Genomic DNA, 72,089 nt, shown 5'->3' with positions numbered 1-72,089 from the left:
GGTGGAATTTGACCTAAAATGAATACTTTAAAGTCTACCTAAGACATGTTGAAAATATAGCTCCATTGTTCTTGCTCTTACATTTGGATCAGCATGTACAACAATCAGTTTTGAAAGCATAGACAACAATTTAAGTTAAAAAGATTATTTAAAAGAAGTTTTGGAAGCTAAATGCAAAGTATGGATACCTGTATACTGGTAAATTTTTGTTTCATTTCAGAAAACCACATTCACTATATAAAAATAAATAATATTGGGGTTATCAAGTACTAAACCTCCTTCTCTATAAAACAATTCAGTAAAAATTCTTCTACTATTAGACAAAGTTTAAACCCTGTTAAGGTCTGTAAACAAGTCAGATGGGCACCTGTTATTTTGCCAGAGAAATGTTAGAGTCTGTAAACAAGTCTGCATGGCGCCTGGCCAAATGCCAGAGGGAGTGGTTTGTGAAGAAACAAAAGCCAGCCATTAAGTGTGAAGATTCCTTATTGGTTGACTGCTGTATCTATTTTATGCTAATTAGATAAGCTGTGTAAAATGTATAAATATCACTCAGATCCTACAATAAGCGGCTCCTATTCCTGCTGCATCAACGTACACAAGTCATTCGTCACCCCCCGGATATTCTGCTGCAGCCGGACTGCGGCAAAACCCCTAAATTTAATTCCCAGGGAATGAAAGATTTGATCGCTGTGTTCAGTGGGGGATATCCAAAAAATTAGTATGTGTCTTGCAATTCCTGAAAAAAATTCTTCCTTGTGAGAAATCAGAATTTAATCAAAAGGCTCTTGCAACACAAGAAAACACAAAACCTGAGTCATCAAAACTGACAAGAAGCCAGGAAATGTGGTACATGCCTATAATCCCAGTGACTTGGAGGCTGAGGCATGGGAATCACAAGTTTGAAGCCAACATCAATAACTTAGTAAGATCCTAAGAAACTTAGTGAGACCCTGACTCAAAATAAAATATAAAAAGGGCTAGGGATGTGAATCTGTAGTTAAGAACTCCTAAATTTAATCCCAGATACCAAAAATAAATATAAAAAACTGATAGATTCAAGATACCTTCTTGCAGAGACATTGTACACAGTGTAGCACCTTAAAGTAGCACCTTTTACTAAAAACCAGTAGCTAAAGGATGTTCTTGGTCTTACATTTGAATCAGCATTTACAATAATCAGTTTTGAAGCACAGACAACAATTTAAGTTAAAAAGATTATTTAAAAGAATTTTTGAAATATCTGTCAGCTTCCTGGTTTACTCAGGGGACCTGAGAAATTAGTTTACATACCTAGCACCACAACTTTTCTGGGAGGGATCTCTGGAAGATTAACCTCTGTTAATGCTCAAGTCTTGGAGCATAGTCTCTCTGCGCAGAAGAAAATAGAAACTGTGGCTTAGGTTCATAGATATAATTGATCTTTATCCTTGCTCAGTTCGGAGTGAGAACTTTGATCATTCTTGAAGGACAAAGTTATATCTTGGAGGCAATGCTTCATTTACAGATTTGCCTCTTGATGAAATCCCAAAACATTTCCCTTGAAAGAGGATGTCATTGTTGTCATTCTTAATGAAATTTGGTAATTGTGCTTATGCTACCTAAACCAGTTGGTATACAGACCATAGTGCTTTGACATTCTCTTGGCAATAATTGTACACATTTTAGGAAAAATGCATATTTCATTCATACTATAATCTGTGCATGTCTGCTCCACCTCCCTCTCAAAAATTATATGCTGTTCTTCCACAATTCATTCTATGTAATGTAACACTGGCTGATGAATAATGTAACTTCTCATATCAAGTGATATGTGACACTGGTAACCTTCTTAAGGCACAATCAACACAGTAGTGGGACTTTTACAAGTGTCTATGGCTCTACGTCAATCTTCCATGTGTCATTCTTACATATCCATGTCCCTTTGCCTCCACTGGAGCTGATCATTTGTTTTATTTGACTCAGAAAATTGCTTGACTTAGAAATTGGAAAAATACATCTGTAGTATTGACAAAAGCCTATTCATAAACATGGAGATTTTGCCATACATTGCAGAGGAAAGTCAATGTGGTAAAGTGAAGTGCAAAATTATTTCTGTCTTGGTGTTATTTTTGAGTCATATATCTCTGCCTTTTTATGAACAGCAGGCATATTTGGAAGAATTATGTCTGAGTCATAAATCCCAATTTGCCAGGAACATGACTAATAGGTGTTTTTAACGTAGTAAGATGATATCACTGTCTTATCTTGCAAAAAAAATTTAAACCCTCCTTCATAAATAGGGCAGGTTAGATTTAAATGACAAACATTAATGCTTGCCTCATCAGGAAATAAACTGTAACTTCTTTTCCTAAATAGGTTTGCACAAATACACACACACACACACACACACACACACACACACAGAGAGCTTAATTTTATTATTTATTATGTATTAAGCCAAGTTGCCCTGCTTTATCTTTAAATAGAAGTGTTGTCAGGAACAGATGCAAGGAATACACTTAACAGTTGAGTCAAAAAAACAAGACAATGACTAATCTTTATTACAAACATGAAGAAATATAAATCTTATATTTTTATACCTTTATTTTATTCATTAATTTTTATGTGGTGCTGAAGACTGAACACAGGGCCTTGAACATGCTTGGAAAGCAATCTACCACTGACCCATAACCCCATACCATGAATCTTGTTTTTTATTTGAAATTGACACTCAGTCATTATGCGTATTTATGGATACAATGCAATAATCTAAGATGTATGAAATTTTTAATGGCCAGACCAATACAGTTGATTTCATCTCACCATACATTACTTTATGTTTAGATTTATATATTTATTTATTCATTGATTTATTTTATTTCATTTTATTTTTTGTGCTGGGGAACAAATCCAGGACCTGGCACATGCTACACAAGTGTTTTACTGCTGAGGTCTATCTTCAGATCCACCATATACATAGTTGCAGAGAGATATACACAATGCCTTTACTTTATTTATTTATTTTTAGGTGATGCTGAGTATGGAACCTAGTGCCTCATGTGCACTAGGCAAGTGCTCTATCATTGAGCTACACCCCCAAACCCCACTGTATATCTTTAATAAAATTAAAAAAAATGAAACCTTCCTTTCTATAATTGATTTTACTCAATAGATTATAAGTGATAATTCAGAATTTTTACATGACATAGAGGAAAATCAGAAAATATTGAAATGCTGTGAGATTTTAAGAGAGGGCCTATGGCATGGGTGAAACTGGCAACTGTATTTTAGCTTTGGTTTGCTGTGTTTATGACCAACTCACTTAGTCTTGGACTTGGGATTGCAATCTAGGAATAAGTGAGACTTAACATTTCAACCACTGTTCAGAGAAATGCTTGGTTTCAGGACATGAAGTGACAAATTATTGTGATTGGAATATATGTGACTAGATAACAGTAAGGAAGAAGAATCTGGGAAAGATATAAAAAAGCAATGCAAAGATTTGCTGGCAGAGTGAAATGAACTGAAACAGGACATAGAGAGAAATTCTTTGAGATTCATTTTAGGATCTCATACATGAGGAATAAGCAAATTGTTTTACTATGAAATAAAGACATTTAGTAAGGATCAGTTTTAACATAATTCAACCAACATTTTCTTTATGGTCTTCTCCATCAGTCATATTTCTCTGTCAATCATCCCTCTTATTTCTCTTTGAATTATCTTTAGGGTCATTTTAATTTTTTTTTCTTTTTCCAGTTCAAACACAGAATCTTGTAAAACCTAACCACACCTTCTTTCATTGGAAAGTAATTTTCAAATAGCACTTGTTCTGCATTTCCTGTAGAATTTATCCTCATGCCTCATGCAATTGCTGTAACTCTTACTGACTTGTCACATATTTAGCTTGCATTACCAATATGGACCGTATGGCCATTTTTTTTTTCCTGCACATTTGCCCTGAAAATAGCTATAAATGTATTGTCTTTGTTTCCAACTGGACATATGCAAATGAGGAATAAGCAAGATGTGGGTCTAAATTACATTGAATTGATTTTTAATCTATATATCAGGAAGAGTTCTGCTAAGAATTTTTTATCTTAAAAAAACCAATCAAAGGAGAATCTATTTGGAATAAAAATATAATTAGTTTTGAACTGTCATAATCTAAAGGGAAGAAAGACAAAATGATAATCAAAGAAAAAGCACACCTCCAACTTTATTAATAAAAAGCAAGATGGGCCATATTAATATACTAAGCTTTTGATTTAAGTAGCAAAGATTAAAAATGAATTTAAAAGCAGTAGAAGTGAAGAATGAATTAATGTTAAAAAGAGAAATTGGTGCAGTAAAAATAAGCAAGCAATGTACAATCAATTGGAATTCTTTGAAAATATTAATGAACAACAAAAAATTTGGCAAGCATGATCAAGAAGAAATAAAACTGATAAAGGGCAAAATTAGCACATCAAAAATATCAGCAATGATAATAATAGCACAGAGTGATACATAATAAAGATGCTTAAGGTATTTTCAAAAAAACAAAATTTAGTGTGATTTACACTTGATTTTAGAAAGCATTTATTCTAGACTGAACAAGAAGAATATCTGAAAATTGCAAAATTGAATTGGGGTGAATATTTTAGCTGTCCTAAATGTAGCAATCATCAGTAGTCTGGGAAATTTTTTTATACATAATTTGATGAACAAGTATCTTTTGTATTAGTTTGGTTGGGTTGACATTACCCACTACCTATTACTCAGTTTCAAAGCATTTTCTGCATTTTGGGGTATTTTTTAAGAGCAGCATTCCATTTTTCAGCAGTACAATCTGTATTAGTGAACATGTACTACTTTCCTACAATATCAGAGATGGTGGTTTATATAAAACATATTCTTTTCTTCAAAGTTCTTATAAATGGAAGTCTGAGCTCCGAGTGTCAGTATAGGCAGTTTCTGATGAGAGATATTTTTCCAGCTTCTATATGGTTGCCTAATACAGGCTAATACACGGTTTCTACATGATCTTCCTGGTTGCCTGAAGAGAGAGAATGAGGGTGGGAAAGAGAGAAACACACTCTTTTCCAATACAAACCTCAAAACTCCTACAGTCTCTATCCATTTCTAAATTTCTGAAGATTATTCCACATTCTTCAGCTCTCTGTTACGTAACTTCTGTACCCCATTTCTGAGTACTAAAATCTATTGTTATGCAGAGATCTCAATAAAAGCCAAATCTTTAAAAGAAATATCAGGGGGTTGGGTTTGTGGCTCAGTGATAGAGTGCTTGCCTAGCATGTGTGGCATACTGGGTTTGATTCTCAGCACCACATACAAATAAATAAAAAAATTATCATCAACTAATAAGAATATTTAAAAAAGAAAAATAAAGCAATATCAGTACTGCACTTTGACTATGAAATACTAAAATTCCAGGTATGATATAAACCTTCAGTGAATATAAAGAAAACTGACATCCAAGCACCCAAAAGCCATGCTCAATTCATCCTCCTAAAAAATGCAAAGAATGCAACCTTATTAAATAAGTCACTATGATTTATTCCTTTCTTCTATCATATGTGAATTTTTCTTTCTCAGGACACAAAAAGACATACTCTGTTTCCACACAATTTAACTCTATTATTCACTAATATATATAGGACATTTGTTTTCCTCTAAAGCCACTTTAATCCTGTAGGGTCAGATGACATGTCTTGCACACACTCAGTGTATACAACTTCCTTCGATTCCAAATACCTAATATTGTGGTGTCTCAAAAGAGCCTCATTTCATATGTACTGAAACACAAAACTTTCTCAAAGATGTAAGACAAATATTTTTCCTTTATAGGGTATGTTAAAAGCTTTTCAAAATATATTACTCAAAAAGGTTATGCATCTATATCTTAATGTAACAGGTAATAGCTATTTCTTATAATATCATCTTATAATGAAATCCCCAATTTAATTTTCCTTTAATTCCATTTTGCCAGTGGAATATTCTTATCCTTACTGTCCTCATCATTATATAAATGTTTGTATTAGGAAGAGACTACTGTAGAATAAACTCCCTAAAACTCTACAGCACATAAAACATTTTGTTTTCAATTTCAGACTGGATTTCTCTGACTTGGCTGGGATGGTTCTGTTATGGGTTACCTCTGATTAGTGGGCTACTATATGTTGAGGGCCACAGCCGAGTCGGGGTGATGCATGGCATTTTTGCCAGAAGTAGTGGTTGAGGGGTGACGCCAGCAAGTTCTCGTGGAGTTCCAGTTGAGTTCCAGTTGAGCTCTCCTGGGGATTCCCAGAGAGTTCCCATTGGTTGGGGAAGTGCTGGAGTAGGGATATTTCCGGCTGCTGGTTCATGGATGAGCAGCATGGCATTCGGAGGAGTTCCCGGGAGCGTGTGTGGAGCATGCTGGTGGAGTTCAGAAATAAAGTTTGTTCCTGCTTCAGTGGCTCGTGATTTGTGCCCAGCCAGACTGCGGCAACTATAAAAGAAAAATTGCATCAGACCAATTTGAGAGGCAAGGAACATGTTCTTCAAGACTACTGCAATAGTGAAATTCAACTTCTAATACAGAGGGGACACTGGAAATCAGGAGCCAAAAGTTAGGTAAGTCAGTATTTGAGGGAAATGACTAGTGAAATTTTGTTAGGCGCCAAAGTAAGGGAGCAGACAAACTTGAATATCATGGATTGAAAATGAGTTTGAGTGGATATCAAAGGTGAGGGCATCCTTAATCACCTGACTATACATGATTCTTTGTTAAACTGGGTTATCAGTTCAAGGTTGGACTACAGAGGAGGGCTAAGCAAAAACAGGGCTTCATGGAGCCCAATCAAAGTCTCATTAAGGAAGGAATCCTTGCCCGGGATTAATAGGAGCACTGATCACTCCTCAGAGCGTATGTACCACAGCCTGGCAGTAGAAACACAAAAGAGCAAACTCCACTGTGCAAGCACATTACATTAATCCACTAATTCAGTTGTAGTTCTTAGATTATAAGAACTACAACTGAATTAGTGGATTAATCCATTTTATAAGTTAATAATTTGAATTGATTAGTAAGTGGTAATTGTAGGCAGGTAGGATGTATCTGAAGGAGCTGGTAAATTTGGGTATGCCTTGAACATTATTATACGTTATGTCCATGGCCCCTTCTGCTCTCTCTTTCTTCTCTTTGGCTATCATGAGAACAGTTTTCCTCTACCATACCCTTTGGTCATAAAGCTTCACCTCACTTTGAACTCAGAGCAATGAAGTTGACTGAGCATGGAATAGAACTCTGAAATTGTGAACCCAACCCCCCCACCCCACCATAAAAGTTTTTATCCTCCAATTCATTCTTGCATTGTGTTTTAGTTACAGGAATGGAAATCTGTATTAACACAGAAATAGCTACCTTGAAGGGTGGTCATTTTCACTAATATGACTTTGTGGTTCAGAAGCCTTTGGAACTGGTTTGTAGAAAGCGTTTGGAAAGTTTTGGAAATGCAGGCTAGGCAATCCCTAGAATGTTATGAGCTGAGCATAATGGGCAATTCTGTGGAACTTAGAAGACCAAGATGCTCATAGGAATACAAACTGTAAAGATTGTGCTAATAATGTTTCAAGAGACCTTGACTCTGTTGGAATTTAAATAGAAATCATTTATATTTCATCTGAAAAAAAAGTCTGTATTTTACCCATTTCCTGAGTTTTTCTATGAGGATAAATTTAAAGGTGATGAGCTAATTCATCTGGCTGAGGAAAATTCATGGTAGTATAGCATTAAATGATAGCGTGGGCATTTATGACAGGTTTTGGCCAGGTTTACTATGAAAATTTGGAGCAAAGGCAGAGAAGAAAAACTTGAAAAACTTGTAGTTTGTCCGGAGAAGAAGCAATGTAAAGTAAGGGCCCAGAAAATTATTGCTGTTGAAGAGATTACTGTCAATAAACAGAAATTAAATACTTAGCACAGAGATAGTTTAAAGATGTTTTCTCAGGAATCAACAAAACCACAACTATCACAGACTCAAGGGGGCAAAATGAAGACTCATTCCAGGATTAAGTGAGAAACTTGCTTGAACAAGGATGCCTAGAAAGCTATTTTCCAGGATACCTTTCACCATGTTCAGCCCTCCAGGCACTAAGAAGCTACTGCAGTTCTGGCCCAAAGTTGTCCACTGACTGCTCAAGTTGATGGTAGACCTCGGCACCATCCATATTGGTATTGCAGCAGTGCAGGGTGGTAGAGTTAGGAAATCCCAAACATTTCCTGTAAGATTTCAAAGGAAAGTAGTGGGGGAGGAGGGGAAGCAAAACAAACCTGCAGATAGACTAGAAAAGGGATATGTGTGAAGCTGTGAAGGTGAAGCTGAAGCTGTATTGAAGACCCTGGGATTTCATAAATGTCAATATCATGGAGGATCTTCCCAGAAAACCAACTGAATGTGAGGAGGGCCAGTCTAAGTGAAAGGACACATAGGCTACAGCCAGGAAGACCATAGGGCCAGGGCCGGGGCTGCACAAGTCCTTTAGATATTTTCCCACAGTATGCCCCTGATGTCAGAAGTGGAACTACAGAGCTTCTTTGCCCAGCTGGATTTTGATCTTTGGTTCTATTTTTTTCTTTCTCTTCCCACACTTCTGTCTTTATAAATGGAAGCACTTATTATTTGCATATATTTTATACACACACACAATAAGTGTGTGTGTGTGTGTACAATTGTTGTGTGTGTATATATGTGATATATATATATATATATATATATATATATATATATATATATATATATATATATATATATATATATAAAGTTGATTTTGATTTTAACAGCGGCTCACAGCCAACATTTGCTTTGAGTCTCACACATGACTTTGGACTGGAACATTTGGGCAGTAGTGATGGGATTGTTGAGATTATAGTCCTCTTCAAGATAGATTAAATACCGTTTGCATTATGAGATAAACATGAGCTTTTACGGGCCAAGGACAGAATGTTATGGTTTGGATATGAAGATTTCCCCAAAATCTCCTGTTAGTGCATAAATATTCATATGTAAAATGATCAGATTATGAGAGCTAACCATTTAATCTAATCATAAATAATAAATTGAGTGGATTACTAAGTGATAATTATATAGGTACGGTAAGCATGACAGGAGGAGGTAGGTCACTCCAGGAAAGCTTTGGGAATTTTATACTTTGTTCCTGGCTCCTCATGTTGTCTGTTTCTTTGCTAACAAGAGGTGAGCAGCTTTCCTTCATCATTCCCTTCTGCCATGATGCTTCACCTCACCTAAAGCTCAGATTAATGGAGTCAGCAAACCATGGACTGAGTTTTTGAAACTCTGAGCTCAAGGTTATTATTTTGCTCACAGTGATAAAAAGCTAACACAGTAGCATGCCATTAATAGTTGATCACAAGGACAAGGCACAAATTGAGTGTGGAAGTAAGCACTATATCTGTAGGAGATGAAAGAAAAAAATATATTTATTTTTAATTATAGACCACATCAACACTGGATACACTTCTGGACTCTGTATCCAAAGGATATCCAACTATAGAAAAGGTGAACACTCACATTCAAAACCAACTAATAATAATCTTTTCTCCTTTATTCCTCTTCTGTCTCATAGAAGCAATTTCCTTGATAATTTGCTTTCCAGTTTGGGAGTTTTTTCCTTGCACTTTAGGTTTGACTGAGTTTGAAGAACTAAATTTCAATGTTGCTTCTTAACCAAATCACAAAGTTTTTTCCTTGTTTATGTTTAAATGTCTTCCATAGAAAAATCATCTCAGAGACTTATTTTTAAAAATAAAAGTAGAAAACAACATACCCAGATATAATACCGATGCAAATATTATAATTTGGGTGACCTACATAAGAAAAATATTGCAAAACTCTTAATATAAACAGAACAAGTAAATGTTCATATAGAATAAGAAGAAAAACAATGAATATGGAACCCAGGGGTGCTTACACACTGAACCATATCTGCAGCCTATTTTTGTATTCTAGTTAGAGACAGTGTTTCACTGAGTTGCTTCAAGCCTCACTATGTTGCTGAGGCTGGCTTTAAATTCATGATCCTCCTTCCTCAATCTCCTGAGCCAATGGGATTATAGGCATATGCTGCTGACCACTAAAAATAAATAACTATTTTAAAGTTGGAAAACTAAAGAAAAATTATGAAATAGTGTATTATCTGCCTATCGCATTCCTCTATAATATTTTCTCTTAAAAAGTTTGCATAATTTTCAATCACTTCTTCACACAATCTTGTCATATAATTATGTATAAAATAATATAAATATTATAATTCCCTCCTGTTGTATATCTATGGCTTAGAAAATTACCTTGACCTTCACAATTTATTAGTATTGCCTTTATGTAAGATTTGGTAATTTTTGTCAAAATTAGAAAAATTCAAGACATATGTTTTATATATGAGTCATGAAATGTGGGCTTTATTGAATTATATTTGACAGGAAAGAGTATTGGCCCTAATTACAACTCTCCCCCTATTCTCATTTATATACCTAAAGACTGGACAGATGTTCTGTAGTCTAGTTTTGGTTTCATGGATTTGACTTCTAGCTCTGCTATTTCTGTCATGATCTTGGATGAATCAACATAGCATTGTTTTTAGAATATTTATTTGGTTTGTTTTTATTATGGGTGCTTAGCAATAACTTTAATATTCAAGCACCAATGAAGGAAACAGGCTTCTGATAAAAAAAAAAAAAACTCTCCCCATAAAACCTAGAAATGGACTATTTTACCCAAATTGATAAATCATGCATTGGTAAGCTGATATACTTTCAAAGTTTTGCTCCAAGCTGAATAGCCAGTGTGATAATATTGGAAGGTGGAAAGTTTAAGAGGTGATTAGACTTTTAAAGCTCCACATTCATAGGGGGTTCAAAAACTTAATACAATGGGTTTAGGGATGGGGTTCACTTTGCATTCTGTCATGTGATGACACATAAAGAAGTTTTTCTCCAGGTGCCAGTTCCATGGTCTTGTGCTTCCCAGCTTCCATAACTATGAGCCAATTAATTATTTTCTTTATCAATTACTAACTCTCATGTATTTCATTATAGCAGCACCAACAGACTAAGACAAATTCATAACAGTGACTCTGAGGAAGAAGATATTATGGATAAGATCATAATTGAGAAGCAGCTCACTAAATTAACAGAAATGTAATTGCCCTTGATCCCAATTGGTTATGCATGTAATCTTTTTAAACAAATGAACCAGCTGAAAAGGGAGATGTGGGAGTCACTGACCTTTCAGAAACACATGGGCATTATCACACAAAGAAATAGCTACAGCCTTAAGTGTGAGAGTTACCAATGTAAGACTGGGAAACACAAAGATTCTCTCTGGTGGGCATTGGAAACACACTTACCCCAGGAAGGCAAAAGGGAAGTTGTTGTTTAATAGGTTCAGAGTGTTTAAGTTTGGCACAATGACAAATTCTGGAGATGGGTTGTACAACAATATGAATGTACTACTTAACACTGCAGGACTGTAAACTTAAGAATGTTTAAGATCATTAATTGTATGCTTTTCCAGAAAGAATATATATATATATATATATATATATATATATATATATATATATATATATATATATATATATTTAACCTATATATGTGTGTGTGTGTGTGTGTGTGTATATATATATATATATATATATATATATATACACATATATATATATTTGTTTGAAATACTGAATGTGTTTTTAGTCTTACTATAAAGAGAAGTGTGTTTCCCCACTTCATAGGAAATCTACTGTAGCCCTCAGTGGCAGGTCAAAGAATGTGCCTGTTTAGTAGAGAAATTTAATAAATTAAAAAGAAAAGAGTTCCAAGCTATCATGAACACTTTTGTGCTCTCTACTCAATAGGAGCAATAGTTCTTGTAAATTATATAAAATTGTGTACTTGATTTAGTGGTAAATTTAAAGAGAAGGAATAAATAATGCCTCAAGATCCTAGTCTATTCATAAAGAACAACCTGGAAGTTAAGTGCTCATTTTGCCAGAAAACAAAGTTTTAAATATGCAATCACATAGTATTTGCACATTTGAAAACAAAACTAAATATGCATTCATTATTATCATTTGACTCTGCTCTAATTTGACATTTTCTTTGGTTTTATGCTTCAAAATGTTTCTAGATTAGTGAACGACTTGGTGTTATCAGGTTAGTCTCTTTAGAAAGTCTTTGTCAGTGGAGACCTGTTCACTCCATCCTCCTGGACACAGCCCAGGGTTTAATTGCAACTAGAGATGCCCAGATAACCACATTTTATCCAAAGGCATTAGTATACATATGTAGTCCATCTACATGCCTGCATGAATGACAAACTCTAGGCATTTTCTAACATACTCTTATCCATCTTCTTGATAGATTCCGTGATGCCTATTGGGAGCCACATGCTGAAAATAGCAAAGAAATATATAATCTGTTAGTGTGCTTGAAACTTTATATCTTTGAGATCCTGTTCAAAGCATCTTAACTTATTTAAATAATTCCAGGTTGAAATAAACAAGAAAAATGAAGAAATGTCATAAAGAACCAAGGATTCAAGTATAATACCCCAATTTCAAAATGTTATTTCTCTTCAATGGGAACAGGTCTATAAAATATGTTATAGGTGTTTGGTAGATTATCAGGTCTAAAGGCTACAGAGTCATAATGACATATTGGGATCAGGAATGATATCCTATATAAATCAGGAAGGAGACAGTAGTTCAAAAATCTGCATACTAGTTGGACATGGTGGTGTACACTCGTGATCACAGGGAATCAGGAATCTGAGGTAGGAGGATCATAAATTCAAACTGAGATGAGCCTCAGCAGCTTAGCAAGATTGTAAGCAATTTATCAAGATTCTGCCTCAAAATAAAAAAAATAAAAAGGGCTGGGGTTGACCACAAAATGGCAATAGCACAGCCACCTGGCCTAAAAAATAAACATCCTTGCCTGAATATTGGTGTGTGTGTGTGTGTGTGTGTGTGTGTGTGTGTGTGTATGTGAGAGAGAGAGAGAGAGAGAGAGAGAGAGAGAGAGAGAGAGAGAGAGAGAGGAGGGTGGGGGAAGGGGGGTGCAGGGAGAATGAGAGAGAGTCTCAGGTCCTCAAAAAGAAGGCAGTGAGACAGGGATTTGCCTGCTATGCTCAAACTTAACACCTATTGGAAAGCAAATAAGTTATAATTGTGCAGAGACAACAGTTTAATTGCAATGCAGTTTCACCAGTGTCTCAGCTCAGCACATGAAAAGTTTGGGAGCTGATTTTTTTTAAGGAATAAACCAATGGAGGCAAGTAAGTCAGACATTTGTATTTCTGTCTCAGCCAGTTACTCAATGTAAACTTCCTATTGTGCATGCAGATCAACTCTGCTGAGAGTATTTCTCAGAGGAAGGACCTAACTGAAAACTATCACCTGACAACATTCCTATCAATCAAGGAATAAGTGCTTTAATCTGAGGAAGGAGTGAGAGTATCCGGTTGAGGCTGTACTGTGTTCACTGCATAGACAATCACTGACATTTTTGACAAATAAATGTCTGAGATGTCCTAAATGACAATAAACCACTTATTTATATTCATCCCTGCCAACTAGATGCCATCATCATTATGCAAAACTGTACTACTTAATTGTAACTTCAGCATTTATTTCAGGAAAGGCTTCAGCCAGAGAAAATAGAAACTCATCCACAAGCAGCATGAATGGGTTTTTTAAACAATTTCCTAAGAGGAAAAGCAAATGGTGAACAAACCAAAATGAGAATGGCTATAAGATTGGATCTATTCCTTAAGACAATCCCCCTGATCAGTCAAATAATATTTCAGAGCATATATTCAAGATATGCAATGAATATTTTTAATAATGTTATTATAATTTTATAACTTTAATTAATATTTTGTATGTGGTGCTGAGAATAGAACCCTGTGCCTCATACATGCTAGGCAAACACTCTACCACCAAGCTACAACCTCAGTCTCTCAAGGAGAAATTATTGACTAAAAACAGTTTAATCTATGTGAAGAAACTATATTCACCTCAGCATCCTTAGGATTTATCACTATTTCCTACATAGAGTGGACCTTTAAAATATTTATTGCATACAAGATTGACATGATAAGAATCAGATATTCATAACTGTGTTTTTATTTTGTGCAGTGAATTTGACTGATATGAGAACACACTTGTCTTTACTGAAGTAAGTAGATTTTCTGGTAGAGACAAAATAGGGCAATGGATATGATTTAATCTTGCACATATTATGCATGTCTATTTCAACAGAGAATTTACATTCAGCCAATAATAATTTCCCTTCTTCCGAAGTTTCCATGTCCTCTCCTCTCTAGACTTGGTCTATCCATTGTCAACCAATTCTCACTCACTTCCATATGTTGTCACAAAAGTTCTTTTGTTGGTGTTATCTGCATTATTAGTGTGCTGGAAGTACATGTTCTGCATTCTTCCCTCTGGGTTCAGATCCAGCTTGGGATACTTGTTTGCTCTTTGCTCTTGGACAGATGAGTTAAGGTGTCTTTATGCTCTTCATCTTCTTCAATAGGGAGTGGGCTATATTAACTTTTCCACAGAATGACTGTGAGAAATAATAATAAAAAAACATAATTAGTCTAACATAATTTCTCAAAAGTTCAGGAAATAATAGTTACTTTTATTAACAGGAAACCTTGTTATTTATCCCTTATTTATCATATATACAAAACTAAGGACATATTCTCTCTTAAGTAATAATGAACAATTGGATCTTGCTAGAGGTCCTAGATCAGCTTCTTAATATTGTGCTTATCTCTGTAACTTCAAATTTTAGAAACATGCCTTTTTTCTTCCAACAGAGGGTTTACACTAGTGAGTGCATGTAAGTTAAGGATAAGTTTACAGAAACCTTCCCATTTTTGACAGAGGACTAATGGAGCACTTTGATTCTGTCTTAAGAATGTTGGCAGGAAGAGAAAAAAATTAAAAGGCAAGTCCTTTTTGACTACCTACTGTTAGTCCTCACCTAACTAGATTATAATTGCATAAAAAGAAGGGCCCGTGACTTATTATTGTAAATGGAGCTTCACTAGGACACAGACATGGCTATTCACATCTGTATTGTCGATTGCCTCACACATGCTGCAAGGCCAGAGTTGAACAGTTGAGCACAAATAGATTATGCAGTCTGCAAAGCTAAAAACATTTCCTATTTTGCCTTTTAAAAAAAAGAAGTTTACTGACTCTTTGTTTATGAGAAAATATTAATCTTTCGTGGTGTTTTATTATATGTGCAATGAATATTTGACAAAAGATAATTAAATATATTGAAAATGTCCATGTACTTATAGATTCATAGTTATTATTTCCTCTTATCCACAAACTCATCATATTTTAATATGGGATTTAAATCTTTTTAATTTTAAATTTTGACAAAGTTATCATTTATCATATCCTTTCTGTCTATGCAAAGATTTTCCAGTCCATACTTTGTATATTGATTCATGTAATTACCATAATAGGTCCTATAATAGAACCTATTGTTTTGTAGAGTCCCAGCTAAGTGTTCTTATAGTTTAGTACATACAGGAATTAATTGCTACGCACTTTATACTACCAGAGTCTCATTACTGAAGTACTGATTTAGTAGGTTTAGAAAAAGCCTGAGGAAAAACAGTTTTGAGACCTTTGTAGGTAATTCCAATTAAATCAGAATGTGTAAAAATGTGACTCAATCATCAGGGGTTTAAAAATGTCTCAGGTAACTCTACTATGAAGCCAAAGTTGAGGATGCTAAAGTACATTAGTGACTTCAAAATCTGAGTAAATCATCTTGGAATATTGCTTAGTAATTCTGAAGTGTGGCCTGAGTTCTGCATTTCTATAAAAACCTCCCAGAAATGTTCATGCTGAGGTCGCTGGGCCATGTTGCTATTATCTTACCCCACATTCTTTCTCTGCTCCATGGTCACTGCGAGTGTGCAAACATTTATTTGAAGACCTAGTAGGGCTGTGACTTACTACCAGAATGTATCAGTCTTCTCAAGAAGTTCTTCTCATCTCTGGAAGGCGATGGGAAAATCTGAGTCAGGACAAAACTGACAAGCGCGTGCATGCGCGCGCACACACACACACACACACACACACACACCCCAAATATATATACATATGTGTGACTATATAGTAAAATATTTATTAAACTGTTTTATACATACACAAGTATCTTTTATTTCCAGTTACTCATTTTGGACACAGAATAATTAGAAGCTTCACAAAGTCAAATGTTTAAATAAGCATCACTAACATGTCTAACTCTTTGTGGTGAAGAGGAAAACAGGGTTTTTATTATTACCCCAAACTTTTCAAGCAAGCAAAAAGCTTTTTCTTTAATTCCATCCATAGAAACTCCATACCAGGGCTCAAAAATTTTCAGAAAGTGTTAACTTCTTGGATCTCTTTATTCTGGGAATGGAGTTCTAAGGCTGTGTTATTTGTCAGTTCCTCTTTCTTCTTTTTTCCCCCCAAGTGAATTGTAAGGACATTAGCAATCTATTTAATCTTTTCTCACTTTCAATTCCCAACTGTAATATTTATTTGTTATTTTCTCTTTCAACTCCCAACTGTAATATTTCACAAAGTTGAAATAATTTATATTATTCTATTTTTTTTAATTGCAAACCTACTCACAACATTTCCTACTATGCTTCTCCAATACTTTTTCTCGAATGTTTGACATCTTGGTAAACATAAAATTTTAAGTTGATTTTATTACTCTTTGTTGTTCCACTTGCTGTCAGACTTTGGAATTTGAGCTTCATGAAGGCAGAGATTTTTGTTATACTTTTCAAAGCTGCAAACAAATATATATATATATATATATATATATATATATATATATAGAGAGAGAGAGAGAGAGAGAGAGAGAGAGAGAGAGAGGGAGAGAGAGAGAGAGAGAGAGAGAGAGAGAGCACGCTGGTGCTCAGAAAATATCTGGTGAACAAAGAATGAATGGATGGATGTTCCAATGTAATCAAATAGATGTATGGTCTGTATTTTAGCACAGAGGCAAGTACTAAATAATATTTGTATTCCCTTAGGACTGTATAAGACTTTAACAGATTTTTATTGAATTTATCCATTTGGTTACTTCAGTAATCATTGTAAACCTCCCAAGTTTCAGCTACTTTGTGCTAGATGCTAGGGATACATGTGGACAAAACCTAGTTCCTAAGCATAATATGCTAAGCCGGATGATGGCAGCAGGGATAAGAGAAAGAGTAGTTATAATACACTGAGGTGTACACTGATGGAAAATATGTATCAGGTATTATTAATACACAGAGAATAGTTCCTAATTTAACTCAGAGTGGCTAAAGAACTTCTTGCTTCCAAGAAGTTACCTAAGCTAAAAATTGAAGGGTAACTTGCAATTAAACAGAAGGATCATTGACTGTTAAAAGAAGTCATAGTATGCATGAAAGAGCAGAGACAGAATTTGAGAATTCCTGACACCCTTCAGCACCACATTAACATTATAATATTTGAAAAACTTGTATATATGAAAAAAATGTCAACTTTATATATGCCTATACAAGAAGGCTTAACTTTAACCTAGGAACAATGAAAACCCTGGAAGAATTTTGAAAATGGAAAACAAAAATTTTTCAGTGATTTGTTCTGAATCTTGCATTTTATTTTTTATTACTTCAAAGTAAAAAAATGCATAGTATCATGTGCATATAATGATATTTCCATCAACGATGAGCTCCATATATGATAGTGGTACCATAAGATTTTATCATATGATAAAATGTGAGATTCTTGTAAGATATAGCCTTCTCAGCTAGTGTATGTGAACTCTATGATGTTCACACAATGAAAAAATATTTGCCTATCTACTAATTTCTCCCATATCCCCATCATTAAATGACACCAGACTGTAGAATACATAACAATGATGACATCAGCAGTTTTAAAAAGACACATGAAAATTCAAAACAACCCAAAAATATCAAAAGATAAAGTAATTTTATAACTGGGATTGAAGAAATAAAGAGAAACACACTTAAAATTCTATGCAAAGGATGTGTGGAAGTTCACATGTATAACTTTGAACCACATGTAAGCTTCAATGATCATTGAACTTGGCCAAGTATAATCCATAAGGAACTTTTAAGGTTTCTATATTGAAAGCTTAGTTGATTAATTTATTTCAATTTCAAAATTTAGCAAAAGTAACAGAGTATGAATGGATATACACATATTGAATGGAGAAGTGTTCACATTCTCCTGTTTTCTGTCTGTGATCATAGAGCCAGGCCTCTACTTTTCTTGGATAGCCAAACTCTACATGAACTATCCAGAATTATCAGCATTACCATTCTTTGGAGAAAAACATTTTGAGCCTTTCATTTCAGAGGTAGAATATTAGATATTAACTCTACTTGGCAAAACTCTGCTTCTTTTATGTGGTACTTTTTTTGTTGGTATGGTTAATTTTAGCTGAAATTAAATAGGTTATTTCATCTCTTCAACAAAGATTTCTCTTGCTATTCCACCTAAGGTAGGATCCCTCTTACTGTTCATCTCACATTTACTATTTACTGTCTGATGATAGTTCTTCCTATGGGAACATAAGCTCTGTGAACCTTGCTTTGTTTTTGCTACTGCCTTAACACATAGATCAGTGTTTATCATGTAGCTAGCACCTCTGCCTTAAATGGAGGAAAGAAAGAAAGGAGCAAGGAAAAGAGAAAAAATGGAGAAGGCAAGCTGGAGGGATGAATGCATCTTTCAGTCTTGGTGCATAAATCTTCTACATCTGCTGTCCACACTACTGTCCATACTACCTTGGTAAATGACAGTGGGCATTTGTTTAACCAGTGTGTCCAGTTAGAAATACATCTACATAGGAACCCCATTACTTATTTTTTTTTAAAAAAATGCCTGTATTTGTTTATTTTTATGTGGTTCTGAGGATAGAACCCAGTGCCTCACACATGCTAGGCAAACACTTCCACTGAGCTACAGCCCAGCACCCCATGACTTCTTATATGCAGACATCCAATAGACACCTGGTCCTGTCAATCTTGTCTTCTAAATATCTCTCACATGGGTTTTCCTTTTCTCTTCCCATGTTTCATGTCACCTTAGTGTGTTACTTGCCCTCTGGTTACTTTTATGTACTTCTCTTTTTCAAGATAAATGCTCCATAGTGCCAGAAAACTGATCACTCTAAACACAAACTTGTCAAATTTCTCCTACTTTAAAGGCTCCACCTAGAGTTTCCCATCTCTTTAAGGAATGAAGACATTCTTTTAACATGCATTTCTTCACATGGCCTGGATGCTGTATCCTCTTCTCTTGCCTGACTTCCATCAGTGTTTGACTTGGCCTCAGTCAATATCATTTTTTTTTAATTTCTGAGGCTTTATTTTTGCTGTCATATTAAGTTGAATTTTGCATTTTTGGATCTCTTGATTCTCAGAACCAGTTGAGGGCCCCTCCCAGAAGTTTCTGAAACATACTCTATGACAATTCAACTCTAATCACAGAATCCACTGGGCTGTTTATTTAATGCTAAACTCCAAATTCTTTGCTGGCAAGCTCTAAACCTTTATTATTCACTACTACATTCTCTGTGGCAGAGGCTTACATACAAAACTCTCGGTAAAAATATCAGTTAATTTTCCTCTCTGAATTAAAAATAGTCATTTATTCATAGGCAAGTGTTTGTTCTTTTCACCTGAGAATTTAAATTCCTACCATTCAGAAAAGAGTTATCATCTTCCAAATCATCTTCAAGAAATTTAAAAAAAAAACATAAAAATATAGGAACATTTAGATTAATGATTCTAGCTACTAAAACCTGTTTAATGCTTTCAAACACCATATTCACCTTATGAACTATGTAGATATCTTGTCTTTAATGAACAGTAGAAATTATTCCCACACATTGACTAAAGGTCACCTGTTTTAACCAGCTCCTTTCTGTGTAATAACAGGATGACATTTCTTATCCCATTGTGAACAATGAACATGCAGATTTAAATTCACAAGTTCATTCTCTACCAAAGTTAGACTCTTATGCCTCCTTATTTTGTAAGTAGGTGATATTTAGTGCAGGGAATATACACTAATTCTTATTTTTTAAGCTTTTGATCTTAAAAAAAATATAATTGGTAGAGTAAACAACAGAATTTTTTTTAACTTATAAATCAGTTATCAAAAAGCACATCCTGAATAGGTATGTTATAACCTCTCATGTTTAAAGAATGGCTGCATTGTTTTATTTAATATTACCATAATTAAACTGTATTTTATTACTTGTCCTTTATATGGGGTGAGGTGAACTGCTCTAAAAATCAATACAGAGTGAACGGCAGCATTAATTTTGGAAGGTATTTTTCTCACAGATATTTAGCAGCAATCTTCCCTGGAACCATATTCCTCAAATGGAAATTGCAGTCCTTGCAGAAACACAGTTTGGGTCATCTGGGTCTAGGTCTCTGGATTTTTCTAAAAGCCTTCACAAGGCACAAATAACATTTTAAATAGCTTGTCAGGAGGAGAAGTGATTTTTAATGCAGATCCACCAATTATAATGTTTTCTTTCAGTGCCCCTGAAGGCAAACATCTGAAAGGCAGAGAGAAACATAATGCAAAGATAAATGTTGTGACTGGTGTCTAAGGAGGAACATAATATAAGAATAATAGAGAAATATCTCTTGTCAGAATAAAATAGTAAATTGATTTAATATTTTACAATTCTATATGTACTCAGAGGTATAATTAGACATCAGGATATTTTTCTCTCTGCTGAGTGATAAGCCATTTTTATTTTTGAAACATTTGAGGGAGAGACAGAAAAAAAAAGAGGTTCAATTATGCTCTTTAAGAATGCAGGCATGGGAAAAAGTACCAGCCCAGACTTAAACAGTAGTGAGTGAGAATGACTAACACAGAAACCTTTACATGAAGTAATAGAAGTGTCACCCTGATTCCATTTAGCAAGCAAATCTTGTGTGATGGTGGCTCATGTTGCCCTGGGTTTTGAACAGCATAGTAACTTGGGAAGCAGCCAGCACTATCCTCACTACCTTCTATATTCTCACTCCAGTTTCTATAGCCTTGAGTCATCTAACTCTCATGACCAAATAAACAGAGACCTAGAGACTCTGTATTTTGCATTTTTGTCTGTCTATGGTGGTAGCATCCTACTCAAAAATTTGTTGGTTTTTGCTTGACTAGAAGCAGTAAGTTAAAATGTTTTTTTTTTCTCAAAATGGCTCATTCCAATGTGAAATCAGACTGAAAATGCTTTCCCTCATTTGAGCAGAATTGAGTGCTTACAGATACCATCCTCTTTAGAACCATAGAAATGAAATTATATTTTTTCAACTACCTTTGGCTGGTTCTGAATAGTGTGGTTGTAAAATAATTAACAAGTCAATAAGCAAAATGAAATTATTCTTCCATATGAAAACCATTTTTCTAATATAATTAATATTATCCAGGCTTAAAATTCTCAGTACTCTAATGCTTTCTCTGTGACTGACTCCAGGTACATGCATAAATCCATGATCCACTCTTGAGTGTAGGATAGCTTGAGGTTCTTGAAAGACCACATAATGTCTTACCTTTGACCTATTCCAAAAAAATAAGCCTTGCCAGGTGTGTTGGTTTATTTTTTGTTGCTAGTACAACAGGATAGATGAAAGAAAAAGAACCTTTTTTTTGGCTCACAGTTCTGGAGGTCTAACGTTGAGAAGCCACATATAGTGATGACCTTCTTTCTGGCAGTGTCCTGAGGTGCTACAGGACATCACATGGCCAGAGAAAGGGAACATATGTGTATTTGTATCTCATCTGATTCTTTCCCTCTTCTTACAAAGCCACCACGATTCAATCATGGCAGCTACACCATAATGATCTTGTCTAATCCTAGTCTCCCCCAAGAGACCCCATCTCTAAACCAAATAGTCAGGTGGGTTAAGTTTCCATTCTTCTAATACTTTAAAAAGCAGATTAAATTTCCACACATGAATTCCTGATGGACACATTCTAACCATATCCAAACCATATCATCTGGGTTGTTAAACATTTCAGAATCTTTGAGATTGGTAAGAAAGGTGACTGCTAGTCTTACACTCATTGAAATGTGTCATTGGTTTTCATTTCAAGGAGGAAATTCTAGAGTTATTGTAATGTTTCTGTGCATGAAACCATTATTAACAACATAAGTAACAGATATTTTCAAATATCAACCTTGAGTTTAGTGTATAAAGTACTTACTGTATACAGTAGAGCTATTGAAGTGATACAGGAATACAAAGAATGAAGCTGTTCATTCAAATCTGATGGGACCTTAAGAGTACGTGCAAAGGGAGCTGGTTAACCATTTGTGTTGCTAAACACAATTTAAACAGCAGAAACAATTTAATGTGAATTAAGGTTTGGGGCCTTGTTTATGATTCCTAAATAAAATAAAACTGTTGATGGATATCAAAACGTTGGCTTTTTCTGTTTCCACATAGCATAATTATCATCTATGTATCATGTTTTTATAGCGTATGGTTTATATATGAGGTGTTCCCTGAAAGTTCATGTGTGAGATAATGCAGGAATGTTCAGAAGTGAAATAATTAGATGTGAGTGCTGTAACCTCATCAGTGTATTAATCCTTTTGTGAATTAATAATTTGAAAGAACTATTTTACTGAATATTAACTGAAGACAAGTAGGGTATGGATGGGGAAGTAGGTCATGGGGGACAGGTCCTTGGTATTCATACTTTTTTCCTAGCACCTCTGTCCCTCTCTCTCTGTTTTCTGGTCACCTTGAGCTGACTAGCTTATGACGCTCCTCTATGACGTTCAGCTTCACCTGGACCTAGAACAATAGAGTCCACTAACCACAGACTTGAGACCTCTGCTTTCATGAGCTCAAAATAAGATTTTCCTCCTCTTAAGTTCTTGTCAGCTTTTGATCACAGCAGTTGAAAAGTGAACTAATACACACAGCATGCTCATTTGGGGTGGACATTGTATTTGAAACAATTTTCAAACTTGTTCGTTATTATATAATGGAAGCATAAAATGAGAAGAAAATGTTTTAATATTAGTCAACATTATAAGTGATTTGCTATTGGGGGTATTGACTGAGAAAGGATACAAAAAAGGAGTCTTCTGGGGCTGGGGTTGCTGCTCAGTGATAGAGTGCTTGCCTAGCTTTTGTGTGGCACTGGGTTCAATCCTCAGCACCACATAAAAACAAATAAATAAAATAAAGATATTGTGTCCATCTACACCTAAAATATATATATATATATATATATATATATATATATATATATAGTCTTCTGAATGACTAGAAATGGATACTTTGATAGGAAATGTGCTTATATGAATTTATATCCACCAATATATTTCTCTACCTACTTATCTATATGCACACAGACACATATAAAGCATGACTTTTTAATAATAAAATATTATTCCGAATAGTTTGAAATAAACATTTTTGCAATTATAAATATATTATTTGATTATTTAAAAAATAAGATTGATTGATATTATTGTGAAGGAAAAAATACTCACTATATTCAGTTATGCCATAATTAATTTTTTTTCACCAGTTTTCAAGTAAGGAACTGTAAGCCAAATATTTTATAGCTTTCAAACTGATAGCACACAGCTTCATAGGAAAAGAAATTGAGAAGCATTCAAGAATTTTCTGTAAGAAGCATTCAAATTTATAAATCAGAGAAATCCATACTTGTAGAGAGACATTTTTTAAAGATAATGATTTTGTGTTTGAAGAGCTTATCTGATGGAAGGTTGGGACTGAAATAAAATAATTGTTCCAAACTTTTAAATGTGCAGGTGTATTTTAGAAATCAGTGATAATAGCATCATAGTTTTAGATGAACAAATGCGATATAGACACTTTCCCACAACATAATCTTTAAAAGAGCAATAAATGCTAATTTAAGAGAAAACAGTGGAGTTGCCTGAGCAAAACAGAAGTGACAATGCTGGCAGTTTCTTCTCATCCAAAGCATTCCCCAAACCTTTTTGATAAAACCTACTTTGCCAAGGTTAGTAGTTCCCCCAACCCTCTTTGCTTTGAGAATATTGAAGTCCCTGGTGCTGAAAATGCAAACAGCACTTTTTTTTCTAACCAATATATTATCATGATGTATTTTTATCTTATTGGGGACTGAGAAGTTGTGACTGAGCCACTCTGCACCCTAAGTGTTGGAGTGAAGAAGAAAAGACTGTCCTATGAGATAATTAAAAGGAAAGATGATCCTGCCAGGAGCCACAGTGGTATCCCAAATTCACAGTGACTTGATGATGAGGGAGAAATGGGAACAGCAAAGGGAGAGGATAAGAGAGGCCTATATTAGCCTATGGTACCTCCCAAGTCATGTTAAACCTGATTTGCATGTTGGAGTAAGTTCCCCTATTCCCTATCTTCTTTGCAGATAATCTTTTCTGAGGAAAAAAGTAAGGGCATTTTAAATGCTGTATAAATTCTTCCACCTAATTGAGGTCAATTCAGTAGAGGCAGGATCTGACTTTATATTTGACTTGCATATGTGATATTATATGAAATGAAGTACACCAGACAGCAGTAGGGAAATTATATTTATCTCTCATAAGTGAATGGAAAGTGCACACACAAGTTTGAAAATACACAAACATTTACACAATTTCTCCCAGGACTTATGTAATATAAAATGAAAATGTTTATGTCCTTACTTAAAATTCCTATAGTTTATACAGGATTAAATCTTGTGATTAATATAGAGTTGCTTCTTTTTCTTTAAGCTTTAAAATTTGATTGTGTATGGGTGTGTGTGTTTGTGTGTGTGTGTACATACATATATATTAAAAAGATACTGTGCAGGGAAAAAAAAAAGTGAGCACTTCATCCCCAAGCTTTTATTCCCTCATGTTGAGCTAAATCCAGGAACAAGAAAGTAAAGGATAAAAACACGACAGAACATGCTCTATTTTTCAGAAGATTATAGAAGATAAATCTTCCTAAGAAACAATCCTGGTGTAATAGAGTAAAAGTCAGAGGTCTCCTTGCTTTTATGTTTTTAAAAGGTCTAAAGTATACATTGTTATTTTTCCTCATTTGGGGGGGGGGGAATCAATGAAATAAAGCATGAAAAAGGTGCCCATCATAGTGCCTGATGAATGACAATATCTAAAGAAAAAAAATAATAATTGTTTTTTCTCTGGTAGCACACCCTGGACTGTAGAGGAAAAACCCAAAAGAGGGTAATGATTTAATAATTAAAGGGATGGCATTTGCCATTCGACACTGACTCTAGCACTTATTTCCTTTGAGCTTTAGGCAGGTTTCTTCACTCTTTTAAAGCCCTGGTTTCCTGCTCTAGTGTAACACAGATTATATCATGAATCTTATTGGTCATTACATAGTAGACTACCATAATAAATGTGCTTAGCAAAATGTTTGACTTATAATACTCACACTGCTCTTGTGGATTTTATCATTATCACATTAACTACATGGCCCAGGTCCACATATTTCCTCACCCATCCCCTTGTAATCTTTCAGCCTCTTTCCATTTCAGAGTTGCTAGCTTCATTCTTTCTGACCCCAGTTTTAACCTTGACCCCAAATATTTCTACTAATTTCAAGCCTTGAAAGCTTTTGTGTACTAGGAGGTTGGAAAACTAACTTTTTTTGAGGGGCTATGACAACCCAGATGTCTAGTCCTGGGGTAATAAAATTGGATTCTATTTTCATCAAAGGCTACTTTTATGATTCAGGACCTCTGCCTTGATTGCTGTACCTGGGGCACTCAGTGTCTCCCGGGCTGCATGTGAGGGTTCCCAAGATGCAAGCTCATGTTTTTGAAAACGAGATTCTTGTGTTTTTTTTTTTCTGACCTCTTGCCATATGTCAGGTAAGACCCATGCTGCTGATGTCTCTTGGGAGATCACAACTCCTCTGGGCAAAACCATCCCCTGTACATGGTTCTCACTGTTCATAACTGCAGTCACAGGGTTAGAATACTGTCCTTTTCCTTATGCTTTTTATATATAGTATGAGCCTGGCCTTTTCATCAAGGCCACACATCACATTCAAGACTAAGTATCAAATTTTGTTTTCCTTTCACAAAGTCAAGAAATGGTGATAGGGAGGTAGAATACAAAAGACACAGTTGACAGCTAGGCATTATATCACCTCTCAAAGTCTCCGGCCAGGTACCCAAATGCTTGATGAAAACTTCACTCACTATGAGAAAAGATTCAGCTTTCTTTGCTTATCAAAACTACATTCAAACAGATCTTCTGAATAGAGGTCAGGACTCAGATCCCATTACACAAGGTAAAACCCCAGACTCCATTCTGCACTTTGATTAGGGAACTTTTCATTTTCATTTCCTGATGCTAATTCTCTTAAGTACTGGGTATGGGAATGCTCACTGATCTTAGTAAAAAAAAATCATTCTTCACTTCTATCCACCAAGTTCTTCATGACAGAAAAATTAAAAGAAAATAATCCTACCCAAATTGTTTCTATTTTTCTTAAATAACATATGTAAGGGCAGTTTAGAAAATCATTCTTAGCCATACAACATTCATATTACCTGTTTCTCTGCAACAAAAATATGTAGTAGAGACCCCTAATTCACCAGCAATTTTCATTGTTCTTTGCATATGTAAATAATGACAAGAATGATTATGTAAGCATGGATCTTCCCAAATACATGTCTGTCAGAGTTGGTTGCTTCCACAAGCCCATACACACCTGAAGATAAAAAGATTTAAAAAGAGTATAGCCTAACAGAATACTTATCTTTCTAAACTAAATTGTGCATATTCAAATACAAAGTTGACAGCACAAGGTGAAAACCTACTCCAAAGGTAAAGTATGAATCCATTTATAATCCTCAATGCCTGGAAAAGTGGCCAACAAACAGAAGAATAAAAAAATACTCCATGGAAAGCATAAAGGAAATGACAGTCTTCCCATCATCTACCATTTACAGCTTCAAAAATATAACCTCAGAAAATAGTTTCATTCACATTACTCCATCAATTTTCTTTATATTCCTAGTTTAATTTTGGCTTTGTGTTCTACCAGAAACATTAGCCTGAAAATTTGGGACTTTATAATAACTTTAGTTCATGTTAGACTTTGAGTTCATGTAAACTGTAAAAACAGCATTCAAAAATAAGCAAACAAAAAGCCTTATAAGTAAGAACTGAATTCATCAGTCAGAGATAACAAGTGTATTTGTTTAAGCTATAATTTCCCCCAACATGCATGTTTGATTCTGAATGCCTTACTAAACTATATATATATTTTTTTTTCATGTTCCATCCCTATACTGAAGTTCTTGTGTTGGCTTCTGAATTGTTGAATTCTGTAACCTCATCTTCACACTGGCTGTTTATCCCTGAAAGGCCGCACCTTATTCTTGCTACACTGCTATACAGGCAAGAATAGCAACATTTTCCTGGGCTCAGCCACCATTTTCATATTCTGGCCTCAGAATCTTCTCCTTTACATGCAGTCTCCTAGTCATGATCTCTCTAAAATACAGGTTTGACTTTACCACTTTCTTATGTAAAACCTCTAATGGCTATTACCTACATGGAGAACTTGTCTCTAACAAGGAAGTCAAGGCCAAAATGATCTCATGTGAGAATTCAACTTTTCCCATCCCATTTATGTTTCACCATTTCTTTGTCTTTAGACACTGCCATAATCTGTAGTCACATGTAAATTTGTACACACACACACACACACACACACACACACGCACACACACACACACACACACTTATCCCTGAGGGTATTTGTACCCTCTATGCATCTCATCCACATCCTCCATGGGGCCTTACATTTACCTGTGTTCCCATTTTACCCCTTATCTTTACACTCCTCTTAACTTTTCTAGCTGATTCCTACTTTCTCTTTGAAACTCAAAACAGAAATCTTATGCAACAGGCACCTCCCTCTGATCTACAGCCCACAGCCTCACTGACTTTATTACATTTGCCCTATCATGTCTCAATTTTGCCATTTGGATCTGTATCACCTGTAAGATTTCAGTTTCCTTGAAGGCCCAACCTCTCTCTCTTTTTTTTTTAAAGTGAGAGTGAGTGAGGGAGAGAGAGAGAGAGAATTTTAATATCCATTTTCTAGTTATCGGCGGACACAACATCTTTGTTTTTTGTATGTGGTGCTGAGGATCGAACCCGGGCCACACGCATGCCAGGCCAGCGCGCCATCGCTTGAGCCACATCCCCAGCCCCCCAACCTCTCTCTTAAATCTATTCATATTTTTAATGATCTATACTGTTGTGTCACTGTTTATACTTCACTACTAATTCTGTTAAATATGAGTATATATGAAGGAATTTGTTCATTACAGAGTATTGATATTATGACCAACTTATAAATCATACTAAGTAATGACTTTTGAGATCTCCCTCGTTCTTGGTTACTTATCAATCATATAATTGGTAGTTTTTATTCTAATGCTATCTTATTATTTATTACTTTATTTTTTTAAGAGAGAGAGAGAAAGAGAGAGAGAGAGAATTTTAATATTTATTTATATTTTTTAGTTTTCATCAGACACAACATTCTTGTTTGTATGTGGTGCTGAGGATCGAACCCAGGCCGCATGCATGCCAGTCGAGCACGCTACCGCTTGAGCCACACCCCCAGCCCTATTTATTACTTTAATAGAAAAAAAAGTCTCATATTTCAGAAACTGGGCCAGATTCAGAGTTACCATAGCCAAAAGTATTAACAAAAACAACAACAAAAAAGGATATAATCATAAAATGAGTATAGTACTACAAAATAAATATTAATAATGCTATGAAAAAAATATAAAGAAAGAACTAGAGAGCTTGAGAAGGCTCCTTGAAAGAACCAATGAAGAAGACCTTGAGCCTGGGCAGTTTTAGGTGAAGAGTGAAGAAAGACCATGACAGGCTGATGGGGCAGTTTCCTGTAGAAGCAAGATGTTGCTATATTCAGAGGATTGAAAGATGGCAAAGTAGTAAAAGACAGACATGGGAGAACATAGTTGTAGAACAGGAGTGGGGACAGGAATAGGAAAGAGAATGGAATGATTCTGACATATAAAGTTCTTATTTAAAGTTCTTATTTAAAGTTCTGACATATAAAGTTCTCATATGAGTATAGCACAGTGAATCTCTTTATCATGTACAACCACAAGACTGGGATCCTAATTAGAATAAGATGTACTCCATGCTTGTATAAATAAGTCAAATTATATTCTATTGTCATGTACAACTAAAAAGAACAACAATTTAAAAAAAAAGAAAAGAAAAGGAAGTTGTGAAAATTTTGAAATGGGACAGGGATGGGAAAGGAAATGTAATACATTACTTCAGGGAAGATATCAGTAGTCCCTGCATTATGGTGAAAGGGAAAAATGGGTGGACTTGAGAAATATTTCAAAAGAAAAGTCATCATTGTTTGATGGTGGGTTGGAATGTTATGATCATGGGAATGAGCAATGGGGGGAATGTGGCTGACAACTCTGATTTCTGGAGCAGGTAGATTCTTTCACTGAAATGAGGATGAATCCAAGTGGATTCAAAGGGGATCCCAGTGCATGATGAGAAGAAAAAAGAAATCTGACAAATCTACTCTGGAATTTGGTTTTTAGTGTGTTTCAGCATTAGAGTTCTTCTTAGTATTACTTTGCAGGCCATCGATGAGGACAAGATATGGAGAGAAGGGATAAGAGAAGGGACTCATGGCCAATCCAAAAGAAATGCTAGTATCTATGGCTTTGTGCAGGCAAGAGAGAGAAGAAGGGTCACCTTCAGTTTTATTTTTATGGATATATTTTTATTGTAACATAAACTTCATGAAAAAGGACAAAAAGAGCATTCTTTTAAATGTGGTATCCAGCATGAAACTGTGTAGCAGCCAAACTCATTAGAATGAACTGAATTAAAATGAGTGCTCTTCATCTAGCAGATTCCAATGAAAATATACTTGGAAATGAAATTATATATCTATACATAGTGTCATATTAAAAATACTTTCATTCTTGGGGAGAAATAAGACAATATTTTTGGCAACGCTTTGCTTTTAATACTCGTTGTTGCTTCCATTTGAATTAATTATGGACAAGTGGTCTTCACCCAGGGCAGATCATGATGACTCAATATGAGGATTAATTACAAAAGTAACCATGTCTGTTATCTAATTATTCAAATCTTAATTGCAACTCTGCTGGCCCAATTAGTCCAGAACACAAGGCTAATGTTTGGGATGGAGGGAGGGGTACTGAGCATCTGTGCCTAAGTGAGAGGCATCTGTTGCCAAGAGGTGAAGGAATGAAAGTATCAGCTCTCCAGCTGTGAATCCAGCAAGACTTACACAAGCATGGAGGGACTGCAGGGAGTTGTGGCACACAGGGCAGAGGGACTGGGGGAGGGTGCACCTGTGCTCTTATCCCCGGGTCACAGGAATCCCCAAGGCATTGATTGTAGAACTACTGGGCACTACCACTAAAATTAAAAAGAAAATAAAAGGTATTTATGTTTCTTGTCTTTTAAAGTGGATAATGCTTAAAAAATGAGCAGGTTACAAATTTTAGACAAATTAATCTCTTCTAAATTCATTAGAATCATGTATATTTAAAACACTTGCTTAATCCATGGTATACCTAATAAACAGTGATATATAAAAGGACTATCTACTTATTGTAAGTAATAAAAGATCCACTGATTGTTAATAGTGATTTTTACTTTAGTAGCATATAATATGAAATATCTAAGAATCTGATATATTTATATGTGATTATTGATTTTAACTATATTATGTTGCAAGGATTCTATTAATAATGTAATTAGTTTTCAACATATTTATTACTGATATTTATTAAGCTTTCACATTGGTATATGTACTTACTGTATTATACCAATTGCTAGTGAAAGGGGGGAACTGTGTAACTATGAATCTTATAGAACTGTAAGGAAACCCACTCTTGACCCAGCTGTGGATTTATTTACACTGTTTGACAGCAGTGTCACAGGCTCAAGTTTTTATCAGTTCACATTTTGGAATGTACAAATGATAGTGTTGAAATTCACTGAACTTGGTAAATGCTAATTTACAGAAAATGTACATACGTCTTGCTTCTGAGCGTAAGAGAAATGATTTCAACTCTTCACATTGGTTTCATGGAGGAAAATCACATTTCAACAAAATTAAAAGAGTTTCAGTAGTCTTTTCAGCATTACATCTCTGTGCTCCCTTGTTACTGAATCACAATAAGAAACCCTGTTAGTTCTCTGCTACTGAGCAAATTGCTTTTCACAATTATGGTTTATGTTTTAATGGGGATAGCTTCACATTAGGAGAATTATTCCAAATCAGCATTGCCTTTTGCTGCAGCACAGAGCAGCACCCTGCCTACTTTACAAAATCCATGCCTCCCATGCTGACTCTAAGAAAAATATATAAATAAATGCTTGCCAATTTTTCTTTCTGGAGAGTTTTAATCGAAGATAATGAAACTTTTCTATCTCCAAAATGAAAGTGTGGTGCTCATAAAGCCCTTTAAAAACGTTAATAGAAGACATTTGTGGAATTTTTGTGAGATTATATAGTATTCCAATGTTTTAGGTAGATAACAGTTATAGCTGATATAGCTGCCATGATCAGACCTATGTTTTTCATTTTCATTCCTGAAGCCATCTTTAATGAAGAATGTAGGATAATGCTAAATCAGAACCATCATCACTAAGTATCTTTTCCCCACCCGCAATAGGGCATCTGCATTCCAGTCATTGAAAGAGTTCCGGAGGACCTGTTTGAATCAGAGCTGTTAATTACACATAGTTTGACATTTCTTGTTCCTACTTAGTGCATTTCCATAGCATTTTACCTGCACAATACTTCTTTCACTCTAAATCACAGTGACAATGTGAACAGCATATGTAGACTTTAACTAAGCAACTCAGCAATTCAAGTGGGTTGCCTCAGCTATAAGACACGGACCCAGGAGTGATAAAGCATGGAGCTGCTTCAGTAAAATGGAATAAGAAATCACTTTGACAGAGCCTAGATTCTAGTCGGGGTTACTAAATGTGCTTTTCCCCCCTTCTTCTCTCTGGTTTCAAGGTCGATGTTCTTTATTTTATGTGGAGTATATCTTACATGAGAGCACAGGAAGAGATGTGGGCAACTCAGGTTAATGCATTTGGGGTCAAAATGGACTTGAATGTGAAGGAAATCAGCCCTCTTTGAGATATTCTGCTAGTGCTCACCAGCTTAAAAGGAATCTTGATTAAATGGCCACTGTTATGGTGAATATGAGCAGCTTAGGAGAGGGGAGGAAAGATAACTTTTAGTTGTTTATTAAATGAACAGAGCCTCTGTGTTTCCTTCTGAGAGGGTGACAGAACAAAGGAATGGTTTAGAATGATTTCAGTAGGAGATTCTTCCACTTCTGGGATTGGTAAGTGGTGTAATTTCATTTCTGGGATGAAAGTATTGGTCCCTGGAATTTGAGATAACTCAGTCTTCTCAGTTAATCACCTGCACAGTAATGTAAGTCCCATCTGCTGGGGTACCAGCACTGGTCTCTTACTCCTCAGGACTGTGCTGTGTGTTTTTTCGGGTGTTTGCACAAGAGCCCTCAGCTGTGAACAACATGCACCTATGAGCAACACTGGTAATTTATAAAACAACAACCCCACAAAAAAAATGCAGAGGTCTTGACTTGGTAACTCAAAAGCAAAATCATATCCTAATGTTGAACTCATTTATGATTACTCCTCCTTTAATATAACATCCCTAATCTGAATACTGACTTTTTTTCAGAAGTTTTATTTTAAATAGATTTAAATATACTGAAATATTTAAGCATGAGGTTTAGATTTAATTCCTAAAATTGTCATTAAAAATGTTTTCTTCAAGAAGGTTACTCAGTCTGGGTGCAGTGACATATGCCTATAATCCCAGTAGCCCAGGAGCCTGAAGTAGGAAGATTTCAAGTTCATGGCCAGCCTCAGCAACCTAGTGAAGACCTAGGCAAGTTAGCAATAGCCTATTTCAGGAAAAAAATAATAATAATAATGAATGAAATGTGGTGGGAATATGGCTTTATGATTAAGCACCTCTGGGTTCAATCCCTGATACCATATAAGTAAAAAATAAAAGTAAAATAAAAATAAGAAGTTTACTATCTGATATTTTCATTAAAACCTCTTATGTTATTAAGTAATTTTTCTAATATACTCTTATGTAAGTGGGAATCATTATGTTCAATTACATGATTAAAATATATAATTTCAAACTGTCTTATGTGGGTACATAAAATGCTATAGATAATGCTCATAGAAAAGTTGCTATATCTGACAATGAAAAATAAAATATGTGAAGAGATTTTCACTAATTCTTTTGTCTTCAGAAAAGCAAAGTTCTGTGTTCAAAGACTGACTTCAAACTTATCTCTAAGAAATAAAATGAAGTCAGAATAAAATAGGCAAAAGGCTTAGAATTAATAAATTTCAGTTAAGATTTACTGAATAAAATAGTTACTTTTTAAAAGTTCCCCACATAAGTGTGTTTTAAATTGACTTTGAAAGAGGCAGTGCTACTTTTCCTAAATTTTAAGGGGCCTGTATAAGAACGCAAGTATAAAATTAAGATTTCTAATACCAGGTACTTAGCCAGAGAGGTTCAACTCAAGGGTACTTAAGGAGAGAAAATTCCCCTGAGGGAATGCCCAGATGAATTTCTATCAGGTGTATTCAGAATCAAATGAATGACTCAAGTATCCCCTCAAAATGTTTTGGGAATTACAAATGTGTTTAATGTGACTTGTATTCCCAATTTCTTTCTATAAAGTACCTCAATATTAGCTTTTTTTAATTTTTAGTGCAAATCACACAGCATTTTTTAAAATGAGTTTTAGAATATACAAGCAGGGGATTTGGGTGCAGCTCAGTGGCAGAGCACATGCTTAGCATGTGTGAAGTCTTGGATTCAATCCCCAATAATGACAATAATAACAACAGCAAAATTAATATATGCTCAGGTATAGATAAGAAACAGAAATCTCTTGCAGAAAGAATGTGAATTGAACTGATTTCTCAACATCTACTTCAGTGATAAATTGCTAGTAAAAAACTCCTGTTACATTATAAAATAGAAATAAAAATAAAATCTTGCTGCATGGTCTGATTAATTTTGACCATGAACCTCTTCACTTATATTATGAAAGATAAGCACAGGATTCTCTCACTTATACTTAAATGTAGTTAAGACAAGAAATGGTTTGACAAGGGCAATACTGTAAATGATAAGGTAAACATCTTAGATTTTCTACATAGCTCTTTCTTCCAAGCAATTGAGGTTGTGTGCCAATAGCTCAGGTGTACCATTTCTGAAAAAGGAGATTAGTGATATGCCCTGATATTTGCCCTGGAGAAAGAGAGAAATCTGTTTAGTTTTTAAGATGAGCAAATCAAATATTTTATTTGTGAGAAGTGAAAGGGAGGAGAAAGTTTATAAGCACACATCTAGAAATAAACAAGACTTGATGAGATAAAACAATAAAAATGCCTTGAATACTAACTATGTAGTAGGCACTGTGTTAATGAAACTAGACTTTAAGCAAATTCATGAATGCTCTTGTTTTCAAAATAGAGATGTGAAGAATGAGAGAACAGTTTGGTGATGGAGTTCATAGAAGCGTAATGATGTGACCCTTACAAATCGACTTTGATCCAAGTATTCATGGGTGAAGTCAGTACATGAACCCTAAGTGAGAAGAATTAGGGGGCTCAGAAGGATTCTATTTCCTGCTTTCAAGTTTGGTCTTTCTTTCTTGGTTTGGTGACTCCAATGTTCATTTGTTCTGAATGCACATATATTAAAAGCTTGGTACCCTTTATTTGCTTTGGGTCACTATTTGAACAGTTAGTAGGAATGGAAATGTTATACCCAGAGAAAAGATTTGATATGGTTGTTGAGGAATGGATAAAGAAGCTTCCCCCAACAAGGGCTATTTATGGCTCTGAAGTTAAATGCTGCCTTGAACTTCAGCTTAGTGAAAAAGCAGCATTGAAAATTTTATTAGTGACAATTAATATACATACATACATGGCCATAAATCCCTTTACCTATTTCACTATTTTCTTGCAAGTTAGGGCTCTGTCAAGAAGAAAAATGGTGTTCTGTCTCTGTTTCTTTCTCTCTCTCTCTCTCTCTCTCTCTCTCTCTCTCTCTCTCTCTCTCTCTTTCTCTCTCTCTCTCTCTCTCTCTCTCTCTCTCTCTCTCTGGTACTGGAGATTGAACTCAGGGGTGCTTAACCACTAAGCCACATCCCCAGCAATTGTTAAATATTTTATTTAAAAGCAGGGTCTCACTGAATTGCTAAGTTCCTTGATAACTAGCTAAAGCTGGCTTTAAACTCAAGATTCTCCTGTCTCAAATTCCAGAGCTGCTGGAATTACAGGTATGAGCCATCCTGCAGGGCATTTTTATCTCTTTTGCAGGTGTTACATGCCAAGTATTTTGAATAGTTGTCTTAATCTGTTCTTCAGATTAAGTCATTGTTGCCCACTCAATAAACAAAGAAACATAGTTAATAGGTATTCTGTGCCTTGTCTAAAATCACACCCTGACTGTGATTTCTAGTAATGTGACCTCTATAGGAAAGATCACTAGCTATAAACAGTATGTTGTTATGGATGCTGTGAGGAACTGTAGTTTTTTCCTTAAAAGCATTCTGATTCAGAAAATGAAATACTTCCACTGACTACAGAAAACTTTGGTAAAAGAATTGTACTGCATAGGAAAATAGATTATTTATCTGCCATAAAAGGATTTTTTAAACAGTTGTTCATTGTTAACTTAGATTAATTTATCTGTTACAGGAAGAAGAGTAAGACATTTATCATGTATATGTCATGTGATTTTAAAGCGTATGTTTTGAAGTGTAGAGAAAAGAGAATGACTGCAGAACAGCCAAAGTAGAAAAAATTGCAAGATTAGGCAAGAAAATGATTGACAGTTTAAGTTATTAATTGTGCCATTCATGTCATCCCAAGATTGCAGTATATGTTAATTGAGCAAAATCTCTGAGAATTTAAAATTTAATTAATAAGTGAAGAAAGTAAATAAGGTAGACTCTCCTAAAAGTTTATTTTAAAAAAATAACTTATTAAATTTAATGTGAATTAGTGTATTTACCAACTCTAAGACAATTCCATAACTTTACAACATGCAAAACAGTCCATTCTTTACCATGACTATGATGGAACTCAAGAGCTTCAGGGCAAGCTTCTCCCACACCAAACAGATTGGGGGACTGTGTCTTGGCCTAACCCTTCTGTTTGCATATGTTAGCTGCTTCTTGTGCTCTATTACCTGACCATTCTCTTTGCTTAGTACATTAATGCTTCTCAGTTTTGGGGACAGATCACAAAACTTACCCCCTCAATACAGCCCTGAATCACTAGTGTCTTAAACTTCATGCATGCTAAATTAATATTGGGAAAGAAAAATTTGTTCTGTCAATTAATTTACATGTGAATTTATTTTTAGTTTGTTTCTGATAGTTTTCTTTAATTGTATATACTGGTGAATTTTATTCAGTGGGAGTACTAGGGTGATAAAATTAAGAATTAAAAAAATACTGTAGACAACCACAGCTAAGTACTTTAAACTATCAAGGTCCCCCCTTAAACTTATAACTGAGCAAAAATTTTAGAGCTAATGTATTGTATTTAAAAAAAATAGTAATTTGACTCCAGGTTCACATTAAAATAGTTAATTTCTGAAACCTTTAATTTGTTTTGCACTTGAATATAATGAGAAAAAATATCATAGTTTATATTTAACTTCAATTACTTTTAAGAAAAATTCCAAAAAAATTAAGTGATTTCTATTTATAGCCCTAAATCTGTTTTTTATTGGACAAGTGCAATTAATCTGCACCAAAACAATATTCTGTCATAAACCTATATTTGATAACAAAACAAATGATCACATGGAAATTAATTTTGCTTCCTTTTATCCATTATCTTTGAGAAAGAAAGAAAGGGGAAAAAAACATGATGAAAACTAGATGTTCAAGTACACAGAGAGATGAGTGCTATTCTGTTTTGAGAACTCACTAGTCTGAGTTGCAGTATTCAACATGAGTTTCTCCAATGCTATCATGTTTTAACTGCTATGTGCTGATGCTTGTGTGAGTCCTCAGTATTTGCTCCCTAAGTGTGCAAGTTTTATCACACTCTCTGTCCAGACAAAGACACTAATTTTCAACTGCATGTGCTTGAATTTGAACTTGGGTCCAATTGACTTCTGACCTCACAATCTTAAACAATGTGCAAGACTGTCTTTTTAAAGTCACACTATTAAAGAGACTTATCAATTGAAAATAATTTTAGTACATATGATATGATTAAAGTGTAGTATATTCATTAAAAAAAACTTGAAAGTAGATATGTTTAACTAGAAAGGGAAATTCTCTTCAATATCAATTTGTAATGGCATTAAGACTTTTTTGTCTGCTTTCATGTCTTCTTGTGGCACAATAGAACACAGAACAATACAGTTCATTTCTATCTCAGTTTTTCAATGTTATAAAAGTTGATGATACCCAGAATTTATGTAGGGGAAAAAGACATACCCATTAACATTTTTTTAAATCTGGTACAACTATTCAGATTGGCACTATGACATTGTATCATTTATCCAGTAATTTCATCTTCCAACAATTTAATTAATAGAAAAAACCAGAAAAAAGTGCAAGAACTAATGAGTAAATTTTCCACTTCATAAATTAATGTTCATTATTTATAACAAAATGCTTTTTAAAAAAAAAGTAGAACTATGTGTAATATATATATATATATATATATATATATATATATATATATATATATATATATAAATGATATACCCACAAAAATGTTACTGTTCTTTTCATAGATACTTGTCAGTGTGAGGATAATTAATAACCTCCTTAACAATAATGTAGCACAATAACACAAGGAGGGCTTTAATGAGCATGTGAATGATTAAGTCAATAATATCTCTGAATACCCATAGTGTTTCAGTTGAGTCCATCTTGAACAATGCCTCATTTGGATCCCTGGTGAGTATGAGGTTATCTGGAGGAGAGTAACTCTGGACCCTCACCTAAAATTTGAATAAAAGTGAGCAAGAAGAAAGAGAGAAAGTCATTTACTTCTACATTTACTTCTAGGCAGAGGCACGACCAGTTGAGCCCTGAGGGTGCTATTCAGGACATGGCAAACATGTTGGCTCTCCTGAAGTGTCCTGCAACAGTACAGCAGTGCAGAGTAATGTATCTGGAGACGCATGCAAGAGCTCCTCACTTCCTTTATCTCACCATCAGTACTGACATTTCCTATTCCCTATTTCTCATGATATGAAGATAGTAAAATAATATTCTATTATGGGAATTAAGAGTTGACAGGCCTATGTTTATTAAATGAGATTGTATTAATCTGTCAAAATCATTTGTCATTTTTAAAAACTCACCAAGATTTGCTAAAGCTAAGAAAGAAATTTCCAACTAATGATTTTAGAGAGCAGAACATATGAGGCAATACCTCTGTAGGTTGTCTGAACGCAGGAGTGCGTGGTGGTGTGGTGGGGGCCATTCTCCTAATATTTTCATAGTATGTCAGAGCAAGTTTGCTCTAATACTGCATCCTCAATGGCCATGATCCAGCTGTGCCATTAATTCCTTAATGCAGAAATCAAAGCTAGTTTTGTTTTGCAGGCTATGTACAGATCCAACAGAAAAGTAACTCTAAAGTATAGTTTGTGTTTTGTGTGGATTTCTTTGAGTCATTGTAATTTCAATCAACTTCTGGAAATGTCTAGGTTGATATAATATCTTCTTGTGCTATGCAATTTACATCTGGAATTCAAAATATCCTCCAATCTGAAGCAAAATCTTAAGGCACCAGGTATTACAGGGTGAGTCTCACACTCAAATTTGGAGAAGTTTTATTTTATTTCTCAATACATGTTCATTGCATTCAATAGATAAATGTAATTGACAAGAGAAAAAGCAAAATAATTTCTCTATTAAAAAGAAAAAATTCTTTGGCTGGGCTATGGCTCAGTGACAGAGCACTTGCCTAGCATGTGTGAGGTACTGGGTTCAATACTTAGCACCACATAAAAATAAACAAATAAAATGATGGCATTCTGTCAATCCACAAATACAAAAAAATATATATTCTAAAATAAGTACATACAATGAAGAATTTATTGTTTCTGCCATATGACTGCATAATTTATATAAACAGTTACATTAGTAAATGTGTTGAGTACTAAGTGTTCAATAATAATCTAGAAAGCCAGATTCCCTATTTTACAGCATTTACATTCAGTGAAGCAATAAATAAGTAAATATGTATGAAAATTATTAGGTATGACATAAAGTTGTCATCAATATTATAGAATAAAAACAAAAGTGAGAGTGATTGAAGTTGTATATATGAACATGGGCCTGTTTGTGAGTGAGGTGGTAGAGTAGACTTCTCTGATCAGATGGCATTTTCATTGAAATGTAAATGGACAAAACATGAGAACATCTAGGGGAAGAAATTCCAAGGAAAAATATGGAAAATGGTAGATGGTAAAGTAATAGTGGAAAATGGCCAGATCAGCAAGAATTCTGAATTAGAACATTGCTCTTAGTGGGAAAGAAATGGCATGGTCTAATGAAATGATAGTTTCATTTCCCTGTGAAGGAGAGTTGGTTTGAAAGGACGGTGAGAGGAAGGAGAGAAAGCTAGGTTTCAGTAGGCAGACACTGATGTTGTCCTGGAGTAGGGTATTTGCAATGGAGAGTTGTGAAGTCCAAGAATCGAGGAGATATTTGAGGTAAAACCAACTGGAGTGACTGTTAATAAAAGACAAAATCAAAGAAAGCAATAAAAGAAGGAACCTGGTGAATATTATTAGAAGGTAAATTGCTAGCTTATCCAGGTGAGGAATGCAGGAAGAAAGCAAAATTAGAGGATAATAGAGCACAGAGTGTCATAGAACTCACGTGGATGTCTGCAAATAGCTATTACAAGTACAAGGGCTGCTTCCTAAACACATGGCTTAGGAGAGAATAGGTTGAGTTAAGTCATAAAAAAAAAAAAAACTTACATTAAAGGAGATATTCAAAATAAAAATAGCAAAAAACCCAAACAGTGAAAGACATTTTCATGTTTACATGACTTTGAATCTTCTGTTTAATATGTTCTAAGTATTTTTTGTGTTGCTCAGGATCAAACCCATGGCTTCCTACATGGCAGACAAGCACTTTACCACCAAGCTAGAATTCCAAAGTCCTTTGTTTAATATAAAATCTAGATTTTGCAGATGTGTTTAGATATAAGGTTCTTGGCTTACATTATAGGGGTGATAGACACTCATCAATAGCACTCTAAAGTGTATATGTAATATTGAGGAGTTTTTTTGTTTGTTTTTGAGAAACAAGATGACACAAATGATCTACAATTTCTTCCATTAAAAGCAGATGCACCTGTAGTTCACCACAGCAAGAACTACAGTAGAGAACCTCCAGACCTTGTAAGGGTCTACACATTTTAAGAGATGCATTTAGGGAGGGAAAAAGAGGGAGAAGAGGAGTTGCACAGAAGATGGAAGGAGAACCTCATTGTTATACAGAATACATATATGATGTTGTGATGAGAATAAGAAAAATAAAAAAAATGTGTCACATTAGATTCGATAGAGAGAAAGGACGGGAGAGGAAGGGAGTAGGCGGGATAGGAAGGGCAGCAGAATAGAATAGACAATATGATTGATGTATGTACATTTCATGTATCTATTATATGTCAAAATACATTCCGCTGTCATGTATGACTTAAAAAAAATAAAAATAAATTGTACAGTAATTATTAAAAAAAAAAGGAGTTGCATTTAGCCACTCTGTGATGTTTACTGGTCCCTGCCTAAGGAAGTGGCCATGCTGAAAGGAGAGTGCTCAGAGGTTAGCTTGCAGTTTCATCCAGTCCCTCCTAGGCCATTCAGAGGAAAGGAGCCATCTCTTTGGAAATCACTTGAAGGATGAAGGCAAGGCGCCAACAGGTCTTCTATCCTCAACCCAGTTAAACTTCATTCTTCCGCTGTCATCTTCACTTTTCTCTGCAATTTGTCCCAAGTAGATGGCCCCCATGCAGATTCGTTTTTTTCAGAAGTGTTTCATTTATCCTATTAATACCATATTCTCCCATTTAACCTCATGGAAATATACTTTTCTTCTGATAATTGAAAAAAAAACTCAAACAGAATAGGCAAAAAAATTGTATTTGTTTTTTTCTATTCTCAGACTTTTTAAATAGTTTTGCATCAACTTATCCTTTGAGTCCATGTGCCTCCAACATTTAATGAAATAACCCCACAGAGGATAAGCTGTCATATTTCATTTTGTATTATTAAAATGTATTTTTTCTACATCTGATAGTGGATACACTGCTCTTTATGAATAAAGAAATTTGGGCTGTAAATTAAATTTTCCAAGTTAGTGTTATCACATGAGTTTTTAGCTAATATTGGCAATTGTTAAACCAGGTATGATCAGAGCCAAAAGAAAGACCAGAGAGATTATATTATAGATAATTCATGATGCCAAAACATTTTTCCTTTTGTCTGTAATATCTCTTTGATTAAAAAGTAGGTACTTTTGTTTATGTTTAGTGATTGGACAACTAATACATATTTTAATTGATTTTTAGGTAAAATTTTTAATTTAACTCTCAGTGGACATAGAACATTTATAATAATAACATTCATGGTGAAAGGGAAAGATAAACAAACTTCACAGAGTCATTCTTAGAGTCTTTAAATGGGAAAATTTATTTCAAAAGTAAAATAGTTAAAATATATGAGATTAAATATTATGCCTTTGCACAGGGATTGACATCAGTTCCATATATATGCAGATATGTATGTATAATATTTTTGTTATTCATGACCAGATTGTGGGGACTCTGGTTAATTACCAATCCACATTGATAGAGCCCTTTTTTGTGTGTACATTGGCTCAATCTTTACTTGTCTTCAAGACAAATGGTATTGACTAGTTCCTGTGGTTGACTTAATAGAAAAGGTAAAACTCCATTTATATTTGTTATGGTCTGGATTAATCATCCCATTTCATACCTAGAGCTATGTCAGAACAGATTTTCCAATTCATGATTTACACCTGATTTTTCACTATAATATGGGCTTGCAAATTGATAGAAAATGAAACAGAATTAATTGCATTTTGACAGGCTTTTAAAAACTCCATAGGACCTAGAACTAATTAAATAAGAACAATTGTATTATATAAATGTGTTCACAAAATATTAGGTATATCTTGTATACTAATTTGTGTAATATTAGTTATATATCTTGATTACATGTTTGTTGCTTTAATGGCAATTTCTACTAAAGCAGGTGAACTTTAAAGTTCCAGTAGTTTTTTAAAGTATGTAACAAGGCATAAATTACTGTTCCAGGTGCAGAAAAAAATACAAAGAAAATCAATATATAAGCATGTGTTTCTAATTGTGTAATGATGACAGCACAAGTTAGTAGAAATTTGAACCCATTTTATTTTGAATTTACAATATAGTAATGTGGCACATATTAAATATCTGTTTTCTCATCTAATGAATAATTAATATTAACTCTTGATCTACCTACACACAATGCTTTATGAAAATCATATAAAACATATTTTGAAGTGTATTTTGTGCTTTACAAATCATAATATTATTATTAATGTAATTCATCTCACCAAATACTAGTCCTGCTAAGACTTTCAAGAAAAGTGATTCTTGGTCAAAAATTTTTTTTTTTGAAATACATCACATAATATCTATTATCATACTATATCTATTCCACTTAGAGTAGCATGTTACATACAAGCATTTAGAAATTTAAAATTTTTTTTTAAATTTGCATTCTCCAAAAATTGTAACTGAAGTCCTTTGTCATACAATACCTATTATCACTGCAGGAAATTATTATACCATGGAAAATCCTGAGGAAATTATACATTATGTAAATGTTAGTTGTGTCTTTATTATCTTAGTATAGTAGGAGTAATGATACAATTTGTAATTATACAAATAGCTGCAACACATAGACTCACAGCATAATAAAAACAGTGCAAATCTCATAGAAAGGGAGTCTTAATTAGTGTTGTGAAAATCAAGTTACGTGATCCTTCATAATATTTGATATAACCCATACATAAGGTAAGAGTTAGAGGGTACCCAAAGCCCATTTCACTGTTTGTACATATACAATTACATAGGTACATGTAATATAACATATGTACATAGGTATACACATAAACACATACCAACACCAGCAACCACAAACTGCTATGCTAAAAAAATCACTAAATAAAAATGTAAATGGCATATTAAAGAGGATAGAGTCCTGAAATGGGAATGCCTGTTAGGGAAGTTTGCATTGTGCATTTGTGCATTGTGCATGTTGGTTTGACATCTAGAGGATCATGCACATCAGACATAAATGTCATTGAGTCTGATTAATGAATCTTGTGTAATGTCTGTATTTTTTTTTCAAAATGGGTTGTGAGTCATACTCAGAATTATGAAACTAGGAGAAAATTCAGGTCAGTAGTGCCACAGAATCTACTAAACTTTTCCTCACTTTGCTATGTATAATTTCATTAAGATATGATTAAAATCAATAAAAATCAAATACATTCATTCTCACTTTAGAAATATAAAGGATAGAAAAAACAGAACTGTATTTATTAAAATATAATGGTGATATCAGACCCTTTTGGATCGTCCATCCAATAGACATTCTTCTTGTTCCTTGTTAAGAGAATGCTAATTATGTTCAGAAAACCACATTTGTTTATGAATCTTGGGGTTCAAAAAGGGGAGCTCAGGTCCTTGAGCAAGGGAATGCATTTTAAATAATTTAGTTAGCCATGAAAGTTTAATTTCTCTTGCTACTTTTTTTTTAATAAGAGGTAAGCATGCAATCAAGTTTTATCCAGTGATACATTAGAAGTATGATTCTGGCAGGGTTTTGGAAGAAAACATGGAAAATGGGGCACTAGTTCTGGTAGATATCTGTGTGTGTAAACTGGTACGTGAACCTGCTGCTGCTGCTTTCTTGCAAAGGAAGAGAGAAACGGGCACCATGCTGTGGGGTAGAGAGGAGACACATGGGAAGAGTCCAGGCCCCAGTGATGGTTATTGAGGTGTTGAACTAAAAGTTAAATTATATGATTTTGCCTCTGGGATTCTTGATCTCAGAAACAATAATTTGGTTTTATTTAAATATATTGTACTGGGATTCATTTTATTTACAAACCAAATTGTTCCAGCTGATGAAAGATTAGAGAATAAAAAGTATCTATTGCTTTCCCAGAGGCATACACAATTCTTTCATTTCTCCATTATTCTTTATTTTTGTATTTTCAAAAATCTAAAACAACTAAATTTGAGATTACACTGGAAATATGTTCCCCAAAGAATAGGAAGTGAGAGCAGGCTGAACAGGGAAAGAAACCTTCAGCTTACCTTTCTTTTGTGACTCTAGCTCTTGCCTTCTGTGTGTGTCAATCCATCATTAAGATACTGTTCTCTTGGGAAATTTTCCTGGACTTGTCTTCAAGGAGATGTATAAGCAAGTTTTACATGTAATATGGAACCACTTGAGCCTTCCACTTTCTTGAACAAAGAGATAAATGTAAGTGTAATCATAAGAGACATGGAGTGTAACTAAGTGTTCAAGTTTGAATGGTCTAAAGTCAGTTTTCCAATGATTTTGTTTTGGCTCTTCAGTTTGCTACCTCTGTGGCTTTGGGCAAACCATTAAAGTTTTAATGCCCTAGGTTCTTTCTATAACATGTGAGAAAATAGTGTCTATGTATAGTATTAGTGCTTATAACATACTTGGTAGTATGTGTAATTAAATATACAACAAAACTATGCATAATACTGCCCTTTGCTTAGCTCATTAAAAAAGCCTAAATGTATTCCAAAAGATATATTTTTAAATCAATATATATTGTACTCATAATACTATAGGAAGTAATTTCTTTCATAATCATGGAACAGTCACTCACTGATATTACATTGAAGTAACATCTTATAATAACAATGCTTAATAGCTATATAGTACATTTATTCTAAGTGCTAAGCACTTAGTGGACATTGTCCAATTAATCATTACAGATCCCTGTGAAGTAGGTCAGAACTATTATCTCAGTGTTACTGATAACAATACTGATATAGAAAACCAGTGAACTGCTTGCCAATTCAAAATGACTTTTTCAGCTTATAAGCAGGAGTAGAAGCAAAGGCCTGACTCCTTGTCAAGGATTGTATTAAGAGAAACATGCTAGTTTTTGAACTGCATATCCTTAAATTGTTTCCTTCCAAATAACATGTAAGTATACCTAAACTTAGCCATTAAAACAGGCAAGAATAATTGTTTATGGACTTCAGATAGCCCCTATTTTTAAGCATGTATCTACTAACCTTTTCATTTTAGACAATCATGAATTCTAACAAGTTAGAATTGCTAACAACTGCAGCTTAATTAAAATTTTAATTAACAGTAGCTACTGACAAAATGAGTAGAACAAGATAAATGTTAATTTTATAGTTCAATCAATTGAAGGTTAGAAAAAAATTCTTACTATTAAGGTCATCATTATCACAAGTAATATGCCACCAGTTCTCAAATTCAATGAAGAAGGGGTTCTATTGCTAAAGGTTTGATTTTAGAATGTTAACACAGAATATTACTTTGGTATAGAAAAGTCAGTCTTCACTTGATCTGGGAAAAATGATGATTAGTAAAAAGTATTGAACTTGAAAAAAATTTAAAAATATATGTGTTGATTCACCATTTTAATTAATACCTAAGTTTGAATACTTAACCAAACTCTTCTAGCTCCACTGTATCATGTATTTATGGTTGTTGTTAGGGTGAAAAATGTTAAGGATTCAAGCTTTCCTAACAGAATTCAGCTCTTTACTAGTCAAATGTTAGTCAATAGAACATAACTAGTCAATTGAATTAGTCAAGGTATTCAGTTACCCTAAACTGATATGCCTAGACAGTAAGAACAACTTAAGTATTCTGATCATATTATTACTTTTCATTTTGGAATATTTATTTTTTCTATGACCTATGTTCAAGAGAAGCAGCTTTGTGTGTGTGTGTGTGTGTGTGTGTGTGTGTGTATGTGTGACACTCAGGTTTCTGCCCTTATATTCCTCTTATATTCCTGTATTTCTGCCACACATTTTACACTTTCAGGAATTTCTAGATGTCAGCTTTTGGAAAAGTAACTTGAAGTTGGCAATGGAAACCAAAAGTGTAGGGGGTTATTCCAATTAAGCATGTTTCAATAAAACATCCAGCAAAGAAATAGCAATCAATTGCACATTTTAAATCCTCTGCCTCTGGGATTGAAGCCTCAACATACCACATTCTAAATTTATGACATTAAATAAGTACATTTAGTTTCTTTGAACATCAGTTTCCTCGTTTATATAACAAGTAACACAGAAGGATAAATGTGTGACATAGAAGGAAATGATATAGTATGCATAAAATAATTAGCCATGTGCTTAGTCACTGATATGCATTCAACAAACAAGTCTTTCTTTCTTTTACTTTCCCATTGCACTATATAATGTAGCCATAGATTCAGCGCTGAGAAATAATGCCTATCATGGGTATAATTAGACTTTGGAATGCTAGATGTATTTTTTTTCTTTCAAGTGTGATTCTCTCATGATGTGGTTTGACTGTGAGGCTTGTCAAGGTCACTGTGTTAAGTAATTCTATGTACTCTTGTACTCAGAAGTCTGCATAAGAGTTTGACTGAAGAGGCACTATGCAAATCAGATGCATGCTGTCATCATTATGGATAAGTCTGTTCATTTTTAGACTCTTAGGAGGTTTCTTGACTGTAAGGAAGAACTTTGGCTCAGTAAGTGGGTTAGTGTGATTTATATTTTACTATTCAAGAGAGCAGAACAGGAATGAGTTAACCCTATAAAGTGTAAATTATCTCACTTTTCTCACTCTCTCTCTCTCTCTCTCTCTCTCTCTCTCTCTGTGTGTGTGTGTGCATGTGTGTGTGTGTGTGAATATAAAGCAAAAAGAAGAAAAATAAAGTGTGAATGTGTGTGTATATAAATAGAGGGAGATGCACAACACAAACATAAAGCCAAGCACAAACACAGAGATAGAGACAAAGAGAGAAAGTGAGATTCAAAGAAATATATAACAGAAAGACAGAGAGAAAGAGAAAGGGAGACAGACATATAGGACTGGAGAGCAAAAACCATGTCATGTCTGAAAAGTTGAATTAGACTTGAGAAATAGAAATGGGATGGACAAGGAAGCAGAAGGACAGATGAAAAAAGAGAAGATAAATGCATTAAAAATAATAGTACTTTCTTTTCATGTGCTAGAATAAAAAGAATCCTTATTCTTCCTTAGTGAAGTGTGAATATTGTCATTGGGGAAGTCACCAGGGAAGATATGTGCAGCACAACAAGGACTGCTGTCTCATTGTGATATTTATTTGTGCAGTGTATTCCCTGTGTGCACATTATTTACCTTGAATATTCTTTGAAGGAATGTATTAGACTCTTTATTTTTATATACAACATATTTCAAACATTGAACCACATAACTCAAAACAGTACTTGAATCATGTTCAACACAAATAATATGTGTCCATATGTGACCACTGCAAGGAGACAGAGGATTAGAAGTTGAAAAGTAAAAACCAGGCAAACAAAAACCAAATTTTGCCTATTTTAATTTAATTTTAGGGCAATGAAAAGGAAACAGGAGAAACATAAATATTAAATATTAATATTACTATAAACAGGTATCAATCTGCCTTTGTTAGACTGTAATCACTACACAGTCTGTTTTAAAATTAAATGCTTCTCTCCTTCAAGTGGCTTAACATGGCCAACTCCATCGGATTTCTGATGACAGCAGTACATATAAGCAATTACAACACAAGTAGTAGATAGCATATTAGAGTACTGAGCTGTGACTGTGGAATGGAATTCAGGAAATTGGAAAATATGAATAGGTTTGGTGCCCAGTAGTGTAATAAAGAGAGAAGAAATATGGAAAGAAGAACCACATAATTTTTGTGATTCTTTCAAAATTAATAAAAACCTACAAATGTACCTATTTCTTCATGCATATAAGCATATAGCACATTATCCTGCAAAGTAATGTCACTCCTAACCAGATCAAAGATACTATCAGTACAGAACCCAATAATATTTTATAAAATAAGAAAAAAGACAAACTCTGATCATTCTCTGACAGTCCTCAGCATCCCCTTGGATACTGGAAAATCTTTTCATCCTCTTTTGTGTGTGGCAATTGTATATACTGGGAGGAAAATGAAGATTTTATAGGAACAATGGAAAATGTATGCATCCTAATGTCATTGCTTTGACAAGAGGTTGAGGAAAAGGTGACTTAGGAAAGAAAGCATGATCTCACTCTTTTTAATTTAAAAAAAATTGTTAAATTTTATTTTATTATATTTTTATTTATGTTTTTAGTATCAGAGATTGAACTCTGGAGCAATAAACCACTGAGCCACATCCTCAACCTATTTACTTTTTTTTTTTTCTAAAAATATTTTTTGTTTTAGATGGACACTGCCGCAGCACAGCTGGCTGGGCAAACTAGCTGGGTGGCGGCGGGGGGTGGGGGGGGTGAGAGGAACTTGTGTAGATTGATAAAGCAGGAGTGGGAGCCCTTTATTGTAGCACAGGAGGTGTATATATACATTCCACACAGCTTATCTTAATTAACATAAACTAGATACAGCAGTCAACCAATAAGGAATCTCCACACTTAATGGCCCTCTGGCATTACTTCACAAACCACTCCCTCTGGCAAAATGCCAGGCACCATCCTGACTTGTTTACAGACCCTAACATTTTACAGACCCTAACAGGACACAATAACTTTGTTTTATTTTTGAATTTTTATGTGGTGCTCAGGATCCACCTGAGTGCCTCACATGTGCTGGGCAAGCGCTCTACCACTGAGCTACAGCCCCTGTTTATTTTTATTTTGAGGGAGAGAATCTTACCAAGTTGCTTAGGGCCTCGCTAAATTGCTTAGGCTGGCTTTAAACTTGCCATCCTCCTGCCTCAGCATCCCAAGATGCTCAGATTTTAAGCCTGCAGGATTGGCAAGGCATATTGAGGTCAGATATATTCACGCATCAGAGAAAAACTTTTTTTTAAAGCTTAACTTTAATTTCATTGGCAAAACCTCAGAGAAAACACACTAAGAATATTTGACAAAAGAAATTAGCCAAGCTTATTGCTGCAGATTGTATACTAAAAATCATCCATCAGCCCACGTGTTAGAGGGTTGTTCCCCAGCGAGATGGTGAAATGTTAAGAGGTGGAAGGTTCTTAAGTCATTGGAGGTGAACCCAGAGGTGGATTTGGGGATACTGGCCCCTTCTTAGTTATTAGGTAGCAATTTGCTCCGCCATGCACTCACCATGATTACCTTGTGGCATTCCCAACAGAGGCCCAAAGTCATGGGTCTTCGCAATCTTAGACTTCAATCTCCAGAACTGTGTGCTAACTAAATTTTTTTCTCTTACACACCAATAATCTCAAGTATATTAGTGTTGTAATGGAAAGCTATTCAACAAATTTATGTAAAATGAAAACCTGTTTTATATATCATGACATCAATATTGGATCATAACTCTCTGTTTATAGTATTTAGGAGTACCAAAATAGAAGTAAAATTGAAATAATGTTTTATAAATTAAGATTTGCTATGTTTTCTTTTCTTGTGGTTGATTCCAAGTCTTCAGAAGAGAAATGGGCCATGTCATAGGCATTGAGTTCAAAGAGCAATATATTTGAAGAACTTGTCATGATAAACAAAAAATCAAAGCTTTTAAAGTTATAACTCCCTAGAGTGGGACCAAGCCAAGGACACCAATGCCATTACCACTGTCAAAATCTGTCCGTGGCATTAAACTTTTCAATCCACTTTGGTGGATTGAAAAGGTCATTCCAGTTCCCTGGAGTACCTTTCTTTCAGCAAGACTCTGGCTCTCTGTGAGTGATTTCCTTGATTGGCATTTATATATTCTGCTGCTTAAAATCACTCACGTGACTAGCAGTTCTTTGAATATAAACACTTTCTAATACATTGTCTCCAAGTCATGTATGTATACACTTCCTCCCAATGGACTAAAAGGAGCTTGATCTAAACAAACTATACCTCTATTTTCTCCTCTGTATGTATGTTTACTGCCAAATAAAGTGTGGGTGTGTGTGAGTATTTATATGTATAAAGCTAGTATATATTTTTTCATGTAACTATTATTAGCAAAGGGGAATAATTATTTTCAAATCATTTGCTCAGTTGAAAATAGCTTTTTTTTGCAAGCATTTTTATCTAAAACAAGCTCACCAATTAAAGATTTTACTGAAACTTAAAGAATAAAAATTTACATGACATTAGTTAAAAGACTTACTAGATTTGACTCAAAATGACTTTCACAGTAATCATTATCTTCTTTAAAATCTATTCTTTCTATCCATGGAATAATCATTACTAAATAAATTTTTCAAATGTAAACACAGAATTAAAAATATACCTGAAAAATATTAATTAGAGGATCAATAGTTCTATGAAATGAAGTTCCTTATAATTATTTTACAGTAGTGTTTTACTCTGTACTTTTCTTTTTTTAAAAAAATTTCAGAATGTTTATTTTAAAATATAAAATCCATAAGGTAAAAAGCATTAGCCACATATATATTTTGTGATTTTTTAAAAAATATGATAGCAGAATGCATTACAATTCTTACTATATATATAGAGCACAATATTTCATATCTCTGGTATATTCACACCAATTTTTGTCTCCATATCTGTACTTTGGATAATAGTGACCATCAAATTACACCATCATTAATTACCCCATGTCCCCTCCCTCCCCCTCCAACCCCTCTGCCCTATCTAGAGTTTGTGTATTCCTCCCATGTTCCCTCTCCCTATCCCATGATAAATCGGCCTCCTTATATAAGAGAAAACATTTGGCATTTGTTTTTTGGGGATTGGCTAAATTCACTTAGCATTATCTTCTCTAAATCCATCGATTTACCTGAAAATGCCATGTTTTTATTCTGTTTTACTGCTGAATAATATTCCATTGTGTTTATATGCCACATTTTTTTAACCATTCATCTACTGAAGGGCATCTAGGTTGGTTCCACAGTTTAGCTACTGTGCTGCTATATAGATCTATATAATGAAAATTACAGAACCCTGAAGAAAGAAGTCAAAGAAGACCTTAGAGGTTCGAAAGATCTACCTTGCTCTTGGATAGACAGAATTAATATTATCAAAATGACCTTACTTCCAAAAGCACTATACAGATTTAATGCAATTCTAATCAAAATCCCAATGACATTCCTCATAGAAATAGAAAAATCAATCGTGCAATTTATCTGGAAAAATAAAGAGACCCAGAATAGCTAAAGCAGTCCTTAGCAGGAAGAGTGAATCAGGTGACATCACTATACCAGACCTTAAACCATACTACAGAGCAATAGTAACAAAAACAGCATGGTATTGGCACCAAACAGTCTGGTAGCCAATGGTACAGAATAAAGGACACAGAGACTAACTCACAAAATTACAATTATCTTATATTAGACAAAGGTTCCAAAAACATGCATTGGAGAAAAGACAGCCTCTTCAACAAATGGTGGTGGGAAAACTAGAAATCCGTATGCAACAAAATAAAATTACTCTGTGCTTTTCTACCTGTCAAAATATCTTTAAAGTATATATGCATATTTTGTTTTGCAAAACAAGGACTTGGCAATATACTATTATAAAAAATAGTTATCCTTCAGATTTATTCTGATTGATCCACTTTTAAAATATTTTTAACAAAATAACTGAAACATTTTATTAGCAGCAAATTTGAAGAAAAATATTGTTTTAGTGAAAGATATTCTTGGAAAAGTTATTCTCATAATTTACAATCAGGCAGTATGATGTGGACCTGAGAAAAATAATTAGTCCTATTAGAGGATAACCAGATATCCAAGACAAATGCACAATTGCATATATACTCTTTATAATATATTTGCAACTTACTGTACATAGCTGCTCCTCTAGGTATTTGGGGTACCTCAGTGAACAAAAGAGATAAATATTATTGCTTTTCTGAACCTCATATTCTAACAGTATATTTCACTAGTATATGAAATATACTGGTAACTGATAAGACAGAACAGTTAAAACACCATAGAGCTTCAGGCCATGAGTGTTTGGAGTCCGTCTGAGTATGTTGGAAAAGAGTCAGTTCAGTGAAGGTGTTAAGGAAATGGGAGAATTATTCCTGTGTGTCTATGAGAAGAGCAGCAGAAATGTGCCTAATGAGTGGGACATCCAAAAGGCTGGTGTGGCTGCCATGAGGAAAGTGAAAGACATGGTAGAAGGCCAAGTCAGGGACTGCTCATGTGAATCTTTTTCAGCTTTGCCAAAACTTTGGCTCTCCTCATGAATAAAATGTGGAGTCCTTGCAAATGGTGAGCAAAGGAATGACATGGTCAGACCATCTTCTAACTGCTGCCTTGAGAACAGAGTGGAATCAGGGGAAGAGTAAAAGAAAGAGACATGGTTAAGAGATGAGATGAAAGTGTCTGTATGGCGGGTCTTCATGAACTGGTGAATGAACTCCTTCCATACAAGGAAAGATCCTGGGCAAGGAGCATTCAAAGATAAGTCTGATCTCCCATTGAAAGTGAAAATGACACAGACCACTTGGAAGTAAACTCTGTGTTTGTGCTGGGAGGAAAGTCCTTATTATGGAAAAATTTGAACAGTATATACTGTTTCTATAACTGGTTTTGGTAAGCAAGCCTGAAAGCTATAGATTGGTGGGACTTAGATCCATGGATTATATAATGCAATTATGTACCGATATAAGTACCAAATGGTGACGTTCTGTTATCAATATCTTTTAAAATATGGTGGCCTTACACTTCATTAGAAATCTTATCTGTTATTGGAACACATACAATTAGAAGATATAAAAAATGTCATAGGACATTATCCTGGGCATCTTGGATTTCCCCATGCTTCATCTACTTTGCAAAATTGAGAATATTAATAAGGTCATTTGAGGATCAAGTATCTGATTCTGGGGAATCTCATTTGACAGCCCAATCCTAGGGACTGCTACCGATAACAATAACCCAGGCAAGAGACAATGGTGGCTCCTGTCAGGCAAATAGCAACCATGATGATGAAAACTTTCAAATTATGAATAGTGTGTGTAGTATTAGTTTTAAAGTGTAAAAATAAAATGTGTGTATTCAAGAAAAGCTTCAAAATGTTTAGTCTGAATGGAGTGGCTGTCTTCTGAAATGGGTGAATCTGAAAATAGATTGTGTGCGTGGGACTGGAGGCAGAGCTTAGTTTTGTAAGTGCCAAATTTGACACATATATTAGACATCAGAGTGGTGTATATTGAGTGGGAAGAAATACAATTCTTGATATCATGCACATGAAATACACAAAGCTGGAGGGAAGTCTTGAATGGAGGTAACTGGGAGTTGTGATCATTTTGAGGACCCTAGGTGAGAAATATAACCAAAGGTGTATAAACAGAATAAATAAGTGGGCCAAGAACTGAGCCCTGAGGCATGACATTAAAAGGAGAGCATAAAGAAAAGGAACTGACAAAAGGAACAGTACACATGGTAGGAGAAGGAGAACAGGCTGTATTGAAAGCTGGATGCAGGAGATGGGAGTATTTCAGAAGGGATGGCAGATGGGAGTCTGACTTGAGTGATGTGGTAATTTTGACAAGTGCATTTTAGTGGAAGGTGAATCCTTCATTCTACAATAAACAATAAACATATATGCTTCTCTAGTAATTCAGCTTAAAGTAAATTTAAATATAAGCATCCAACTTCATCTAACCAACACAGTCAAAGTCCTTGGATTTCTTTTTTCTAGCAGTTTTTGATCATTCATTAAACATTCCTGCTTTCTTTTAAGTGTTTTAGTATTTTTAATTTCCTAAATTGTCTTATTGTTATTTCATAAGGGTTCATATATATTTTAAAATCTTTCTCCTTAATTTTTACAACAGATCATAACAGGGTGACAAAAAGATAGTGAAGTTTAAGAGAATGCTATAAAATAGATATTAAAAATGAAAGAAATGAGGGAAAATAATTAATATAGAAACTCCTGTGACAGCTCAATGCACCTTTTATGCACCTTTTCTATACATTTTCCTTCAATTATAGTGCAAAAGATTCAGAATTTGGGCAAAGTCACAGAGCATGTGTATTTCAAGGGCCTTGCATGTTAAACGAGAGCTGAGCAGGGAATCTGTGCAAAGCCACTGGCAATTTTCCCAAACACAGTTATAAAGAACATTCTTGAATTAGTGTTTTGCTGTTTATGGCATTTGATATTTGTTAAGGTCTGTAAACAAGTCAGATTGGCACCTGTTATTTTGCCAGAGAAATGTTAGAGTCTGTAAACAAGTCTGGATAGCGCCTGGCAAAATGCCAGAGGGAGTGGTTTGTAAAGTAACAAAAGCAAGCCATTAAGTGTGGAGATTCCTTATTGGTTGACTGCTGTATCTATTTTATGCTAATTAGATAAGCTGTGTAAAATGTACAAATACCGCTCTTATTCTACAATAAACGGCTTCCACTTCTGCTGTATCAACATACACAAGTTATTCGTCACCCACCCCCCCCCCCGGTTATTTTGCTGCAGCCGGACTGCGGCAGATATTGCCATAATATGACTATTAATTTCTCTTCAAAATTCATATGTTGAAACCAATCCTCTCCCTGAGGTGATGTAGGTTCTATTAGGAGATGATTAGGGAATTATGGTGAATACTTCATGAAAGGGATTACTACCATTATTTGAAAGCCTAAGGAAGGTCATCCTTATTTGTCCCTTTCACCATGGGGAAGCACAGCAATATTTAGGAATACAAGGAAGACAATATTTAGGAACCAGAAATTGTACCCTCAGTTGAACAAATCTTCCAGATCTCTTAGGAATAAATTTTGGTTGCTTACAAGCTACCTGGTTTGTGATGGGTTTTTATGGTAATGCAGAATAGGACAAACATTACAATCCATTTTGGTTGATTTGTGTAAGGTCATGCCTATTCCCATCCTCATTATCTGACAGACTCATTGACTTGATCTACCTCCTTCTGGTAAGCAGCATTCATATGTCTGCTCCATGTTCAAAAGACAAAGAGAACCAGTATTAGAACATAAGAATGTGTTACATTGAGACTTCTGGAAAATATCCAGTCAAGAAGATACCACAGGATCCATAGGAAAAAAAATATCTAACATATCAACCGTGGAGTGCTAATAATTAAATTTGATGTGTTTATGTTTTTCTTATGTAAAGAAAAAGAAAAGAAACAAAAGAACTTTCTGGTGAAAATTTTATTGCCAGATTGAACCTCTTGCCAGTTTCAAGTGTATGTGCCAAAAAAATGGATAACTTACTGAAATGAAGAGTTGTTGAGTAATTGCTGAACTGTGTAGAACACATGCTTATGAAGCTGAGCTAGAAAAGAAGAACAACATATGTTAAAAAGACTTGTGAAGTTTTTCTAATTTTCATTGGCGGGTACATATTTTCTTCTTACCCTGTTACTGTTTGTTGTCTCTAACAATATCTTAAGGAATCACAACACAAATACACACACACACACATACATACACACATACATACTTTTTGCTATTGTCTTTTGGAAATTTACATTTGACTAACTTTTCTTTTCAGAAATTTGTAGCAATTTGTAAAATATTAAACAATTTAAGGTATTTTAGGACAAACTTGGTTCTAGTGTTTATAGATATTTCTCATACAATTCATGTGTTTGACCCAATTAGATAAGACATTTATTTACTAGGTAAAACCCAGATGAGCTTTAGGTAGTTCTTGGCATTTACACATGTGCAATACAAACAAAAGGTAATAAAATAAAAATGATAATTAGTTACCAGCAATGATTATGTTATACAGAAAGCTTCCAGACAAGAAATTCATCCAGGCCATGTAAATCATAAAAATGGATATAAAGGAAAGTGGTATGGTTTCAGTTAATATGATTTAAGAAAAAATGTGGCAACTTAAAAAAAAAAGATTTCCAAGAAAATTATACATAAGCCTGATTTTCTAATTAAAATAACCAGGTTTTTCCAGCACAAATGCATGTATTCATAGGCATGTACTCATTATCTTAGAAGATTTGATTAGAGAAATCTAGTAATTTTCAACTTGAAGATATTTGAATGATAGGTGATTGTATTTAATGAAGTTGAAAGCAGTAATTTTTTTAAAAAAATATTACCTTCTGTAGAACCCACTGTCAACATATCCTGTCTTGTCCTCTCCTGTGTCTTTGCTGTTGAGTGGTGTGCATTAATAAATTCTCTTTTAACTGATCTGTTACTAGGTCTTTCTTCTTCCTCCTCTTTTTCCCCTCAAATAAACCCCTGCTCTAAAATCTGCTCCAGAAAAACTATAGGCCTTTTAGGGAACCGGTGAATCAATGCAAGCAATATAACTCTACACAAACTTTTAAATAATGAAGTTTCATTTAATATTGCAAACTTTAAAATCATACCAGTAAAGCTATTATTGTCTGAAAATTTCATAACTTAGAGGAGACCATTATAAATGTTTTATTATTTTATATTACAATAGGACTTTAGATAATAAAAAGAGTGACAAGCCCTAGTTTGTCAGCATGTAGTAAATCAGGGAGTTGTGGTAAAACCCAGATGAGCTTTAGGGTTACTGAAGCTCAGAATATGTGTGACTGATTGTTCTAATGTGCAGGGATTTTTTGAACATGCATGGTGACCATACAGAAAATAAGTGCATTCTGTAATAATAATATTGAACTAAGGCATGCAAATGATAAAGTTGTAAGGCATGCCACCAAATACAGTGAACCAGACAGTAGAATTTCACTCCAAATAAAGTTTAAAAGAATACCCATTCAGCTATTTATTTGCTCCTGTGGGTAATTAGTCTTCAGTATGTGATAGCAAGGTCTTCATGAATGGATCCTCCAATAAAATTCAGCTATGTTACTCCAACCACAGAATGGTTTTCTGGAGAGAAACAGAAAATATTCATGTGTCACTTAATAAGACATCTGACTAATAATAAGTGCTCAATAAACATCATTGTTTTTATTATATGCAAAAGCAATGAAGTAAGTATGAACATAAAAAGCAGTAGTGTCATTTTTCCTTTCCAAATGGGCCAATGTCTAGTCCCATTCCAGAATATTTTTGCAAGATTATATGGTCTACTTCCATCAACCATAATTTAGGCAACCTTAAACACTGAGGGTTATTTGTACATGACTTTAGTTGTTCTAATTAGACATGATTATGTAGGAGCCAAAATAATGTTTTCTAAAGGATATCCATCCTACATTTTAAAGGGGAAAACTATAAAATGAATATAGAAATACCATTTTAAACTTGAATTGTCCGCTTGTTTTATATATCAGATCTCATACATGGTGTATAAATATGAGAGTGAATTGTAATAATACATTTCATTTATATCTAAACTGTAGTTTTTATGAATACTGGAAAATTTATATATCTGAATCTAGGCAAAACCTTATCCTGAAATGAAAATACTGAAGTAAAGTGGATTTCAGACACCATCCCAGAATTTATTTTGAAAGATATCCACACTGAACTATCGGTTAAATTCAAGTAAGCATACTTAAGCCCTAACTATTTAGTCACTGCTATTGCACTTTATTTTTAATTCAAAATATTTCAGTTTTGCCTATGTGCTTCTTATTTATTATTAACTGTGCTTATTGCATTGCTATGAATTAATAGCCTATCATGATATAAATATATATTTGATGTTTAGACTTGTCAAGTTTAAAGGACAGAATAAAATCAGGAGAAAATATATATATATATATATATATATATATATCTGTATATATATATATATATATATATATATATATATATATATATATATATATAGAGAGAGAGAGAGAGAGAGAGAGAGAGAGTTTTGTTTTGTTGTTGTTTTATGAGAGATAAACCAAGTATCTTTCTCTTTTGTATATTTGTTGGCAAATAATTTGTGAATCCATCTTGGGATGATATTTCTCCAATGACCTTGATGCGACATTTCAATTTTATTTGGTGAATGAAACTTCAAATGTGCATCAGTATATGACACTTCCATTTTCTAGTGTATGTGGAGATCTGAGGAGCTATGAGAAAATATTATCATTTTGTGACATTCTTGCACTTTAGGAACACCTACAAAATTACTCTTCGAAAGCTGAGACTTACATAATGAGCTCCTTTTTATGACCAGGTTCAATCTTCCTTCCTCCTGGAACAGGTAAAGGAAAAAGAGAAATTGCTCAAGATGCAAATCATGTGGACTCTCATGACCCAGGTGAACTAGGTCTTACAAAGTGCCTGTCAGGGAGATGTAAATTTCTCAGAAGCTGCAAGATCACTTGGACTCATAGGAAGCTATTGATTTTCTTGTAGCGTCTTCAATACAAAAACGAAAGACTTAGCAAGTTTCTTGATATAGCTGTTTTCTGATTTTTCTTTGGTAAAATCATGTCTTTTTTAACCTATTAATACTATAGTTTATGTAACAGAGACATATTGGAAAATGCATGCTTTCTTTCCTCTATTTAAAAAAGAAAGTGAGTGGAGATGATATAAAAAGCTATTCAGTAGTCACACTGGAGAAAATTCCGACATCCTAGCATCACCATCTATACTTTAATCAATACACATTAACACAGGCTGCATTCTGCATATGTAAAAACACGCTTGCCATCTCAGTGAAAAATGGCAAGCAATTAAAGTGTCAAGAAGGTTAAGGAGACAATATGAGAGTAAGTGCAGATAAAATTTGATTTTAAAACTTCTCTGTTCTCTCACACTCATTGCAGTATTCTATTTTAATGATTGAAAATTTTAAAACTTTAACAACCCCAAAAAGCTACTTGGTATCTTATATAAAAGCTATGTGCTTTACAATCACCTTCATTCATTAAATAAATTAAATGTTGCATGTGGTTTTTAAAAACTGTTTTTTTCAGTGATTGATAAATTTTATTAATTTTTCATCCTTAAGCATATGTTGATGGGATTCCATAATGTAAAGTATTAATGTGAGGGCTCTCTAAAATTTACCTTAGCATTTTTTTATTAAGTTAAGCCTCATAGGAAATTATAGTTTGTTAATAAAAATGATGCCTTCAAAATTGTATTTGAAAAGGTTTTTCAATTCTCTGTCATTTTTTTTTCACTTATGTGAAAATTAAGTGCACATTTTTGTCATGAGTTGGGCTTAGAAGCTAACTTGTATGACTGCATTCTCTGAGGAAGCTCAAGTTGTATTGTAACAAAGAGGTAGCACATTTGTCTACTGAACATGACTAGAAACTGACTTCTCATGAGACATGGAGGACAAAGAACGTGCTCATGCACAATTCTCAAACAATTCCACATAGTCTATGCTTTCATCATTCTTAGTGAATGCACAAATATAAACAGGGATAGAATATGTAATGTTACTGCTCGCACTTTCTCTCTCTCTCTCTCTCTCTCTCTCTCTCTCTCTCTCTCTCTCTCTCTCTTTTTATTGTCAGTAAGTAAACATGCAAACCTGCATGGCTCTACCTCAGGAAGCCCCAAAGGGTACATTGTGCAGGGACTTAGAAATGCACATCAAGTGCTACGGAAGCAGAGTAATAAGACCCTGACATGCTACTGGCTAACACATAGGTTTTATTAGATTAAAAGCTCTGAATGCCCATGAGGCAGAATAAGACATTGCATATTCTCTGCTTCTAAAAGGTATGGAATTATTCGAGCACATAAAACACATGCACACATTTCATGTTTGTAAATCTTTTTAAAATGATCACTGCTTTGCTTCCTCCTATTGTTTAGGAGCATATTTCCTTAAGCATAATAATAATGTGATACAATATTTCCCACTAAATACTTTTGTCCTTGCTTCTATAAAATAATTCACTTTATTTTAAAGAGATTTTAAGTACTTGAAACCATATTATGCTCAATGAACTGTTCCAAAACCCAGAGCCTGTACAGAATAAACCATTAAAATAAAGTTATAATTTGCTTTGCTGAAATATAAAATATTCTTAATTATTATTCTTTTATCCAATGTTACAGTTAAATGACACCATGATTAGAAGATTCTTATATCAGCTCAAAACACTGAATTTCTAACTATATGCTTTCTTCAATCAAATGAAAATTCCACTTTTTGCTTATGCTATTGAGTGTCTCCAGTTATATACAGGCTCTACTTGAGTGTTCATATACATTAGCCCTCAAGCTTTCCCTCAGCTCTTGTAAATACTCTGCGTAATTCTGCCATTGTGCCCCTGTCATAGCTTTCATACTATGATTTGGTCATGTGACATGGTTCAGTTGATCTTAGAAAAGGTCATCATTTGATCATATGAGCCTTTATAAAAGTAAAGTTTTCTCTCATTGGAAGCAGAAGGGCAGCCAGAGAGATTCGAGTTGTGATAGGAATTCAATCAAGGAAGGTATCTTATTGCATGAGGAAGCCTTCTGCATCTCTGATGAATCACAAATGACTATGGAAAGAAAAGAGGGACTTCAGTCCAGCAACCAGTAATGAAATGTGCACTGGCCATCTGAGAAGAGTCCAAAGTAGACATTTTCTAATTCAGGACTCAATAGGAGAATACAATTGGATATTATTTTGATCCGAGTCACATGAGGTCTTAGTTAAAATTTCAGACTCCTTCCTGACCAAGAGAAATGGTGTAATAAAAAGTTTGCTTTAAGTACCTACATTCTTGAGAATGCTTTATAAAAAGAAACAGACAAAAAATGCAATGCCTTGAGAACTAAGGAAGTTCAGAAGGAGATCCTGCTGCTTTAGTTTTGTACACCATTTTAAATTTATTTTTGTTTATTTATTTTCTAAATGTTGGCTCAGGCTGAATTTCTCCAGCTTAATTCAGGCATAATTCACAAAAAATAGAGTACATTTATGATGTAAAATGCAATCTTTTGATGTACATATACCTTGTGAAATGATTATCATACTCAAGCATTTCCATTGCCTCAAATCTATTTACTTATTTTGCTTATTAGAACATTTCAAATTTACTCTCTAAGAAAATTTGTAGTATAAAATACAGTATATTTACTAGAATCACCATGTTGTACATTAATTCTCCAGAAATGTTCATCCTGTGTATTTGAAACTTTACACCCTTTGTCTATCATCTCCCTATTTTCCTTGGAAATGACTACCCTACTCTCTGTTTCTATGAAATTTAATTGCTTTTAGTTTCCTTATTTAAGAAAATAAATAATTTGTCTTCTATTCTTGAATTATTTCACTTTGCATATTGTTCTGAAGAGTTTCATAAATGAAGTTAATTTTCTTCCTTTTCCAAGGTTCTCTCTCTCTATTTCTCTCTCTTTCTCTCTTTCTGTGTGTATCACATTATATATATATATATATATATATATATATATATATATATATATATATATATATAATATGATGGACACAAATAGATTCTATATCTTCATTAATGAATAATATTGCAATACATTTTCCAATTAAAAATATTCATTAGCATAGGTTAAGTACTTATCATGTTTATTAAAGTAAGTTCTTATTTACATACATTTTCTCATTTGTTCTTTATACATATATTGTAATATATTACACTTACTCCTACTGAACTTGGAGAAACTGAGGGCTAAAGACTTTTGAATAATCTCCTTTAGGTGAAAATGGTAACTAAATGTCAAATTCAGAATATAAAACCAAAAAGTCTCCCCTCAGGGTTTTATACAACCTCAGAGCTCAGGGAATCTGATTACATGCTCTAATAGGAAAACAAGTAATGTGGTGAAGACCCTAGCTTCTCCAAGAGAAATTTTTGAGAAATTCAACATTGCAACTGCAACACCAGACCCAAATGAGCTGCTGCATTTTATCAATAACTTGAGGGGATTTGTCTGCATATTAGTTTTTAAATTTGTGAAGGTATTTGGTACAGTAGGAGTAGCAAACACTGTAGAAAGAACTACTATATCCAAGTGAATTAAATTACCACTTTTAAAGAAAAATCTACATTCATATGTTGATGGCAGTATTACCCTGAACAGCTAAGATGTAGAAACAACTAATGTGTTTGTCAATGGATGAATGGATGGATAGATGGATAAGAAATTATGGTATAGATGTGCAAAGGAATATCATTCAGCCTTAGAAAAGGAGATCCTGCCATTTGTAATAACATGGATGAATTTAGATGACATTATGCTAAATTAAATAAGTCAGAAACAAAAGAAAAAATACTGCATGGTATCATTTATATACAGAATCTAGCAAAGTTTGAGCCAGGTGCAAGTGGCACATGTCTATTATGCCAGTGACTTGGAAGAATTGCAAGTTTGAGACCAACCTCAGCAATTTATCCAGGCTGTAAGCAACTTAGTGAGATCCTGTCTTTAAAAAAAAAAATTACAAATGGGTCTGGATGTAGTCAGTGGTAAACACTCTTGGGTTCAATTCCAAGTACCAAATAAATGACAAAAAGTTTTAATACATAGTCATTGTCCTAAGAATTTTTTTTAAGTTGAATAAAAATCAGTAATTTCTCAGTAGCCAAATAAGTGTACACCAGCATTTTGATGATTTCACAGAGACATGATACTAATTTAAAACCTAATTATGCTATAATGTCTAGCACATAATCTGCCATGTAATAATTCATAAATTATAGCTATCTTTATTTTTTTAGTGATGAAAGTAAACAAAATTGGGTGATACTAAGAACTTCTTAGGAATTTCATCTCTATGAAGTTTGCCTGGCTTTGTAGATTACATTTCTACCTTGGTGATCTGGCATCATAATAGTGTGGTGAGGCCAGATGAGACTTCTAGAATGGGATACAATAGGCTTGCCAGCTCCACAGCCCCATAAGCTAACCTCCAACTATTGAAAATACCAAGTTATATTTAGCTCTGTGATTTCCTTTCTTCCAAGGATAGCAAAACACTGATAAGATGGAATCATTTTTCAAGATATGTGGGAGCAGTCTTTGCCACTCCCAAAACCTTCCTTGTGCCATAACTATCTGTTAACAAAGTTGAGATTATCAGATCTGATAGTATGTGAACAGGATATATGTCATATTTCAAATCTTTTTGTGAGTAAAATAAAAAATAAAATCCTAGTAATTAAATATACTGACTGCAATTGTTTTCAGTTACATTTCTTTAAAAAATCATTTTCTGTTTCTTTAAAAAAACTGAGTTATACCTTCTATGCATATTTAATTTTCACTCTTAGAATTGCTTCTGAGGGGAAAATTACTTTTTAAATAATTTTCTCTGGAATTAGGTAAATGAGGACCCTATAGGCCTAAAATGCTCTTAAATTGGGAATTACTTATTTTGCTACTTAGAGACCAAGATAATTGGCAGTGGAAAAATTTCTGGCAAAACAAATGGATGAACTTTTTCTGATTTAATCTCTGAAGAAAGGATTTTAGTCTGGTACAAACACTGATAAGATCTTTATCTACAACTCACAAGATGTTTTCTGAACTATGTATGGTGCTTTCCTTTACAAAAATAAATCCTATCATAAGTCTGTGATGTGATAAGCTGCTATTTCTCAAAGTGAATTTATTGACTTATTAAGGCCTCTTACTTAATTCTTATTAAGCTTTTTTTTGTAATTCCAGGATTCAACATTTATTTATTCTAATTTCTTCATCAGTTCAGAGGCAGTAACAATGAAATGCAAATAAACATAGTTTGAGAATCAGGTTATACATATTTGATTACTGAATCTACAACTTAAGAGTTTTGTGTGCTTGAGTATATTTGACTTCTCTGTGCCTTGTTTTCCACATGAGTAAATAGGTGTGTATGCACTTATATGTAGGTTTAAATATTTATATAAGACATTGACACCAGTAAGGGCATAATACATATTAAGATTTTATGTAAGGGCCTAAAATCTTATTTCCTTACTTTAAAACTATTTTATCCTCTAAATAAAAACAGGGACCACCTTGTATAGTTGTGCTGTGTGTAGACTGCACAATGCTACCTTGTAGAATTTTTCTTAGAGGCTAAAACTCTATCTTCACTTCCATTGATCTGCTAATGCTCACAGGCTTGAGAATTCTCAGAGCCAGTTAGCCCTTCTGATGTGTCCAACTAAAGAATTACATTTTTTTTTTTTTGCTAGTCAAGGTACTAGTAAAGTCTACCAATTAAAAGACCAATAAAGTTCTGCTTTGTGTGTCCCAATGCTTATAATTAAATTTTTCTCTATATAATGAATAGGAAATACTTATATAATTTATCTTGGACATTCCAAATGTAGTATAGATTTCATTTTTTTAACTTCCAATAAAGCATAATTTTTTCTTAGGACTAAATGCTGAATATAGGTATCACAGTCATGCTTCTCTCTCTTCTCTGTCTCTGTCTCTCTCTCTCCGTGTGTGTGTGTGTGTGTGTGTGTGTGTGTGTGTGTGTGTAAACATTATTATTGGTATACATACTATAGTTACTTACAGTTATTGAGTATTGAATGCATACAAGAGTAGGATGGAAATTCATAAAGTTATTGCATTATGTACTTGTCTTTAAAGGGCTTCTGTTTTATTTAGAAGGCAAGAAAACTAAATAGAAACTAGTAGGACAAAGGAATATTAAATATGTGGGCAAATTTGTGATTGAGTGAATCTAAATGTAATGTTTTTTGAGCAAATTACTTCATAAATTAAATATTCTAGGGCTGGGGATGTGGCTCAAGTGGTGGCGTGCTCGCCTGGCATGCGTGTGGCCCAGGTTCCATCCTCTGCACCACATACAAACAAAGATGTTGTGTCCGCCAATAACTAAAAAATACATATTAAAATTCTCTCTCTCTCTCTCTCTCTCTCTCTCTCTCTCTCTCTCTCCCCTCTCTCTTAAAAAATTAAATATTCTAAATACAAATCAAAGACTTTCTATTTATTACCAGTCTGAAGTCTATTGAGATTATGGATTATCAAATCATACATGTAATAGTTACAAAGGCTCTAATAGGGCTCAGGAGGAGTAGCTTTCTTGTGGTTCCAGAGGCAGGAGGAACACAGTAGGACTAAGCAGGGAAGGCATTATTTAGTTTGGATTGTCGGAGTCATTATGTAGTATTAAAGATTTTCTCCTTCAAATTCTTGCTAAGAATGGCTTAAAATTGGGTCTAAAAAACTACAGAACAATGCAATTGGAATGGATGTGGAGAAGGAGGGTGGTGGAATCCACACCATGCAGACCTGTAGCAGGGAGGTAGCAGTAAGAAGGGCCATATGCTATGGACCTCAAGCTCTGCAGCTGAGCCCATGTTTTGGAGTTAGATGTTTTAGTAGGTCAAGTTCAAAAGAAGTGTTCACCTTCCAATCCCTATAACACTCAGAAAGTGGATTTATCTAGAAATAGGGTCTTTGCTGGAGTCATCTTGATGAATTCCCACTGGATGAGATGGTTTCTAAAGTCAATGGTTCATGCTTTTATGAAAGAAAGGAAAGGGAGGATAGATTATAGAGTCCCAGAGGACACACAGGAGTAAGAAAGCCACACTACTGACAATTAATAAAGGGTGTGGCTAATCAAGGCACACCCATAGCTGGCGGTCACCCACAGCTAAGTTCAGGCTATTACCCACAGCCAAGAAACATGCATGACTCAGACCTTCCCTATCTATGAGCCTCCAGAAAGACACTCCACTGACTCCTCGATCCTGGGCTTCTGGCCTCTGTACATGGAAAGTGAATTTATGTTCAAATGCCAGTTTGGGGTCTTTTTCCATGACAAACCTCAGAAACTGATAGAGGCACATTTAAAGGCATTCCAGTCTCTACTGCATGGTATTGGCCAATTTACTTCTCACTTCTCCAAATCTTCATTGGCCATGTAATAAACTAAAAAAATAAACTTAAATCCATGATAATTTCAGGGGGAAATATGGACAAGGACCACATTCAATCCACAACTGAAAAGACAATGAAGATGAAGTGAGACAACAGAAGTAAGGTACTTGGAGCAATTTCTGAAATGCAGCAAATGCTTAATAGATGGTAACTTCCAGCTATAGAGGTGGCAGCAGGAACAAGTATACGAGGCTCATACATAGACATTTGGCATAAGAAAGTATAAGCAAACATAAGAATTCTGGTGACAAGAATGAGTTTTTAAGTACTTAATAGCATGTAAGTGGCAATGAGGAAAGGAACATGGTATAGAGAGATATTACTGAAGTGACTTGTCACAACATCAGGTAGGAGTACACACACACACATACAAAAAAAGAAAAAGAAAAACAAAGCAAAATAGCATGGTTTATGCACTTAAGTTCAGACATGAAGGATGTGTGTGAGTAAGCATGGAAGTCCAGAACCAGCTGCCTCTGATGTTGTACCTAGCTAACCTGCCATTGCCAGATGGGTCTGATGGATGGTATTTTCCAAAAACACCACTTGTGGTCTGAGGATGTAGCTTAGTGGTAGAGCCTTTGCCTTGTATGCACAAAGCCCTGGGTTCAATCTGCAGCACTTAAAAACAAAAAATGGCCTGCTATTAATAAACTATGTCAGTTACTGATAATTAATATTTTATTTTTTTAATTTCAATTCTCTTGTGTTCCTGAGAAGACAGTTGTGACTTAAAAGTTTAAGTCTTAATAGTTTAATTTTAATGTTGGGGAAAAGTCAAGAAAAGAACGAACAGTACAACTAAAAGAGAATCTGAAAGTATTTGTTACAAATTAAGTGAAAACTTAGAGACAAATGCCTCACTGTCCCTTGGAATAAAACATCAAATAGTAATCATTCCTTAAGTGGCATTAGTTCCTTAAGAAAATGGCACTGTATAGGCTGAAAGGACTTTTAAGTAAGTAAAATAAGTGACAGACTAGGAATAAAAAGCAAAAAAAAAAAGAGTAGGGTGCTAAGATTTCACTTAATGGTAACAATAAATAAATTTCAGAAAAGCTAAGAACAGATGTACAATTTAAGTTTCCATAAGAACACATTTAATTAATATCACAAAGATGTAACTTTACATACATTTATGATAAATGTCTATTTGCAATAAACATCTTTTCTGGAACTTTCTGAAGGTTATAGCTAAGCTGTCCTCTATTTCTTACAGTCTTGGCTAGTTTTTGTGGATATGGAAATAGATAATTCACAGCTTCCCGGGAGACTATTTCTTTAATATGATACAAAGTAAAGTTGAGATAACCTTTCAAGGAGAAACTATCACAGCACTCTGATAAAAAAAAAAAAAAACACCTGTTGTATCAAGATTGATATGTAACTATTTTTCTCCATATATCTTAATAAATATAGAAGTAATGATTTTTTTTTCCTTTTCAATATATCAAATTTTAAATTACTGAAAACATATTTCATTACAAAGTCAAAACCTACAGAGTCCTACAGATGATTAGTTCCTAGTTACAAGTATCTGGTACACTTAATATATTTGGTAGCCAAAGATCTATAATTATAGGGAAATAAATAACATAATGGAACGGGGCCATGGAACACAGACATAAGCACATTTAGATTACCAAATTATTGTTTGTATCTCTTCTGTCTTTAAATTATAGAAAATATTTCCTAATTTCTATTAAAAATCTTTTAAGCCTTTCATTGTACCTGTTGTAAAAGTATATGAAAAATTGAAAATATAATACTGATTGACATAAAGAATATCATAGTAATAACTACAGGAAAAAATGCTTTTATGGTTCTCTCAGTAGATCAACATTTTAAGGACATGTTAGAGCAGCTTCTCTTTGACTTTTTCATGTAATGTTCTTCAGATGTATTTTATCTAACTTAATGCAGTGTTTAAAATTTAGATTTGGGCTGGGGATGTGGCTCAAGTGGTAGCGCGCTCGCCTGGCATGCGTACGGCCCGGGTTCGATTCTCAGCACCACGTACAAACAAAGATGTTGTGTCCGCCGATAACTAAAAAAATAAATATTAAAAAATTCTCTCTCTCTCTCTCTCTCTCTCTCTCTCTCTCTCTCTCTCTCTCTCTTTAAAAAAAAATTTAGATTTAACACAAGTGGGAGAATTTATATCATTGTGGCCACAAAAAGTATTTAAAAGTTGTTATGAACTGTCACATATCTCATTAAGCACTGTTGATCAGAATTCTTGAGTTACAAATACAGCTTGTTTTGCAGGTTATTGCAATCAAGAGCTTATAACCACTATATTCATAGTTAGGTAATGTGTTTACTGCATAACGTAGGTACATTGCCATGCTTGAAAGTGTATAAATTCTATGAATTAGTTTTGTATGAGAGAAAGAATCAGCAATCACTGTGCATCTTTTGCAAGGCACTGAACTTGAATATATTCAGAATGAATTTTTGAGCTATGTTATGGTTAACAAATATCCATATTCTCAAATCTTAGATCTCTTTTTTCAGGACAATCATTCATTCCTTTATTAATGCATTGTCTCACTATGTTAGTATGTTAGTATATATATATGATATATTCATATATATGATATATATATGATATATATATGTATGTACACACAGATATATGTGCATATATGTAAATGTATATGTATATTTTATTTTAATGAAAATCTTATTTATTTTGTCCCTAAGTGTGAATGCCTTCAAACTACATTTATTCAACAAGTGCTTTCTGTTAGTCTATACCATTTTCAAAGAAAATACTTTGTAGTCCCACGTATGTTTTGCCATTTCCCACAATTGGACTTCTTCCCTTCTCTTTATTTCAATTTTTGTTTAAATGAAATAAGAGATGAATATGCAGGTATGCTCGTTCTTTGGAACATATATAGATGGAACAGTAACCCATAGCAAAATATCATGGACAAGAACATCACACTGGCAAAAACTGATTTGAAGTTTAAGTTGTTAGGAGTCAATGTGAATTTGTCTAATACCAGAGAGGATCCAGGTGGCAACTTCTCTTGCCATCACTTTCACAGTACTTCAGTAAATAGTTAATAACCTCTTACTTCAAGAACAAGCTGACAAATGCAATGGAAAAAACAGAGATCTCATAAGAAGGGGGTGTGGTCCCATATCCCTACAAAACTAGTTGTATAGCCATAAAAACCTTAATAATTTAAGATCATATAGTATATGTAAAAATACAAATATACACAATTAATTTTACATAATTGTTTATGATTTTATTAATTAAAAACGGCAGTGGACATTTTCTCACAAAATATAATTGTCTTGATATGGGTTTACAAAATCCCTGATTGATGTCACCATGTTTCCAGAATCCTCTATCTTTTATGACAGGTAATTTAAATGCTGAGAGTTTTAGCATCTTACTTTGTAAAATAACAGAGGAAGCTGCTACATCAACTCTAGGGTACTTTCCCTCTTTTGATAATATAAACATAGTCTCTCCAGCTGGAAATACAGCTAAACTCTATAAAATTATAATAATCTGGTTTAATTTGAAAACTATATAATATATAATACATATAGTTCAATAAAATAATAATGAAAAATTACCAAAAAAATATATATTCATGGAACACAAAAATATTTTCTATTAACTATTGATCATGCCTGTATAAAACAAGATTTAAAATTGTTTCCATTTGAATTAGAATAAGAAATAATTGTCTGTTTTAAATTTTATGTTCCAGATAGAAAAATAAAAAAGTTCCAAAATTTCAGCTTCAAATGTGGTAAGATTGCCTTTCCTTGAATTGAAAGATAGAAGGATCATAATCACAAAACAGGACAATCAAGAGGGAAGGGTGAAAGAAAGACAGAGAGGCATAGAAGAAAAAGAGAAGAGAGGGCTGGGGATGTGGCTCAAGCAGTAGTGCGCTTGCCTGGCATTCGCGCGGTGCTGGGTTAGATCCTCAGCACCACATACAAATAAAGATGTTATGTCCACGGAAAACTAAAAAAAAAAAAAAAAGTATTAAAAAAATTCTCTCTCTGTCTCTCTCTCTGTCTCTCTCTCTTTAAAAAAAAGAAAGAGAGAAGAGAAAGTGTGATAGTAAATATTGAAGAAAAGCTATGTAAAGCTGGGTCTGTAGCTCAGTTGCAGAGAGCTTGCCTAGTATGTGTGAAGCACTTGTTTGGTTGCTTAGCACCACATAAAAATAAACAAATAAAATAAAGGTATGCAATACATCTACAACTACAATTTTTTAAAAAAAATAAAAATAAAAAGCTATGTAGAAAGAAAAAGCAAGAGAAATAAGTGGCAGGGTTTCACTTAAGAGGCCAAACAGACAGACTAAGTAGTAGAGAAAGGGTTTCCCTGGCTGAAGGAAGATATCCCAAAGTCTTGCTGTGAGAAGGGATGAGTTTGAACTGTTAAAGCAAAAGGGAGAGGGACAGCAACTGGGGAGTGCCAGCCAAAGGAGAAAGTAACTCAGTTCAGACACAAGTATGAGCTGATCACAATGAAGTCACAATAAAGATCTGTGTTTTTTTTCAATGTGTGATAGATTGTCAATGGATAATGGTAAGCAGGAGAGGATATAACCTGATTTACCTTTTAAAATAATTACTGGGTGCAGCAGGAAGAAATAATTATAAGGAGCAAAGCAGAAGATACTATAAAAGGCCACTGTAGAAATCCAGGTGGGAGAGATGGTGGCAGCTGGCCTTAAAGGCAGAATGTCAGGTGGGCTGAGTGGTCATATATGTCTTTGAGATAAGTCAGCAGAGTTTGCAGATGGGTGCTTTATTGGATTAGGAAAAATATTTTAATAATATTTTATTATTACTAATAATAAAATTTTAATAAATTTTAAAGATATATAGAAAAAATCTCATAATTCTTTAAAAGCTTTTGGGAATAAGTTAGAATAAAGAGGCAAAATGATAATGAAGGAGAAAGTGGATAATTAAAGAAGAAATGAAAACCTTGTATTCCTGTATCACTTTTGAAACTTAATGGATATTATATGAGAAAATAACCTCTATAAATTATTAATATATTACTTTTTAAAACTTATTCTCCCAAGGGTCTAGATAAAATTTTAAATTCTACATTTAAAAAATATATGTTTAAGATTATCCTTCTGGAAATGATCCCCATTCTCTCTTGAATGTGCATTTTTTACCAAGACATTCTTTCCCTTAAGAGAGTTTACACTGCATTCCACCTTGAATGTGTATCTGCTTTCCTAAGTAAATCTACATCTCTGAAAAAAAATCTGTTTACTTAAATTAATTTCAAAAATATTTCAAAAATGAAATAATTTATATTAAAAATCAATCATTCATTGATCAATGTGTTCAAATGGTTGAAAATAGCTCAGAATCAACTCTCACTTCACAGAAGATTGAGGTACTGTTTTGGATGTCAATATGGTAAAAAGGGATATATTTTTAGAAAGGAATTTAAAATCTTGTGTGTTTGCACTGTCAAATAATTTCATATCCCTACTGTCAAGTAAATATAATTCAATTTAAATGACATTTAAGGTATTTATCTACATTTGCCATAAAAAGTACCTGATACTTATTCCTAAATTTATATATCTAACTATGAATATTTGATTTTGGTTGTGTTGCAATCAAAACTTGGCATAAGACTATGCCCAAACTTTTATCTTATCACAAGGTGAAAATTGGGAAGAAATGTTTGTATAATTCTCATTAAACTAAATGTCATTACCAAGAAGATGTTTCTTTGCAAATAAAACACACTTCACTTTTCCAGCCCAATTTTCTGCTTTACCTTTAGAGAAAAATATATTTGTGTTTATGTATTTGGTGGTGCCTGGGATTGAACCCAGGACCTCACATACAC

This window comes from Callospermophilus lateralis, unplaced genomic scaffold (genome assembly GCF_048772815.1).
Source record: "Callospermophilus lateralis isolate mCalLat2 unplaced genomic scaffold, mCalLat2.hap1 Scaffold_122, whole genome shotgun sequence".
Lineage (NCBI taxonomy): Eukaryota > Metazoa > Chordata > Mammalia > Rodentia > Sciuridae > Callospermophilus > Callospermophilus lateralis.
Note: the sequence above shows the minus strand (reverse complement) of the source record.